This window comes from Equus caballus, chromosome 22, assembly GCF_041296265.1.
Source record: "Equus caballus isolate H_3958 breed thoroughbred chromosome 22, TB-T2T, whole genome shotgun sequence".
Lineage (NCBI taxonomy): Eukaryota > Metazoa > Chordata > Mammalia > Perissodactyla > Equidae > Equus > Equus caballus.
This window is the reverse complement of record NC_091705.1, coordinates 25,954,350-26,026,438: the sequence shown is the minus strand read 5'-3', so window position 1 is coordinate 26,026,438 and position 72,089 is coordinate 25,954,350. Positions and strand designations below refer to the sequence as shown.

The 72,089-nt window shown below is 39.8% G+C and overlaps 1 protein-coding gene and 1 long non-coding RNA gene across 3 annotated transcripts; one reads left to right on the top strand and one right to left on the bottom strand.

Annotated features, from left to right (window-relative positions):
* Positions 1-43,702: 43,702 nt before the first annotated feature.
* LOC111772163 (uncharacterized) lies at positions 43,703-51,472 on the bottom strand. The gene is made up of 3 exons (XR_001379461.3): positions 51,322-51,472; positions 48,780-48,902; positions 43,703-45,240 (listed from the first exon to the last, which is right to left on the bottom strand). It is a non-coding gene; the product is annotated as an uncharacterized lncRNA (long non-coding RNA).
* Positions 51,473-51,570: 98 nt separating this feature from the next.
* EIF2S2 (eukaryotic translation initiation factor 2 subunit beta) lies at positions 51,571-69,288 on the top strand. Of its 2 annotated transcripts, none has more exons than XM_001501070.7 (9): positions 51,571-51,811; positions 57,346-57,523; positions 59,321-59,424; positions 63,007-63,142; positions 63,873-63,973; positions 64,601-64,749; positions 67,025-67,081; positions 68,094-68,179; positions 68,818-69,288. In XM_001501070.7, the coding sequence occupies exons 1-9, from the start codon at positions 51,797-51,799 to the stop codon at positions 68,991-68,993; spliced, it is 1,002 nt and encodes a 333-aa protein (XP_001501120.3). In that variant the 5' UTR covers positions 51,571-51,796; the 3' UTR covers positions 68,994-69,288. The 2 variants fall into 2 exon arrangements, with proteins under 2 accessions (XP_001501120.3, XP_014590602.1); XM_014735116.3 differs by having other exon boundaries at positions 51,589-51,811; positions 57,343-57,523.
* Positions 69,289-72,089: the final 2,801 nt, after the last annotated feature.

The window sequence follows — 72,089 nt, the reverse complement described above, 5'->3', positions numbered from 1 at the left end:
TTCTAGTTGTGGCATGTGGGACACCGCCTCAGCGTGACTTGATGAACAGTGCCATGTCCGCACCCAGGATTCGAACCAACGAAACACTGGGCCGCCTACAGCGGAGCGTGCGAACTCAACCACTCGGCCACAGGGCCAGCCCCATTTATGATAGTTTTAAATTATACCTGAACGGACTTTAATTCTTACAATAAAACCTGTGAATAGATATTATTGTTATCACCCGCCTTTTACATATAACCAAAGTGAAGTTCAGAGAGATAAAACGACTTTCCAAAGCCAGCTCTGATGGCCTATTGGTTAAAATTTGGTGCGCTGCTCTGGGGACCCAGGTTCGGTTCCCAAGCGTGGAACCACAACACCAGTCTGTCAGTAGCCATGCTGTGGCGGCAGCTCACAAAGAAGAACCAGAAGAACTTACAAATATACACAGCTATGTACGGGGGCTTTGGGGGCATAAAAGAAGAAAAAAGGAGGAAGATTGGCCACAGATGTTAACGTAGGGCAAATCTTCCACTGCAAATAAATAGATAAATAAATAAATAAATAATTTTCCCAAGGTTACTCATCTAGTAATTGCCAAAATTCAGGCTCTAACTAGTCCCCAACTCCATAATTTGTAGTCTTCCAACATATAAAAAATAAATCTCCATATCAAGAGTAGGAATAGGAATAGAAACAGTGACAAGTAAAGGAACATGATCTAAACTTAGAGAGCTATTTATAAAATCAAGATGTGGTTTTATAACCACATATAAAACCAGAATCATTCATGTACTGCCTCATTCCACGTACCCTTCTCCTCCAAAGCAAATGTGCGTAAACATCTTACATAGCAGAATTTGTCCTAGTGGGAAGAGTCATCAACTGCTCATAGGCCACTCCAACCAGAGGTGACTTATACTCTAATCAAGCAGCAGTCTGAGAGTAGGCTCTCTATTTCAGGTCCTTACTATCTCTTGCCTGGACAATTCCAAAAGCCTCCTAACAAGCCTTCATGCCTCTGGTCTTGTCTGCCTTCAGTCCACCCTCCACACTATTATCAGGAATGTTTTGGAAGTACAGATCTGTTCATGCCCTTCCCTTCTTATCATCCTTCAATGGCTTCTGTTTGGGGCTGAATCGTGTCCCCCAAAAGTTCATATGTTGAAGTTCTAACTTCTAGTATATCTGAATGTGACTGTATTTGGAGATAGGGTGTTTAAAGATGTAATTAAGTTAAAATGAGGCCATCAGAGTGGGCCCTAATCCAATTTGACTGGTGTCCTTATAAGAAGAGGAAATTTAGACACAGTCACATACAGAGGGAAGACCATGTGAAGACATAGAGAGCACAGCCATTTGCAAGCCAGGGAGAGAGGCCTCAGAAGAAATCAAACCTGTCGATACTTTGATCTTGGACTTCTAGCCTCCAGAACTGTGAAAAAATAAATTTCTGTTGTTTAAGCCTCTCAATCTGTGGTACTGTGTTATGGGAGCCCTTGAAAATTAACACAACTTCCCAATGCCTACAACATAAATGTAAACTTCTTAGTGTGGCATTCAAGGTCCTTCATGATCCGATGACTCCTTCTCCAGCCTTACAATCATATACCGCATAAAGACGTTTTAGTCAACAATGGACCACATACACAATGGTGGTCCCATAAAATTAGTACCACGTAGCCTAGGTGTGTAGTAGGCTATACCATGTAGGTTTGTGTAGATATACCCTACGATGTTCACACAGCAACGAAATTGCTTAACAATGCATTTCTCAGAATGCATCCCCGTTGTTAAGTGACACGTGACTGTATTTCTGGCTACTCCCTGTCTTTGATCATATACTCCAGAACACTAAATCTTTCTTGTCCCTATACCTTTGCCTTCTCTTACTCATTTTATCCTCCAAGACTTAGCTCCTTACTGCCCTCCCCTCCAGGCTGAATGAGTTATCCCTCCTCTACTAATGTGTGATGTCCCGGGAGGGGGACTGTTGTATTCATTGTTTAGCCCCTGACTCTATCACACTGGTCCATGCACAGGCAGATATCAACACATATCTGTTGAAGAGAACTGAGGATGGGCGGAGAGGGAAGAGTAGTAGGGAAACCACTCTCTGTTTTAGTGATCTCCTTGCACACAGTGAGGAGTCAACTTACCCCTCTTTGGCAAGACCTCAGGCCTCTTTATCTAATTTCAAAGTTAAGAAAAGACTTGCACTGTGGAACTCAGAACATTGAGAACATGACTCATGAGTTTCAGCTGTCTCCCCCATGTCCTTCTCCTTTGGCCTCTAGTTTCTTCTTCATAGCTTCTTTGGATCCCCTAGTCTGTCTAAATGTGGATGAACCTGTCAGGCATAAGTAAGTCCTGGAGGAGGGAGGGATTCTCTTTCTCTCTCCCCGCTCCTCTCAATTCCTCTTATGCATTATTTTTGTTCTCTCCTACTACAGAAGGGCTTCCTCGATGCTACCAGGGAAGAAAGATGTGGCAACTTCAAGCTTATGTAGTCTCGTTTTAGCAACTCCAGTGGAAAAAGAGATTTTTTTTTTTCTCTTCTGGGAAAAGATTAACTAACATTCTTGGGTCACATGCCTGCTTCTTCGACCAATTACTGTTGCAGAGGAATGAGGTACTATGATTGTCCAGGCCTGAGACAAATTCTCCATGCTGCCCTCCCTCTACTTCCAGAAACACACACAGATAATCTGGCTAGTGGTGGTGGGCTGTTAGGGTCCTTCCAGACAAATGTATTAGCTGCAAAAAATGTTAAGGTGAGTGCTGACAAAGACGTGTACACAAATTTTTATAGCAGCTTTATAATACCTAGAAACTGGAAACGACTCAAATGTCCACCAATAGATGATCATATAAACAAAGTGTGGTATCTAAATCTAATAAAACCTCAGCAATAAAAAAGAATGAACTACTGCTATACACAAAAACATGAGTGAATCTCAAAAATCTCATGCTGAGCAAAAGAAGCCAGACACAAGAGTATATACTGTATGATCCTATTTTTTTTTAAATTTTTTTAGTTATTTTTTTGAGGAAGATAAGCCCTGAGCTAACTGCTGCCAATCCTCCTCCTTTTGCTGAGGAAGACTGGCCCTAAGCTAACATCCATGCCCATCTTCCTCTACTTTATATGTGGGACGCCTACCACAGCATGGCTTGCCAAGTGGTGCCCTGTCTGCACCTGGGATCCAAACCAGTGAACCCCAGGCCACTGAAGCAGAATGTGTGAACTTAACCGCTGTGCCACCAGGCCGCCCCCTGTATGATCCTATTTAAATAGAACTTTAGAAAAGACATATCTAATTTATAGTGACAGAAATCTATAGTGGTTCCCTAGTTGTGTGTGTATGGGGGCAACTGACAAGAAGAGGGCACAAGGTAACTTTTTGAGGTAATGGTAAAACTCTATAGATTGAGTGGTGATAGTTACATAGGTGTATAAATTTGTCAAGTCACCAAAAAGTAGACTTAAAATGGGTGCATTTTATTGTATATAAAGTATGCTTTGATAAAAGTTATTTTAAATATATATATATAAAGTGAGTGCTGAGCTGTTGTAATAATAATCAAAATACTGATCTTTCAGGATAAAACCCAAGATATCCTTGGAACCCAACTCCTCTTTGGTTGGACCTCTAATTGTCTCTGCAGCCCTGTCTTTCACTGTGCCCCTCTCTTATACAATACTTTGGCATCTCAAATTAATTGCAGTTCCCTAAAAATTCCAAGCTATTTTCCCACCTCTTGAGTCTTTACACATGCTGTCCCTCTGCGCATAATGGTCCAGCAGGCAAACAACTCTTCTTTTAGGACTCAGGTCAAGGATCATTTGTGCTGCCTTTCTAGATTGCTTTAGGTAGCAAGTACTAGCCCCTCTTTTTCTCTGCACTATACACTGCACATTCTATTGCTTTCATTTGTTTGCACATTGACTCCTCTACTAGACTCCTGAGGGCAGGTATGAAAGAAATTTTTTCCACTGACATAAGTTTAGAGGTGTTTGGAACACTTGGACAATAGAGATTAAGCTAAAATTTCTTAAAAGCTCACTATGTGTCAGAAACTGCTATACTTTTTCACTTCCTGATTGGGACTATCTTGTCTATGGCTGTGACATCAGCGTTTTGGAGGAAATCTATAAGCTGAGACAATACAATCCAGCAACATTTTGCATTTCTCTAACGTCTTGAACATTATCCTAAAACATTTCTTTAATTATGAAGAGATTTCCTGCTAATTATTAAATCCACATGTATTTAATTTAATCCCTGTTTGATGCATTCACTCTCAGTCCATCACTGTTTTACTTTTAAGATCTACTTGATGTTTAAGAAGGCATTAGAACCCCATAATGCTCATTTCTGAGAAAAAGAGGGTGTGGGTGAAATTAAGCAAAACCAAATGTTAACAAAGTCCTCAAGGATTAAAAAGAATCTTTTTTTTGTTTTTAAAGATTTTATTTTTCCTTTTTAATCCCCAAAGCACGCCGGTACATAGTTGTGTAATTTTAGTTGTGGGTCCTTCCAACTGTAGCACGTGGGATGCCGCCCCAGTATGGCTCAACAAGTGGTGCCACGTTGGCGCCCAGGATCCAAACCAGGGAAAATCTGGGCTGCTGAAGCAGAGCACGTGAACCCAACCACTCTGCCACGGGGCTGGCCCCTAAAGAGAATCTTAATGAGGAAAATTATGCTATGCTGTTTTGACTTTTCAGGCACCAAGTAAGTCGCTGTTGACTTGAGAGGTCCTCACATCTTTATTACATATTTTCTCCCAAGAGACTGTGAAGAAGTGAGAAAAGGAATAGTTAGATGGGTATAGAAATGTTTGGCATTGTATTTCCAGCAATATTTCAGTCTAGATTTTCTGAAAACTCTCTGCTATGAAACACCTAAAATTGCTGACTAAAATACCACAAGCATTATTTTAAATGCACATTTGAGCTCCTAAGAGAGCAAAAGTCCAGGGACTCTTTTTTGTTTTTTAAGTCCAGGGACTAAAAATAAAGAGAGAACTAAAACTGTAGGATAGACATGAATTGATCCTATAGATGGGGGAGTGGAAGACGTTGCTTGACTCAGTAATCAAGGACCTGGTGTTTTAAAAGAAACATGGATAGAAAATAAAGCAGGATGCCCAGGAAAAACTGGGATCTTCAGTCAAAGAATGAATCAGAATTTTTCCACCATCATAGATAAATAACACGGAAGAATGTCTGTTTTAGCCTTGTTCTGCATGAAAAAAAGTCTCCCTCAAGAATTTGTGACCATAGGCCTATCCTCAGGTGGGTTTGAGGATCATATTTACACTAACTACATGTTTTTATGACCTCTAAGCCAAAACATTAAAGTAAAAAATTGGTCCTACATTGAGGCATTTGACAAGAACAAATACTAAATCCCTCTAGAAGGGCCAACCTCAACCCAGATCACACAACATTCACACAGATAAAGCCCTGCCAAAGATGAGCTCTTAAAAATTAAAAAATGTAATTTAAAAATTTACAAAATGTAAAATTATATATTCTACAATAGGCAAGAGTCAGCCTATGAGCTTATAAACAGACACCATCGAGAAAGTGAAAAGGCAAGGCACAGACTGGGAGAAAACAGTCACAACACATATATCTGTCAAAGGAGTTGTATCCAGAATATATAAAGAACGCCTACTAATTTATAAGAATGACACGACAACTCAATTAAAAACCTGAACAAACAGTTTGCACAAATACATCACAAAAGATATCCAAATGGCCAACAAACATATGAAAACATGCTCAATATCATTACTCATCTAGGGAATGCAAATAAGAACCAAAATAAGATATCACTACACATTCACCAGAATGGCTATAACTAAAAGACTGACAATACCAATTGTTGGTGAATATGTGGAGTAACTGGAATGCTCATATATTGTGGATGAGAGTACAAAATTATACAACCACTTTAGAAAACTGATTGGAGTTTCTAATGAAGTTAAACATTTTTCAAAATTGATGTAGAAACAAAAACCTCAGAATTAGGAAGCATAATGGATACTGAGCATAAAAATAAACCTAAATCCATACCTAGATACACTGCAGTGAAATTATCAAAAACTAAGGGAAGAGCTTAACACAACCAGGGAAGGTCTAGAAACAATGACCTACCCAGTAGTAATAAGAATCTTTAAATGCCCAGGTTGTGATCTTGAAATACCATTTCCCACAAAAAGAAACTAGGATATCTTAGAGACAGAGCTGGTTCTAGATCTAGGACAGGAAAGTACAAGATGAATCTGGAACATTTTGTCATACTCTAGCAAGGAAGCTATCAAAGACCATGGAAATGTCAAAAAGACTCAGGAAACAACTTGAAGAAGCTCTCACTGGGCAAAAATGGGACAACTGGAGTGTCTATATAAATAAGTGTAATGGATTAAAGTTTATTAAATCCTTGAGCTCATAGTGATATTTTTAAAAAGGTCACATTCAGAGTATGATAGGGAACCAATTAATTATCTTGAAAACTGGCAAATAAAGGGAAAGAATCAAGCATTTATCCTGCCTTTATGAATTATGTCATTAAGTAAACAGTAGATAATTGAAAGCACCTCTTTACAGAAGTATTTCAGCAAATAAATAAAAAAGAAAGGATTAGAAAATCACCAGTTTCTAACCCCAATGGATTAATGGATCTAGGCAAAGAGGATCAATGACTGCTAACATCACATAAAAAAGGGACAACCAGGCAACCACACATAATGTGTAGTCATATCACAGGAATCAAACCTGAATCTGATCAAGCCTCTGCATCCAGCTCCTAATTTGTGGGCAATACAAAGGACATAGGACAATGTGGAACTGCACCTTGAATATGCAATTAGTAAAATTCAAACTGTGCATACTCTACAAGTAAAATAGACCAGGTTCATCAACAGATAAATGTTAAGGAAAAGAAAGGGATGAAGAATGAAACTATAAATTAAAAGAGATTTAAGACCTAGAGGAAAGAAAAAAGACATATTAATTTTTTTAAAAAAAAGCAAGACTAAACTGTAGTATCACACGGGTGATAAGACTACAAAGAAATGCAAGGAAATGATTGCTATAAAAGTCAGGATAGTGGTTATTTTTGAGGGAGAAAGGTGCTTGTAATTTGGGATAAGGAGCTAACAAAGTTTTATTTCTTTTTTTTTTAAGATTTTATTTTTCCTTTTTCTCCCCAAAGCCCCCCGGTACATAGCTGTATATTTTTAGTTGTGGGTCCTTCTAGCTGGGGTATGTGGGACACTGCCTCAGCGTGGTTTGATGAGCGGTGACATGTCCACGCCCAGGATCCAAACCAGTGAAACCCTGGGCTGCTGAAGTAGAGTGTGTGAACTTAACCACTCGGTCATGGGGCCAGCCCCCAAAGTTTTATTTCTTGACCTGTGTACTGATTAAAAAGTTTACTTTATAGTAATTCATTAAGCTATACATGTAAGTGTGTGTGATTTTCTGTATCTGTGTTTTATTTCATAATAAAAATTATTTAAAACAACCAGACATGGTTGCACAACTTGGTAAATATACTAAAACTGCTGAAATATATACTTTAAAACAATAAGTTTTTATGTTATATGAATTATATCTCAAAAAAAGTTTTTAAAAAAGGAATAAACCTTAGAGAATTAAAAAAAAAGACACTAGAGCAAAAAAAATCAGTTGATTTACAAAGGAATAACACACTACAACAGATTCCTCAAGATTAACAATGGAATCTAGAAGATCATGGAATAATATCTTCAAAGGATGGACTGAAAATAACTGTCAACTTAAATCTTTATTCAGCTAAATTATTATACAAAAAAATGAGGATAAAATAGACATTTTTAGACAAAATGAAGAGAGTTTACCACTAGCAGATCTTCATTGAAGGAACTATTAAAAGATAGACTTTATGAAAAAGGAAAATGGGCCTAGGAGTAAATAGAAGAAGAACTGGTGAGCAGAAGTAGATGGCATTGCTGAAGTGTCTGGATTTTATATTTAATTTATGCAGAATGTGGAGTAAAGGGAATGAGCACAAGAAACTCTTGGTCCCACTATTTAAACCTGAGCAATGATACAAAGGCTATAAACCATAAAGGAAAAAAAGATTGACAGATTTGAATACAGAAAAAATTCTGTATGGAAAAATATATCTTAGACAGCATTAAAAAATTATAAAACTGGGGGGGGGGCAGGGCCAAGATGGCAGAGTGAGTGGTCTTCTTTGTCTCTCCCCCGTCAAATCTACAACTAATTGGACATTCACCGATTAACAAAGGATATCCAGATAGCATCTCAAGATGCTTAAAAGTCTCGTGCTACTACACATAGGAAGGTGGACGGACTTCCCCCCAGGAGGAGGTGGAAATGGGTGAAAACTCTCTGACCCCCGACCCCCGACTCCCGGACAGCCTAGTTCCTGCAGGAGGCTCTCTTCCAGCAGACTCCCCCATAGCATCGCCACACACCAAGGGCAGGAGTGTGCACTCACCAGCAGAGCGACGGTGGAAACAGGTGACAATGATGCGGGATCGGTGAGCCGAGGAGTCGAAAGAAAGATTTCTTAGACTCTCAAGATCTGGCAGTAGTGCTCTTTTATTTAGAAAATAGTGTGGAATAGCATGGGGACAGGACCCATGGGCAGTCAGAGCTTCTGCTGCTGCCGCTTCTGCTGCCCCCGCTGGCATGGGGACAGAGCCCATGGGCAGGCAGAGCCGCTGCTGCTGCCCCCGCTGGCATGGGGACAGGATCCATGGGCAGGCAGAGCTGGTGCGTGGGGACAGGACCCACGGGCAGTCAGAGCTCCTGCTGCTGCCCCGAACTGAGGGTTAGGGCCAAATTTAAGGCATAGGTATGTGAGTTATCTCTTTACAAGACAAAGAATATGTAAAAAAGTTAAAATGGTAGATAAGAATCAAACCGGATTGAGTAAATGGCAGAAGTCACCGCTTGAATTTTATCCTTGGCTAAAGACAAAGGAGGATCTGTGGGGGGGAGGGTCAGTTACATGAGGTTGCCAGACAGTAACCAACTTAAGTTCTTGCCTCTGGCATTGACCAAGAGCCTCTAGAGATAAGACCATCCCCCCTCTTCCTGGCACAGAGAGGGAGGCATCTTCACAGATAGAGGTTTCCCTTAGAAATGTAAATGTTTCCCAACAAAGGGGCAAACAAATTCCATTCCTTGGAGCCTGAATCTCATCTGTAGTTTTAAAACTAACCAGCCTAAAAATCCTCATCATAAGCCATTTTAAAATTAAGCAGCCTAAAAATCCTCATCAACAACAGCCCTACCCAAGCCCCCCGTGATCACATCTAAGCCCAGGGGGAATCCCCAGGGTCCTGCACCCACCGGCAGGGAAGGCCTCTGCTCGCCATTAGCAGGGAGGCCCTTCCCAGAAGCCAGAACAAAGAGAAGCTCCTGACGGGCCTGGCAAGGCACCAGACCGCAAGCTGCCACTGGGCTCACGGTCTCCAGTGCACGGCTTGGTGCAGGGGGTGCCCGGTCTTCCCGTGGACGTGCTTGGGGACACGGTTGGAGCTCCAGCACCTGGCTCTGAGGCGTGGAGGAAGGCTTCGGGGTTCCGCACCTCCCCGGCAGGGAAAGCCTCTGCTCTCCATTAGCAGGGAGGCCACGCCCAGAATCCAGGACAAAGGGAAGCTCCCAGTGGGCGGGTCCCCTGGCGCAGCACCAGACCACAAGCTGCTGCTGGGCTCACGGTCTCCGGTGCACGGGTGGTGTAGGGGGCGCCCAGACTTCCCATAGACATGCTTGGGGAACGGTTGGAGCTCCATCGCCTGGCTCTGTGGCATGGGGGAAGGCTCTGGGGTCCCGCACCTCCCCAGCAGGGAAAGCCTCTGCTCGCCATTAGCAGGGAGGCCACACCCAGAATCCAGGACAAAGGGAAGCTCCCAGTGGACGGATTCCCCGGCACGGCACCAGACTGTAAGCTGCTGCTGGGCTCATGGTCTCCGGCACACGGGTCGGTGCAGGGGGTGCCCAGACTTCCCGTGGATGTGCTTGGGGACTGGGTGGAGCTCCAACACGTGGCTCTGCGGCCCGGGCCATCACTCCAGGATCCCGCACCCTCCAGCAGGGAGGGCCTCTGCTCGCCACTGGCAGGGAGGCCCCGCCCAGCATTCGGAACACCGGGAAGCTCCCTAGAGCAGAATTCCCCACAAGGCAGCAGCTTACAAGCCACCACCAGGCCCATGGACTCTGGCCATGTCCCAGACAAGGCAAGGGGCTCCCAGAGATCCCGTGACAGTGGAGTGGGGCAGAGCACAGCTCCGGTGAAACGGCTACATAGCCCAGGGGGGAAGTCCAGGTTCCTACAGCAGCCTCAGCGAAAGCCTCTGCACAGCACTAGTGGAGAGGTCCCGACTGGCAATCGCAAGGCGGGAAGGCCCTGGGGCAAAAGCAGCACAGCTAGGTGAGCTAACAACAGACTGCAGAAGATACCCATAGCTCTGCTGGGACCTATAGTGGACAAGTGTGATCTGGTGGGCTCTGTTAGGGACAAATTGGTGATTATAGGTGATCCTGCTCCTGGCTGATGGGAAAGCCCACAACACCGCTGCAGACCACAAGGAGGGAGTGCATCTAAGTGGGCTGCAGCAGTAGGCACCAGCAGCCTGAGGCCCCCTTGTGATTGCCCCCACAACCAATGAGGGACACCACAGGACCACTGTGATGACGAGGAGGGGTCCAGGCCCAGTCAGTAACAGCTGACAGGGTTCCTGGTTGGTGCAGTCTAAACAGCTGCCCCCCCACACACCAGTCGCAACAAGTGGAAGCAGCGACTAAACTCTATCTCTATGAGGAGGCACAAATCCACACCATCAAGCAGTATGAAAAAATATATTAAATCTCCAGAACAGAAGGAAAATGATAAGCATCCAGAAAACAATCCCAAAGATAATGAAATCTATAACATAAATGACAATGATTTCAAAACTGCCATTATGAATAAACTCAACAAGTTAAAAGAGTATTCAGATAGACAACTCAATGAGTTCAGGAGCTATGTCACAAAAGAGCTTAACACTATAAAGAAGAACCAATTAGAAATACTGGAGATGAAGAACACAGTGGAGGAGATTAAGAAAAATCTGGACTCTCTGAACAGTAGGGTCGATAACATGGAGGACAGAATTAGCAATTTGGAGGATAGGAATATAGAAATGCTGCAGGCTGAGGAGGAGAGAGAACTAAGACTAAAAAGAAATGAAGAAACTCTCCGAGACTTATCTGACTCAATTAGGAGATGCAACATAAGGATTATAGGTATACCAGAGGGAGAAGAGAAGGAGAAGGGGGCAGAAGGCCTGTTCAAAGAAATAATAGCTGAGAACTTTCCAAACTTGGGAAGAGAGATGGAACTTCATGTGACAGAGCCAATACATCTCCAAACTTTATTAACGCAAGAAGACCAACCCCAAGGCATATAGTAGTGAAACTAGCAAAAGTCAACGACAAAGAGAAAATACTAAGGGCAGCCAGGCAGAAGAAAATAACTTACAAAGGAAACCCCATAAGGCTATCAGCAGATTTCTCAGGAGAGACCTTACAGGCTAGAAGAGATTGGAATGAAATATTCAAAACTCTGAAGGACAAAAACCTGCAGCCAAGAATACTCTACCCAGCAAAAATATCCTTCAAATACAATGGAGAAATAAAAACTTTCCCAGATAAACAAAAGTTAAGGGAGTTCATCACCACAAAACCTCCTCTTCAAGAAATGCTCAGGAAGAAACTCATTCCTGAAAAATCAGAAAAAGGAAAGGGGTTACAAAATCCAGAACAAAGGAGATAAGCAGAAGGACAATAACACAAAGTAACAGATCTCCATCAGGACAAAATGCAAAAGAACCGGAAAACAAGTGATAAAATGGCAACAGTAGGCCCCCACGTTTCAATAATCACACTAAACGTGAATGGATTGAACTCTCCAATCAAAAGGCACAGAGTGGCAGGATGGATCAAACAACAAGATCCAACAATATGCTGCCTCCAGGAAACACACCTCAGCCCCAAAGACAAACACAGACTCAAAGTGAAGGGATGGAAGACAATACTCCAAGCTAATAATGAACAAAAGAAAGCAGCTGTTGCCATACTTATATCAGACAAAGTAGACTTTAAAGCAAAACAGATAAAGAAAGACAAAGAGGGGCAGTATATAATGATAAAAGGGATGTTCCACCAAGATGACATAACACTTATAAATATAGACGCACCTAACACAGGAGCAGCAAAATTCGTACAGAAACTATTAACAAAACTAAAAGGAGACATCAACAGCAATACAATAATAGTAGGGGACCTCAACACCCCATTAACACCAATGGACAAATCATCCAGACAGAAAATCAACAAGGAAATTATAGAATTAAATGAAAAATTAGATCAGATGGATGTAATAGATATATATAGGACACTTCCTCCAAAAACAGCACATTACACATTCTTCTCAAGCACGCATGGAACATTCTCAAGGATAGACCATATCTTGGGAAACAAAACAAGCATCAATAAGTTCAAGAGGGTTGAAATAATATCAAGCATCTTTTCTGATCACAATGCTATGAAACTAGAAATCAACTACAAGAATAAAGCTGGGAAAGGGCCAAAAATGTGGAGACTAAACAACATGCTACTGAACAATGGATTATTGAAGAAATTAAAGAAGAAATCAAATATTATCTGGAGACAAATGAAAATGAAAACACACCGTACCAAATTATTTGGGATGCAGCAAAGGCAGTCCTAAGAGGGAAATTCATTGCAATACGGGCTCACCTCAATAAGCAAGAAAAATCTTACATAAACAACCTCAAATGACACCTAACGGAATTAGAAAAAAGAAGAACAAACAAAGCCCAAAGTCATAAAAGAAGGGAAATAATAAAAATTAGAGCAGAAATAAATTATATTGAAACAAAAAAGACAGTAGCAAGGATCAATGAAACAAAGAGTTGGTTCTTCAAAAAAATTAACAAAATCGACAAACCCTTAGCCACTAAAAAAAAAAAGAGAGAACACTCACTAAAAAAAAAAGAGAGAAGTCTCAAATAAATAAAATTAGAAATGAGAGAGGAGAAATCACAACAGATACCAAAGAAATACAAAGGATCATAAGAGAATACTATGAAAAACTATATGCCAACAAATTGAACAACCTGGAAGAAATGGATAAATTCCTAGACTCGTACAACCTACCCAAACTGAATCAGGAAGAAATAGAGAATCTGAATAGACCAATCACAAGTAAAGAAATAGAAACAGTAACCAAAAACCTACCCAAAAATAAGAGTCCAGGACCAGACGGCTTCTCTGGAGAATTCTACCAAACATTCAAAGAAGATTTAATACCTATCCTTCTCAAACTATTCCAGAAAATAGAGGAAGATGGAGCACTCCCTAATACATGCTATGAAGCCAACATCACCCTGATGCCCAAACCTGACAAGGACAACACAAAGAAGGAAAACTACAGGCCAATATCACTGATGAACATAGATGCAAAAATCCTCAACAAAATTTTGGCAAACCAAATACAGCAATATATCAAAAAGATTATACACCATGATCAAGTGGGATTTACACCAGGGACACAGGGACAGTTCAACATCCGCAAGTCAATCAACGTGATTCACTACATTAACAAAATGAGAAACAAAAACCACATGATCATCTCAATAGATGCAGAGAAAGCATTCCACAAGATCCAACATCCATTTATGATAAAAACCCTCAATAAAATAGGTATAGAAGGAAAGTACCTTAACATAATAAAGGCCATATATGACAAACCCACAGCCAACGTCATACTCAATGGACAAAAACTGAAATCCATCCCTCTCAGAACAGGAACAAGACAAGGGTGCCCACTTTCACCACTCTCATTCAACATAGTACTGGAGGTTTTGGCCAGAGCTATTCGGCAGGAAAAAGAAATAAAAGGAATACAAATAGGCAATGAAGAAGTAAAACTCTCGCTGTTTGCAGACGACATGATCTTATATATAGAAAACCCCAAAGAATCCATAGAAAAACTATTAGAAACAATCAACAACTACAGCAAAGTTGCAGGGTATAAAATCAACATACATAAATCAGTAGCATTTCTATATGCTAACAACGAACTAACAGAAAAAGATCTCAGGAACTCAATCCCATTCACGATCGCAACAAAAAGAATAAAATGCCCTTGGGATAAATTTAACCAAGGAAGTGAAAGATCTATACAATGAAAACTACAAGATCTTCTTGAAAGAAATCGATGACGACATAAAGAGATGGAAAGACATTCCATGCACATGGATTGGAAGAATAAACATAGTTAAAATGTCCATACTACCTAAAGCAATCTACAGATTCAACGCTATCCCAATCAGAATTCCAATGTCATTCTTTACAGAAATTGAACAGAGAATCCTAAAATTCATATGGGGCAATAAAAGACCCCGAATTGCTAAAGCAATCCTGAGAAAGAAGAACAAAGCTGGAGACATCACAATCCCTGACTTCAAAACATACTGCAAAGCCACAGTAATCAAAACAGCATGGTACTGGTACAAAAACAGGTGCACAGATCAATGGAACAGAATTGAAAGCCCAGAAATAAAACCACACATCTATGGACAGCTAATCTTTAACAAAGGAGCTGAGGGCCTACAATGGAGGAAAGAAAGTCTCTTCAACAAATGGTGCTGGGAAAACTGGACAGCCACATGTAAAAGAATGAAAATCAACCATTCTTTTTCACCATTTACTAAAATAAACTCAAAATGGATCAAAGACCTAAAGATTAGGCCTGAAACAATAAGTCTTCTAGAAGAGAATATCAGCAGCACAGTCTTTGACATCAGCTTCAAACGAATCTTTTCAGACACCATAACCCCTCACATGAGGGAAACAACAGAAAGAATAAACACATGGGACTTCATCAGGCTAAAGAGCTTCTTCAAGGCAAGGGAAAACAGGATTGAAACAAAAAAACAGCCCACTAATTGGGAAAAAATATTCACAAATTATTTATCCGACAAAGGGTTAATCTCCATAATATACAAAGAACTCACACAACTCAACAATAAAAAATCAAATAACCCAATTACAAAATGGGCAGGGGACATGAACAGACATTTCTCCAAAGAAGATATACGGATGGCCAATAGACACATGAAAAGATGCTCATCATCACTAATCATCAGGGAAATGCAAATCAAAACTACACTAAGATATCACCTTACACCTGTTAGAATGGCAAAAATATCTAAAACCAAGAGTGACAAATGTTGGAGAGGCTGTGGAGAAAAGGGAACCCTCAAACACTGTTGGTGGGAATGCAAACTGGTGCAGCCACTATGGAAAACAGTATGGAGATTCCTCAAAAAGTTAAGAATAGAAATACCTTATGACCCAGCCATCCCACTACTGGGTATCTATCCTAAGAACCTGAAATCAGCAATTCCAGAAGTTCCATGCACCCCTATCTTCATTGCAGCATTATTCACAATAGCCAAGTCATGGAACCAACATAAGTGCCCAGCAACTCATGATTGGATAAAGAAGATGTGGTATATATATACAATAGAATACTACTCAGCCATAAAAAAGGACAAAGTCGTCCCATTCACAACAACATGGATAGACCTTGAGGGTATTATGTTGAGTGAAATAAGCCAGACAGAGAAAGACGTACTCTGTATGACTCTACTGATAGGTGGTAGTTAACATATGGACAAAGAGAACTGATCGATGGTTGCCAGGGGAAAGGCGGGTTGGGGGAGGGCACTAGGGGTGAAGTGGTGTACTTACAACATGACTAATAAGGATGTACAACTGTAATTTCACAAGGATGTTAACTTTTATAACCTTAATTAAAAAAATTGTAAAACTGGGGAAAATACATGCAACGTATATGAGTAACTGGTTAATGCAATGATCTTTAAGGAGTTCTCTAAATCAATAAGAAAAACACTGAACCTTCAAATTGAAAGTTGGATAAAGAACATATTCAGAAAATTTATGAAGAAATATAAATGACCAGTAAATGTGCAAAATAAAAAAGATGCTCAACCTAACTGATAATTAAATTATACAATTAAACAATAAAAAGACATAAGCTTTTACCTATCATATTGGTAGAATTTTAAATGATTAGTGATACCACTGTTGGTGAATTTGTGAGGAGTTAGTCTCTTGTACTATCAGTGGCAGTATAAGCTGATTCACATTTTGTGGAACGCAGTTTGGCAATAATTTACCAAATGTTGAATGTCACACATTTTGACCCATCAATTCTACTTCTTTATTTCAATGAAATAATCAAGTAAGTCCACAAAGATATAGGAATATGAATGCCGGTCCAAGACCATAATTTTTTAATTGAAAAAGATTATAGGGGCCGCCCGGTGGTGCAGGGGTTAAGTTCGCATGTTCTGCTTCGGCGGCCCGGGGTTTGCCAGTTCAGATCCTGGGTGCGGACATGGCACTGCTTGTCAAGCCATGTTGTGGCAGGCATCCCACATATAAAGCAGAGGAAGATAGGCACGGATGTTTGATCAGGGCCAGTCTTCCTCAGCAAAAAAGAGGAGGATTGGTGGCAGATGTTAGCTCAGGGCTAATCTTCCTCAAAAAAAAATTATAAACTAGAATGCATCTTATGATGCCAGTTTTGTAAAAACATATGTGTGTGCATTTATATATGCATAATAAAAGTTCTGAAGGACTTTCATTTTTTATTTCTATATTATTTCATTTTTATGAGCTTTTATTTCCTCTATAACCAGAAAAACAGCATAAATTTCCATTTTGAAAAACCTGAATAAGCAAAGCCAAGGCCATGTTTGGAATTGAAAGGGGATTTTTTAATGCCTATAAACTGTCCAGTGCTTTGTTTCAAGCTGTCTCTGTGTGAATTCTCGGGTTGAGGCAGGAGAGGGAAAAGAGGTACTAGTCAAAAATTGATAAAATGAGGATGAAGGACTCCATTCTGAGATAGGGAAAGAAAGGTGAAAGCTTAGAGAAAGAAAGCCACTCTCTTTGTGAATCTGAGTAGTAGAGCTGAAGTGTAAAGAACTTAGATCTACTTGGAGGGGAGGTAAGGTTACCAGGGTACTGGAACTCTCTTTTTTCACATTTCTCTCCGACCTCTAATTGTGCATTACCCCAGCAAAGGGTGAAGAATGTGAAATGAGTAAGAGAAACCTTAACTAAATTGGAGTTGGAAGGGCCTGTAGGGGAGCTCTCAGGTCCTATCATACATCATCAATTTCTCCAAGCAGGAACAGAAATACCCTTCCTTGCATCTCTGACAGGAAGTACAACTACTTTACTACTAAACGAAGATTTCTCTCCCTACCTGGCAACAGCCCAGTCAATGAGAAACACTGCAGCTCAGCCAATGAGAAACTGTTGCCGTCCTGAACTGTTATTCTCCTCCAAAGGACTTTTGCTTAGAACAGCCGCCCCCAACCCTCCTTTTTCTCTACAAAAGCAAGCTCCCCTCCTTTGTTATCTGGATTTGCCTATGGTTTACCATAGCATGCATGTCCAAATTGCAATTCTTTTGGCTATTCTCAAATAAACTCATTTTGAAGATAAAATAACATGCAAATTTTCTTTTTTTTGGTGAGGAAGATTGGCCCTAACCTAACATCTGTTGCCAATCTTCCTCTCTTTTTTTTTCTCCTCAAAGCCCCCAGAACATAGTTGTATATCCTAGTTGTAAGTCATTCTAGTTCTTCTATGTGGGGTGCCACCACAGCATGGCTTGATGAGCAATGTGTAGGTCTGCACATAGGATCTGAACTGGCGAACCCTGGGTCACCGAAGCAGAGCATGCAAACTTAACCACTCTGACACAGGGCCAGCCCTATGAGTTTTCTTTTCAAATTCACAAATATGTGTCAGAAAAGTGTGATCCAAAGGAGGTGACCTCTGAGAGACAGTGACCCCAGAACTGAGCGAGGTACCTACACCAAGACACTTGTGTTCATCACTTCTATGAGTTGCTGCCTGATTTCGGTTTGGTGAATCACCTCTTAGATTCAGCACTCCACTCTCCTTGCATTTTGAGCTCTCTGACTTTATTTGGAATGGGGAATGGTTTTGTCCTCTTGGGGGAGTGAATTTGTCCTCCTCGTTCAAAGCTCTGTCCTTGGGTTCAAGGTGTCATCTTTGGTGAGTACTCAGTTATTTTCTCAAGGAGCACAGTTCCTTTTGGGGCTCGGGATTGCTGGAAATCCAGGAGTTTTTCTTTGGTTTTCACATTTCTTTTAGAATCAGGGCTGGGAATCCAGCAGCGTTCTTTCATTTTTAAATTCCTTTAGGGATCAGGGCTAGGACTCTAGCAACTTTCTTGGATTTTCAAAGAAATTCCAGAAATGAGTTCCCAGTCATCTAAATGTTCTAAGGGAAACCTTCCTTCAGGGCCCCTGGCTGAGTTTATGTTTAAGAACTTTGGGCTCCCAGATGTGCATTTTTTAAAAAATTTTTATTGAGTTAATGATAGGTTACAAACTTGTGAAATTTCAGTTGTACATTATTGTTTGTCAGTCGTGTTGTAAGTGCACCCCTTTGCCCTTTGTGCCCAACCCCCACCCCACCTTTTCCCCAGTAGCTACTAATCTGTTCTCTTTGTCTGCATGTTTAAATTCCTCATATGAGTGGAGTCACACAGAGATTGTCCTTCTCTATCTGGCTTATTTCACTTAACATAATTCCCTCAAGGTCCATCCATGTTGTTGCAAATGGGATGATTTGGTTCTTTTTTACGGCTGAGTAGTATTCCATTGTGTATATATACCACATCTTCTTTATCCAATCATCAGTTGATGGGCACTTAGGTTGCTTCCACATCTTGGCTATTGCAAATAATGATGCAATGAACATTGGGGTGCATGGGACTTTTGGAATTCCTGATTTCAAGTTCTTTGGATAGATACCCAGTAGTGGGATAGCTGGATCATATGGTAGTTCTATTTTTAATTTTTTGAGGAATCTCCATACTGTTTTCCATAGTGGCTGCACCAGTTTACATTCCCACCAACAGTGTATGAGGGTTCCTTTTTCTCCACAACCTCTCCAACATTTGCTACTATTTGTTTGGGTTATTTTTGTCATTCTAATGGGTGTAAGGTGATATCTTACTGTAGTTTTGATTTGCATTTCCCTGATGATCAGTGATGATGAACCACTTTTCACGTGCCTATTGGCCAACTGTATATCTTCTTTGGAGAAATGTCTGTTCATGTCCCCTGCCCAGTTTTTGATCGGGTTGTTTGATTTTTTGTTGTTGAGTTGTGTGAGTTCTTTATTATGGATATTAAGCCTTTGTCGGATGTATGACTTGCAAATATTTTTTCCGGTTAGTGGGTTGTTTTTTTGTTTCAATCCTGTCTTCCTTTGCCTTGAAGAAGTTCTTCAGTCTGATGAAGTCCAATTTGTTTATTCTTTCTATTGTTTCCCTTGTCTGAGAAGACATGGTGTCCAAAAAGGTCCTTTTAATACTGATGTCAAAGAGTGTACTGCCTACATATTCTTCTAGAAGCCTTATGGTTTCAGGTCTTACCTTTAGGTCTTTGATCCATTTTGAGTTTATTTTGGTGAATGGTGAAAAAGAATGGTCAATTTTCATTCTTTTACATGTCGCTTTCCAGTTTTCCCAGCACCGTTTGTTGAAAAGACTTTCTTTTCTCCATTGTATGCCCTCAGCTCCTTTGTCGAAGATTAGCTGTCCATAGATGTATGGTTTTATTTCTGGGCTTTCAATTCTGTTCCATTGATCTGTGCACCTGTTTTTGTACCAGTACCAGGCTGTTTTGATTACAGTAGCTTTGTGCTATGTTTTGAAGTCAGGGATTGTGATGCCTCCAGCTTTGTTCTTTTTTCTCAGGATTGCTTTAGCAATTCGGGGTCTTTTGTCACCCCATATGAATTTTAGGATTCTTTGTTTTACTTCTGTAAAGAATGTCATTGGGATTCTGATTGGGATTGCGTTGAATCTGTAGATTGCTTTAGGTAGAATGGACATTTTAACTCTGTTTATTCTTCCAATCCAAGTACATGGAATGTCATTCCATCTCTTTATGTCGTCATCCATTTCTTTCAGAAAAGCCTTGTAGTTTTCATCGTATACATCTTTCACTTCCTTAGTTAAATTCACCCGGAGGTGTTTTATTCTTTTTGTTGCGATTGTGAATAGTATTGTGTTCTTGAGTTCTTTTTCTGTTAGTTTGTTATTAGAGTATAGAAATGCTACTGATTTATGTAAATTGATAAATTGATAATTGATAAATTGTAAACTTTGCTGTAGTTGTTGATTATTTCTAAAAGTTTTTCTATGGATTCTTTGGGGTTTTCTATATATAGGATCATGTCATCTGCAAACAGCAAGAGTTTCACTTCCTCCCTTCCTATTTGGATTCCTTTTATTCCTTTCTCTTGCCTAATTGCTCTGGCCAAAACCTCCAGTACTATGCTAAATAAGAGTGGTGATAGAGGGCATCCTTGTCTCATTCCTGTTTTCAGGGGGATGGCGCTTAGTTTTTGCCCATTGAGTATGATGTTGGCTGTCAGTTTGTCATATATGGCCTTTATTATGTTAATTCCCTTCTATCCCCATTTTCTTCAGAGTTTTTATCATAAATGGCTGTTGGATCTTGTCAAATGCTTTCTCTGCATCTATTGAGATGATCACGTGGTTTTTATTCCTCAATTTGTTGATGTGGTGTACCACATTGATTGATTTGCGATGTTGAACCATCCCTGTGTCCCTGGTATACAACCCACTTGATCATGATGTATGATCCTTTTGATGAATTCGGGTTGCCAAAATTTTGTTGAGAATTTTTGCATCTATGTTCATCAGCGATATTGGACTATAGTTCTCCTTTTTTGTGCTGTCCTTGTCAGGCTTTGGTATCAGCGTGATGTTGGCCTCATAGAATGTGTTAGGAAGTGTTCCCTCCTCCCTAAGTTTTTGGAATAGCTTGAAAAGGATAGGTATTAAATCCTCTCTGAAAGTTTGGTAGAATTCCCCAGAAAAGCCATCTGGTCCTGAGGTTTTATTCTTTGGGATGCTTTTGATTGCTGTTTCAATCTCTTTCCTTGTGATTGGTCTGTTCAAATTGTCTGCTTCTTCTTGACTAAGCTTTGGGAGATTGTAGGAATCCAAGAATTTATCCATTTCCTCTAGGTTATCCATTTTGTTGGCATATAGTTTTCTGTAGTATTCTCTTATAATCCATTGTATTTCTGTGGAGTCTGTTGTTACTTCTCCTCTTTCATTTCTGATTTTGTTTATTTGAGCTTTCTCTCTTTTTTTCTTTGTAGTCTGGCTAGGGGTTTGTCAATTTTATTTATCTTCTCAAAGAAACAACTCTTTGTTTCATTGATCCTTTCTACTGCCTTTTTTATTTCAATAGCATTTATTTCTGCTCTGATTTTTATTATTTTTCTCTTTCTGCTGACTTTGGGCTTTGTCTGTTCTTCTTTCTCTAATTCAGTTAGGTGTAGTTTAAGATTACTGATTTGGGATTTTTCTTCTTTGTTAAGATGTGCCTCCATTGCAATGAATTTCCCTCTTAATACAGCTTTTGCTGTATCCCATATGAGTTGGTATGGAATGTTATCCTTTTCATTTGTCTCCAGATATTTTTTTATTTCTTCTTTAATTTCTTCAATGATTCATTGCTTGTTCAATAGCATATTGGTTAGTCTCCACATCTTTGTGCCTTTCTCAGCTTTTTTCTTGTAATTAATTTCTAGCTTTATAGCATTATGATCAGAGAAGATGTTTGTTATTATTTCAATTTTTTTAAATTTGTAGAGGCTTGCCTTGTTTCCCAACATATGGTCTATCCTTGAGAATGTCCCATGTGTGCTTGAGAAGAATGTGTATTCTGCTGTTTTGGGGTGAAGTGTTCTATATATGTCTATTAAGTCCAACTGTCTCAGCTTTTTGTTTAGCTCCACTGTTTCCTTGTTGATTTTCTGTCTGGATGATCTGTCCATTGATGTGAGTGTGGTGTTGAGGTCCCCTACTATTATTGTGTTATTTTTGATATCTTCTTTTGGGTTTGTTAATAGTTGCTTTATGAAGTTTGGTGCTCCTGTGTTGGGTGCATAGATATTTATGTGTTATTTCTTCTTGATGAAGTGTCCCTTTGATCATTATGTATTGGCCCTCTATGTCTCTCTTTACCTGCCTTATCTTGAAATCCATTTTGTCTGATATAAGTATTGTGACACCTGCTTTCTCTTGTTTGCTATTAGCTTGGAGTATTGTCTTCCAACCCTTGACTCTGAGCCTGTGTTTGCCCTTGGAGCTGAGGTGTGTTTCCTGGAGGCAACAAATTGTTGGATCTTGTTCTTTAACCCATCTTGCTACTCTGTGTCTTTTTATTGGAGAGTTCAATCCGTTTACATTGAGGGTGATTATTGATGCATGAGGGCTTAATGCTATCATTCTGTCGTTCATTTTCCAGTTTTCCTGTGTTTCCTTTGTTTCTCATCCTGTGTGTTTTAGCCTACCCATTGACTTCTGCAATTTTTTATGCTGGGTTTTTTAGCTTTTTCCTTATTTATGTTTTGTGTCTCTGTTCTGTTTTTTAGTTTAGTGGCTACCCTGCAGTTTGTATCCAGAACCTCATGTATAACATAGTCCATTTTCTGGTGGCCTCTTACTTCCTTAGCCTAAACTGATTCAATCCCTTTCCTCTTCCCCTCCTAAATTATTATTTTCATCTCTTATTCCAACTTGTGTTGTGAGTTTGTGGTTAGAGCAATAAGATTGTCTTTGCTTTGGTGATTTCCTTCCCTTTATCCTAATGCTATGGTTGAATATTTGCTATCCTATTCTGGTTCTATCTATTAGTCTCCCTACTCTGTATTTTGTGACCCCTTTCTCCCTTTTTTTCTTTTTTCAGGTATGAGGGCCTTCCCGAGGATTTCTTGTAGTGGAGGTCTTGTGGCTACAAAATCCCTTAGCTTTTGTTTGTCTGGAAAGGATTTAAGTCCTCCCTCATATCTGAAGGATATTTTTGCTGGATAGAGTATTCTTGGCTGAAGATTTTTATCCTTTAAAGTTTTGAATATGTCATTCCAATCTCTCCTAGCTTGTAAGGTTTCTGTAGAGAAATCTGCTGAAAGTCTGATAGGAGTTCCTTTGTAGGTTATATTCTTCTACCTTGCTGCCCTGACTATTCTTTCTTTGTCATTCATTTTTGCCATTTTTACTACTATATGCCTTGCAGTAGGTCTTTTTACATTGACAAATCTAGGAGATCTGAAACCTTCCTCCACACACACTTCTCACTCAATCCCTAGATTTGGGAAGTTCTCTGCTACTATGTCATTGAGCACACTTTCTGCTCCATTTTCCTTTTCCATGCCCTCAGGAATTCCGATGATTCTTAAGTTGCATTTTCTCATTGAGTCAGCTATTTCTCAGAGATTTTCTTGTTTTGTTAATTCTTAGTTCTCTTTCTTCCTCTGTCTGGAGCCATTCAGCCTGTCTATCTTTGATTATGCTAATTTTCTCCTCTATGGTGTCTACACGGGCATTCAGGGAGTCTGCATTCTGTTTTATTTGATGCATTGTATTTTTCATCTCAAGTATTTCTGATTGATTCTTCTTTATAATTTCAATCTCTTTTGTGAAGTAACTCCAGAACTTGTTGACTTGTTTCTCTATATTTCCCTTTACCTCACTGAGTATTTTGACGATAGCTACTCTGAACTCATTTTCACTTAGTTTACCTATTTCCAAGTCCTCAGGACATAATTCTGTGTTTTTATTATTTTCCTTTTAGACTGGAGCTTTTATAAGTTGCTGGATGGTAGAGGAGCGGTTTTTGCAAATAATGCTATTATTTGGTTGCAGTTACAGCCTGTCTCCACTAGATGGGGGTCGACAGCCACACGTTCTGAGCCCTCTGCCTTCAGTCATGATGGCGGTGCGCAGCGTGGGTTGGGGGAGGAGGGGCACTTTCTCTCTCGTGCAGACCTGGATTCCATTCAGCACTTGCTCTCTGGTTTCCTGGGGCCTTGGCTTGATGGGGTCCCCGCATGTGAAAGCTTTCCCCCATTAGAGGGTTTCTGCTACACAGGCCTGTGGGAGTCCTGGACGATGCTGTGGATGTGAGGCCCCTCCCTCACTCTTTCCCTCACCCCCAGCAGCCATCCCAGTCTCTAGGGGAGGGAGCGAAGATCTCTCTTACCCCATTCCAGCTCCTCTGAGCGGGGCTCCAGACTCTCTGCCCTCCGTCATTTGGCTGCTGTGGGTCTCTGATGATCTCTGTGTTACTAGGATTCTTTTGATTGGAATTCAGTTGCTCCTTTGGGTTGTAATTTGGAGGGGAGAGAGTCCCGGGCGAGCTCCCTCCACCATGTCACTGACTGTCACGCCCCCAGATATGCATTTTTAACTAAGTAGGCCAAATAAACCAAAAGCAGTTCAGAATTACTGTGGCTATTATGGGGCACTTTTGATCTCCCCAAACTCACTTTTATTAAAACCAAGTTGGAAGATTGCAGCTCTAAAATTAAGCAAAATGAACGGTATGACTATTTTTATTGGTAGGTGGAGGCTTCTGGATGTGCACAAAGCTCTATAATAACCTCATTAGAAGATATTGTGTCTAAATTAACCAAAACAACTAAAAAACTGAGGGATAACAAAATGGTATCTGAAGCCTTGTGTTCCCTTCTCCCTTCTTCTTGGTCTCAGGCACCATCTTGTTTGTCTTCCCAGACTCCTTTGTCTCAAACTCCCCCCTGGTAGCCATCTTGTCTCAGACTCCACCCTGGCAGCTATCTTGTACTCAGGATCTGCCCATGATGCCATCTTCTTCTCTTCCCCTCTGCAAAAACCTGCCCCTTTAAAATCAGACTCTCTGAGGATTCAAATGTTAAACCCCTAATTACTATTTCTAAGTTAATTGGAGCAAATAAACAACTAGAGGGAAAAATTTAAATAGTAACTACCCTAGACTTTTGATAATAGGCAAACTGACTACAAAAATAGCTCTAAAAGGATGCTTACAGCATGCAAATAAAAATCTTTAGTAAAAGACTTTGGCCATCTGAATAAGCAACCTTGATTTAGTTCATCTGCCAGAAACACAATTTGGATCCAACTACTGTTTTGAGTTTTATATTACTGGACCTGAGACATAACTAAAGTTTTAAAATGAAAGTTATGAGATTTCTGTTTATGACTGTCTATGTGTCTATGTATGTATGTATGTGAAGCCGTGTACCTGAGGGTTACTGCAAATAATAAGATTATCTTTCAACCTTGTTATGAAAAGAAATTAATCTTGTTAATTTGCTTTTTCTTGTTTAACCTGAGGAGTGACTCAAGGGTCACAAGGATTTATGAGCTTGTTTCACAGAAGAAAAAGAATGCCTTTTCTTTTTCACCAGATGCCTTCCTTTATCACTGGATAACCAGCCCCCAGCTACTGTTGACACCAAATAGTCAGATTGCCCAAGGACTTATCTGGAGTGAAAGAAACACAGATTACCCCTTTGTTTCTCCAAAATTCCTCCTGCCAAACCCCTTAGCTCTATAAAAACTCCCTGCTTTCTTCTTTTGTGAAGGTGGATTTGAGAGAACCTATCCTCCTGCCTTCTTGTTTTTGTCCTATTTGGATAAACTTTTCTCCATCTCCAAGCACCAATGTCTCAGTGATTGTCTTACTGTGCATCAGGCACACAAATTTGAGATTAAGAGGTTCAGTTTCACATGTTACAGACATGTGATATTATTGTACCTCTGGATGGTATTGGTAGAATTGATCTGTCAAAAGGCCTATTTAATTGGCTTGAAATTAAGCACGTATAAATTAAATATTTTTAAACCTCAGAAATATAATGGAAATTAACCCAAATGTTTTCAAGTTTATGTGATCTAAGATTAATCGTTAGTAAATGAAAGCTAGCTTAAGGTTGTTGGTATAAATAAAAAACAGGCATGTCTTTAGTGTTATCAATGCTAAATATAATGCAGACATACAACTTTCATTCCACCTGGGTTTATTAAGCTCATGTTATCTCTGACACAAAATTTGTCAGCAAGGGGCTGGTCCCTTGGCCAAGTAGTTAAGTTTGTGTGCTCCGCTTAGGTGGCCTGGGGTTAGTTGGTTCAGATCCTGGGCACAGACCTACACACCGCTCATCAAGCCATGCTGTGGTAGTATCCCACGTAGAAGAACTAGAATGACCTACAACTAGCATATACAACTATGTACTTGGGCTTTGGGGAGGGAAAAAAAGGAATATTGGCAACAGATGTTAGCTCAGGGCCAATCTTCCTCACTAGAAAAAAAATTTGCCAGCAATAAAGTAACTTAAGATGATGGTTCACTAATGTCTAGTTTAAGCATGATTGTTAAAAGCAAGTAATTTAAATAAATGTAAATAAGATAAAAGTTTATACTAAGTTAAACTAAATAGGGGCTGGCCCCATGGCCGAGTGGTTAAGTTCGCGCGCTCCGCTGCAGGCGGCCCAGTGTTTCGTTAGTTCGAATCCTGGGCGCGGACATGGCACTGCTCATCAGACCACGCTGAGGCAGCGTCCCACATGCCACAACTAGAAGAACCCACAACGAAGAATACACAACTATGTACCGGGGGGCTTTGGGGAGAAAAAGGAAAAAATAAAATCTTTAAAAAAAAAAAAAAAAAGTTAAACTAAATAATGGATGGTCATTATGAATATCTAAATCATTTCCAAATAACATGAACATTAATTACCAAATATGGGTTTATTCACTTTTGGTTTCCTATTGCAGAGAAACTAAGATATTTGAGTCTATTAGTGAACACGTTTTATGCCATGCTGAGAAATTTTCTATGATAAAAGGCACATTTCTAGAAATTTATAAAAGGTATTTATACAAATTAGCCAAGTCACAAAATGCTAATATAGTTCACAATTGCTTACTTCTTAGTTTTCACTAGGAATTGGGAATTCTAAGGGTTAAGAATTCTTACATATGTAATTAAAGCTACTAGAAATCAAAAGGAAACATCTCTGTATGCAAGGATAGTAGGACGTATGCTTCAATAAAAGAAGGTATGAGGAATGGATATGCATTTTGTTGAGGGAAAATAAAGTAATTTTGTCCTAAGGAGAGGCTGGTTATTTCAGAATGGGAAAGAAGAAAACATAGGACAAATTGGAATTTTATTCACAGTCAGGACTAGCTAAGGTTAGAATGAATGCTTTAATATCAAAATTAAGCTGATGCAAAATTAAAATCTGGCTTTCTTTTCTGCTCAAAGGGCAAGGCTTTCTTAGGCTATTGGTCTGCTTTTGATAACAGATAGCAAACGTTTCTTTACCTTTAAGCAATATGCCAAGAAAACAGAGATTTTATGTTTTGTCAAAAAAATTTACACTGTTGTTTCTTTCAGGACTTTAATTACTTAAGAAAACTGACTCTTTTTAGTATTAAAGGAGTTGTTTTTCTTACAACTATGTAACCCTTTACATTTGCCTTTGAAATCCTTTATTGTTACTTTGGCCAAATAGATACTGAAGTATTATTTCATAATGATCTGTGATCCTATTTGATCAGTGTCCAAACCTTTTGGTAGTTTAGACAAGCTTCCCAAAATATTCAAATTCTAAATGAAGTCTTTTCAACTTCAATGTAACATTGGGATTTTCCAAAGGGCACCTGAAACATTTCCAAAGATTTTCTCTCTCTCCTCATAAAAAGAGAGATATTACCCTAATTAGGCTTATTTGGTATGTCAAATTACATGAGAAACATGGCTGAGTAAGTGATAATAAATCTTTTTAGGTTATATTGCATGGATGAATGTTACTAAAAAGTGTTCTAGAAATTGTCTAAAATTCCTAATATAATGTTATTACCTGTAATTCCAGTTACTATCTAAAATGTAAGCCACAAAAATCCCCCAATTTCCTTGCCAATTACATTTACCCATTGCCTTTTTCTAAAGTCTTTTGTGAGTTTCAGACAGTTATTGTTTTACTCTGATGCTTTTACAAATATATTTCATTTTTAAAAAGATTCACGGAAAAAACTCTGACAAGTACTCTAGAATACAGGTTTTGATAACTTTAAGATCATAACACTGAACTGGGTAGGAGGTTCTGGAACTCAAGTGGAGGACTCATTGCTTTAATGTTTTCTTTTCCAGATGTAAAGGAGTTCTTTTTTTCTCCTTCTTTAAGCTATCTATAATTTACAGCAATTTGGTAAAGTGTATCTTTGCAACAAGGGCTGAAACATTTATCTTTTTCTCTCTACTTGATCCTTCTAGAATTTGGAAAGTCTTAAGTCTTCTTTTCATGACAATATATGTATTTGGCATGGGATCAGTGAAGGTCTGTTCTCCTTGTAACAGGACACAACTGGAAATATTGGCTGCATTAGCAAGCCTTTGACTAGAATGTCATATTTAAGAAAGATGCACATAAACTCCTCAGATGAGGGAAACAATAGAAAGAATAAACAAAAGGGACTTCATCAGACTAAAGACCTTCTTCAAGGCAAGGGAAAACAGGATTGAAACAAAAACACAACCCGCTAGTTGGGAAAAAATATTTACAAGTTATTTATCCGACAAAGGGTTAATCTCCATAATATATAAAAGAACTCACACAGCTCAACAACAAAAAATCAAAAAACCCGATCAAAAACTGGGCAGGGGACATGAACAGACATTTCTCCAAAGAAGACATATGGATGGCCAATAGACACATGAAAAGATGTTCATCATCACTAATCATCAGGGAAATGCAAATCAAAACTACACTAAGATATCACCTTACACCTGTTAGAATGGCAAAAATATCCAAAACAAAAAGTGACAAATGTTGGAGAGGTTGTGGAGAAAAAGGAACCCTCATATACTGCTGGTGGGAATGAAAACTGGTGCAACCACTATGGAAAACAGTATGGAGATTTCTCAAAAAATTGAAAATAGAAATACCTTATGACCCAGCCATCCCACTACTCGGTATCTATCCAAAGAACTTGAAATCAGCAATTCCAAAAGTCCCATGCACCCCTATGTTCATTGCAGCATTATTTGCAATAGCCAAGACATGGAAGCAACCTAAGTGCCCAGCAACTGATGATTGGATAAAGAAGATATGGTATATATATACAATGGAATACTACTCAGCCATAAAAAAGGATAAAATCGTCCCATTCACAACAACATGGATGGACCTTGAGGGTATTATGTTAAGTGAAATAAGCCAGATAGAGAAAGACGAACTCTGTATGACTCCACTCATAGGTGGAAGTTAAACATGTAGACAAAGAGAACTGATTGGTGGTTACCAGGGGAAAGGTGGGGTGGGGGGAGGCCACAAAGGATGAAGTGGTGCACCTACAACATGACTAACAATAATGTACCACTGAAATTTCACAAGGCTGTAAACTACCATAATCTTAATAAAAAGTTTTAAAAAAAAAAGGAAAAAAAGAAAGAAAGAAAGAAAGAAAGATGTACATAGACTCAGAAGTGACCAGACAGCTTTTAGGAGCTGCCTTGAAAAATCAGCCTACTACCTCACTTCCAAGGTTTCAGCAAAGCAATCTTAAAAACTAATTTACATGGTTAATCACTATTCTTGCTACATTCATATAAATAATCAGGCCAAGTCTAATACAAACAAATTAGTTTTACTATAATTAACATTAATAAAAATGGGGGTGATTGTAGAGAAAGAATTTATGCATGTGCTTTTGTAGATATTAAATTCTAGTCCTATTAACTGTCTTCATGGTTTTTGTTATATACCTGTAAGCTAGATTGGATCCTAAATTCTTCTAGTTTCTTTAAATGTCGGACTATGGTATTCCAAATTACTGCACTTGAAATCTCCTTGGAAGAGACTATATCAGGTCCTCCTCACTACCCAGATGGCAGCCAAACTTCAAAGAGCCCTGTGTACACATCTCACAGCTACAGAAGGCTCCACCTGACATCTAGTCCCATACAAATGCTAGGGACCTCCAAATCAAATTGACTAGGAAGAGAAGCAGCCAACATCTGAGGCAGACAGCTTTCCCAAGATGACTGGACCAGGCCTGTATACCTTCTGCCTACTGTTGTTTCTTACTTAATTTTCTCCCTCTTTCTCCTGGAAGGACCATGCTCTTGGCCACATTTTCCAATCCCTTGCAAAAGGGGGAAACGTCTCTGATTTGATTTGCCATCAGAAACCTCAGTCTGTCCAAGGCAGTAATCATGCCTTAGTTCACCCTAAAAATAATTCCACTGGGATTCCAGATGCTGTTGTTCATCTAAGTTGCTCTGCTGGCCCATTTTACCAAGTCAGGGTGCTAAGCCCACCTAAACTTGTCTCCTACCTTAATTTAACCTAACCTTGGAAGGGGAAAACAAGATCTTTTGAATATTTGTATGAAAAATTTTGTGGGACCATCAAATAAGTTGAATCGTTCGTATATTTCTTAACACGTTCATGTATTTAGGCAACCTCTAGGTATTTAACAACATAGTATCTGAGCCTTGGTTATATAATGCTAACGCCTCTATGTTGATGAACAAGTCTATAGATGATATCACTTATGCGTGAGACTTACGTACACCCCCTGCTTATATCTTCATCTATGGAGGTTTCAGTAATGGCCTTTATACTTGAGCAATTCATTGCCTTGACAGCTGGATAATACTAGGACAGTGTCCCTTGCTGTATTCACTGTCCTGTTCTCTCTGTATAACCAAAAAGAGACTTCTCATTGGTCTCTCCCAGTGAGTCTCCATAGTTACTTTAAACAAGAACTTCCCGCGGACCAGAGTGACTTCTTCCCATAGACAGGAGTGTCAACAAACAAATGATCAGAAATCTCTCCCTGACACTAGAAGAGTTGGCTGAGTCTATAGCCAAAGAAATTTCGGCTCAGCAATGGTCACTTAACTCACTGGCCAAGGTAGTTTTGGATAACTGTATAGCCCTTGATTATCTACTTGCTGAGCGAGGAAGTGTCTGTGCAATGCCGAACACCTCCTGTTGCATGTGGATAAATGCGTCTGGGGAAGTAGAAACCCAATTACATAAGATTAAAGAGCAAGCACAATGGTTGCAACAAATTTCACCTAACAATCTGCTGTCTTTTAACTTGTTCAGCTGGTTACCTTCTGGTCTGGGCTCCTGGTTTAGAACCATCCTGCAAACTGGGCTTATAGTATTGCTCTTAATCTTACTCTGTATACTTATTGCAAGATTCTGTACCTATTGCCTATTGAATCTCTGTAAAAATGACATGCCCAATAAGGTGATGCTGGCTCAGCACTGTGATATGATCTCCAATAACTATAAACTTGGAAAAATATGGACTTTAGATGAGAAATGTCTGAGAGTTCTCCCTCCTAACCTTCCTTGTTATGCAAATGTGGCCTAAAATAGTTTCCAATCACTATGCACCTTGCCTCCAACATGGGACACAACAACCAGGAAAGGTCCTTCCTGACACTGAGAGACAAGACGACTATGTGCAGAGAACATGACTGTTGATCAGCGATGCTTTTGCAGAAAGATCTTGGTCAAAAGGGTAAATGTGAAATGAATAAGAGAAACCTCAACTAAATTGGAGCTGGGAGGGCCTGTAAGGGAACTCTCATGCCTTATCATACATCATCAATTACTCCAAGCAGGAAGAGACAGTTTGCTTGCATCTTCAACAGGAAGTACAATTACTTTACTACTGAAGGAAGATTTCTCTCCCTGGCAACTGCCCAGCCAATGAGAAATACCACAGCTCAGCCAATGAGAAGCCATTGCCACCCTGAAGTGTTACTTTCCTCCAATTGATTTTTGTTTAGAACAGCTCCTCCCTACTCCCCCCTTTTCCCTATAAAAGCAAATTCCCCTCCTTTATTCTCTGGGTTTGCCTACAGTTCACCATAGTAGGCACATCCTGAATTGCAATTCTTTTGTCTATTCCTGAATAAACTCATTTTGACGGTTAAAAAACAGGTGAATTTTTTTTTAAGCTGACAAGAAGGAGATGCTGCTGGTCTGAATTCTTCATTCTCATTTCACTTTTCAGACCCAGACTCAGGACCAATCAAGTGTTAACTGGTGAGAGGGTTGAGGGAGCAGGGTATTTCTGCAAGGCTTATCCAATGGTCATCTCAGCTATGGCTGTACAGTCTTCAAGGTCTTTATCCTGGAATTCAGGTCTGTAGGAACTTTCTTTTTTTTTTTTTTTTTTTTGAGGAAGGTCCTCCCTGAGCTAACTACTGCCAATCCTCCTCTTTTTGCTGAGGAAGACTGGCCCGCAGCTAACATCCCTGCCCATCTTCCTCTACATTATATGTGGGACGCCTGCCACAGCATGGCTTGCCAAGCGGTGCCATGTCCGCACCTGGGATCTGAACCCGTGAACCCCAGGCCGCCGAGAAGCGGAATATGTGAACTTAACTGCTGCGCCACCGGGCCGGCCCCTGTAGGAACTTTCTCAACCTATCACCCTGAGAATATATGACGTTTACTATCCCTGGCCACTCTGTATAAGGGCCAGGTGTTATTACTGTCATTCTCACCAGATCCCATTTGCAATTTCAGAGCTGGGTTTTTAAAAAATAATTTCCCATCTATTCCAACGTTTTTGGTCCTCCACTTGTCAGCCACAAATGTAGTTAACATGAGGTTCCTTATTTATATAAAGATAAAATTTCTATGACAACACAATTAGTTGTTTCTATGTATCTCTGTATCTCATATAAAGAGACGTAAAAAGATTACTGATATATTTAGTTAATACAGAAGACTGCAATCACACTACAGATCCAAGTATGTGAAAGGGCCTGGTACCTTGTAGGCACACATTAAAGGTTAGCTTCCTTCTATAGAGTGAGTTAAATATATATTGCTAATTCTAAAAGAAAACATAGGAGAGAATCTTTGCAATCTTGACATAGTCAAAGATTTCTTAAGACACAAAAGCACTAACTATAAAAGAAAAAATTGACAAATTGGACTTCATAAAAAAATAAAACCTGTTTTCAAAAGATACTCTTTTTTTTTGTTTTTAGGAAGATTAGCCCTCAGCTAACATCTGCTGTCAATCTTCCTCTTTTTTTTTGCTGAGGAAGACTGGCTCTGAGCTAACATCTGTGCCCATCTTCTTCTACTTTACATGTGGGATGCCTGCATGACTTGACAACTAGTGCCATGTTGGCACCTGGGATCCGAACCAGCAAACCCCAGGCCATCAAAGCGGAATGTGTGCACTTAACCGCTGCGCCACTGGGCCGGCCCCCAAAAGATACTCTTAAGAAAGTGAAAAAGCAAGCCAGAGACTGGGAGAAAATACTTGCAACATATATATCTGACAAAGGATTTCTATCTAGAATACATTAAAAAAAACCTCTTACAACTCAATTATAAGAAGGCAACTCAAAGAATGAACAAAATAACTCAAGAGACATTTCATAACAGAAGATATAGGCATATCTTGTTTCATTTATTTTATTTTTTTTAAAGATTGGCACCTGAGCTAACATCTGTTGCCAATCTTTTTTTTCTTTTTCTTCTTCTCCCCAAAGCTTCCCAAAACATAGTTGCAATTTCCAGTTGCAGGTCCTTCTAGTTGCGCTATGTGGGACGCCACCTCAGCATGGCTTGATGAGCAGTGCCATGTCCACGCCCAGGACCCAAACCAGTGAAACCCTGGGGCACCAAAGCAGAGCACATGAACTTAACCATTCGGCCACGGGGTCAGCCCACTATACCTTGTTTTAATGCACTTCACTTTACTGCACTTTGCAGATACTGCATTTTTTACAAGCAAAAAGATTACAAATTGCTAAAGGCTCAAATGAAGATTAGCATTTTTTAGCAATAAAGTATTTTTTAATTAAGGTATGTACAATTTTTTTTAGACATAATGCTATTGCACACTTAATAAACCACAGTGTAAGGTAAACATAACTTTTATATGTACTGAAAAAACAAAAAATTCATGTGACTCACTTTATTTTGGCGGTCTAGTACCAAACCCACAATTTCTCTGAAGTATACCTGTATATGAATGGCCAAAAGAACACAAGATACTCAACAAGGAAATGTAAATTAAAACCACAAGAAGATATCATTTCACACTCACTAGAACAGCTAAAATTAAAATGATTGGCAATGTCATACAGATGGTCAGGATGACAGTAAATAATTTGGGCAATAACACTGTAAGAAAATCCTTAGTATGAATAATGAAAAAAAGGTAATAGTTTAATGGAAACCTAGAGACTACGTAACTTGAATTACAGGGTCTTTCTTTAGAAATCTCAACTGTTGAACCGGTTGATTTGGGACTATGGAGGGATCAAAAGCAAGGAAAAGAATGGAATCTGACAATCCTATAACTCTAGGAATTAGAAGGGGATAAGGATTAGAAAGGGAGTATCAGATCCCAGACTTAAAATATTGCCTTATTTGTTCATTATGGAACTTGCTGGACAATATGATAGGGAAAAGGGAGTAATTGTGCAGAGGTTATATGATTTATTCCTTGCTTCAGACATTTGTCTAATGAATGCATGGAGGATTACATTTAAATATTTTAGCTAATATAATATTATGTCAGTTATACCTCAATAAAAAATATTTTAGCTACTGTGATAGATATTACTGTTCAGTAAATATTCCAGTTTCTCTCACTACTACACCCTTCTCTGCAGGAGGATTATATATTCTGTCTTGTTGAACTCAGAGGTGGCCACGAATACTAGCTATCTATTGCTATATAACAAATCCGAAACTTAGCAGTAAAAATCAATAAATATTTATTATCTCAGTTTCTGTGGGTCAAGAATTTGGGAGCAGTTTAGCTAGGTGGTCTGGCTCAGGGTCTCTCACAGGTTGCAGTCAAGATGTCTGCTGGGGCTGCAGACATCTGAAAGCTTGACTGGAGCAGGAAGATCTTCTTCTAGGAGGGCTCATTCACATGGCTGCTGGCAGGAGATCTCTGATCCTTACTGGCTATTGGTGAAGGGCCTAAGTTCCTCGTCACATGGGTCTAACCACTGGGCTACTTGAGTGTCCTCATCACATGGCAGCTGGCTTCCTCCAGAGTGAGTAAACCAAGAAAGAGAGCAAGGTAGAAGCTGCAATGCCTTTTATGACCCTGTCCTGGAAGTCACACATCATCACTTGTGCCATAGTGTATTTGTTAGAAGCAATGACTAAGTCCAGCCCACACTCAAAGGGAGAGGAATTAGGCTCCATTTCTGAAGGGAGGAGTGCCAAAGAATTTATGGACATATTTTGAAAACCACTACACCACATGAGATGCTCTAATAAAATTGGTGACACGTGTGACTTCTGGTCAGAAGCTTTAAGAGCCAGTGAGTAGTTTGCTTACCTCTTTTCCCTCTTCCATAAGACAGGCAATGTTTCAGATAGACAGCCTGGATCTTGAAGTAAAGACAAAGAGCAGAGCAGCAGCCAGTCCACAATAGTGGGAGTGAGAAGTAAACCACTGTCACTGTAAGGCATTGAGATTTGGGTGCTGTTTGTCACCAGGGCATAACCCAGCCTACCATGGCTGATATAGCCACCTTTTATTGAACACTGCCAAGTATGTTAGGCATGGTACAAAGTACTTAACAAGTAGTATCCCTTTCAATATTTACAACAATTGTAGGCATTATTATCATCACTTTATAGATGAAGAAGCAAGGGCGCAAAGAGGCTATACACAGAAGGAATAGAGCTATCTGGGTGCTCTTTTCCCTACATTCCACTTCATCTCTACAAAGCTTCAATCTATATATAAAAAAACAAAAATCTATATAAAAAAACAAAACCAAAAAACTTTGCAGAACCAGAGAGTTCCAAGGTTGGAGGAGACCTTAAAGATCATTTAGTAAAAGTATCTTTAAGAATCCTGAGTTCAATGTCCTTGTCAATTGTACAGCCTCTGATTGAAACATCGCTTGTGATAAGAATATACTACTTATTAGGGCAGTCCATTCCATCTTTGTACTATTAAGATTACGGGAAAATTCTTCCTCATATTCAGGTGAATCCTGATTCCTTGTAAATTTTACCCACTGGTCCTCGTCTTGGTGCCGCACCAAGAAAGTCTAAATCTTTTCTACTTGATCAGCTTTCTGATAGTTTAAGACAATTACAGAATCTTCTCCCTACTACTACCATCATTTGACCTTCTCTTGCTCTAAGCCAATCAACTTTTCCTGATATTAGTGAGATGATTCCCTTTGCCTAGTCTATTTTTTCTTTCTAGTGATAGCCCTTTTCACCTTCTAACAAACTATAATATAGTCAGTATTTATTTTGTTTATTGTCTACCCAGCCTTGTAAAAATGTAAGTTCTACAAGGGCAAGGATCTTTGTTTTGTTCACTGATGTATCCCAATGTCAAGAATAGTGCCTGGCACATAATAAGTGCTCAATTAATATTTATTGAAGGCTGATTTCTAGTACCTATCCTCTCCCTTTAAAGTGTTCCAGTTTTTCTACAAATTTTCTAAAGATGATAGTCCAAGCAAGGTCTGATAAGCATAGGTTATTTCTTACTAGTTCTGCTCTCAGAAGTTAACCATATTTCCAAGATCTCACTGAAGTCTCCAGTAAATCCACTGATTATGACCAATATTCTCATGCTACCCTCTGGTTGCCACAGGTTCTAACTTGTGACAAATTACCAAAGATAGGCTTGTCCTACCTATCCTAATAGAAATTTCCACATTATCTTGGGTCTGTCTTTATCACCTTTATCTCTTCAAAATCACAAAATATCTGTCCTGTTTTTACTCCTCTAGAGTTCTAACATTTTTTCACATGTACATTTCCTCTTAGGTAACTCTTGTGCATTTTAACAAATACCTTGATATCAGATAGTCAAACTAAAGGTGAGAATTTTAGAAAATAGGGCAGGTCAATGAGGAAGATATTACTGGGCAGACACAGTGGAAGAGACAAAACTGTCACTGCATGGCATTCACAGTCATTCTTGGGGACCACACAATAAAAATTTTACAAACCTGTTCCTAAGCTTCATATAGTGCATTTTTATAAAATGCAATCTCCATTTATTCAATAAAACAATGTAAATATGTTTTTTTCTTTAACTAGCCAATAAAGAAACATTATAGGCAAAACAATTTTTTTTCTTAGCCTGTAACAGTCAGGCACAGGATTTGCTCTTTCTCTAACACAAATACATTAACTTAAATCTGTCTGTAAAAAGGACAGAAGGGTAGAAAAAGCTGCATTCTGTTCACTGATACCCCTTAACAATTATTATGTTTAGAACAATACTTACAGCCTTATTTGAGGCTATCCCAAGAAACAAAGCAAGGGTAAAACAACACAAAAATGAAGTCAATGTGGTGGTGTTAAAGGAAGAAATGACTAGAAGACTAAAGAGTTAGAATCTAGTTTCTGCTTTGGTTCTACCTAGATGTGTAACACGTGCAAACTGCTTCACTTCTCTGGATCTCAATTTCTTCATCTGTAAAATGCTAGAATTAGAAAAGATGGCTTAGAAAGTCTTTCAGCTTTCAGATTTTTAATTTTAGGTTTAATTTTAACACCTAGAGGTATACACAGTTTTCTAGTGTGGAGGAATGGGACCAGTGGTGTGCTGGTAAGTGTGTGATAATAATATAGATGTTTAATAATAACTAGCTCTCTGGAGGAAAAAAGCTGTTTTGTTGTGTATCAAAACAGTGGTGTAAATACTTCCACTGCAGTCAATTTTCAAATTGCCAATGGTTTAACAGCCTACTAGCAAAATTCCTAAAAATTTAACAACTAGCATTCAGAAACCAATAACAGCAGACTCCAGCACAGTACTGGATAGGACTCCATTTATTCATTTGCCCATTCATTCATTCAATAAACACTCATTGAGCTTTTATTATGTGCAAGGCATTAAACCCAATGGAATACACAAAGAAAATTTGGTTCTTGTCCCCAAGAGGTTTAGATTCTAGTAAACAGGAAATGAATACAGATAACTCTAATGCTAGAGAGAACAAATAATGATGACAAATAATGTAAAGAAGGCAAGCAAAAGTACTATAAAGGTTCAAAGAAGAAAGAGACTATTTCTTACTGAAGTTATTGGGTAGAAGCTTGGGGAAATAAAAGAGAAGATTTCTCAAAAAGAATAAGGCTAGGGGCCAGCCCCGTGGCCAAGGGGTTAGTTCACATGCTCTGCTTCAGCAGCCCAGGGTTTTGCAGGTTCAGATCCTGGGTGCCGACACGGCACTGCTCATCAGGCCATGCTGAGGTAGCATCCCACACAGCACAACCAGAAGGACCTACAACTAGAATATACAACTATGTACTGGGGGGCTTTGGGGAGAAGAAGAAGAAGAAAAAAAAAAGAAGATAGGGAATAGATGCTAGCTCATGTGCCAGTCTTGAAAAAAAAAAGAAGAAGAAGGCTATTTAAAAGTATTTTTTGTTTAGAAGAGTTATCTAATAGAAAGGAAGTAACACTATATGTTGAGAAATGAGGAATCTGAGAAGAAATATTTAGAGGGAGGTAGAAATAAAGAAGCCAAGAAATTATTATTCATGTGGGAGAATAATAAAAGCCACTGAGCCAGATGCCTCCACAAAGAACAATCTTAAACTGAAATGAGTTTAACACCATTAAGAGGGAATTGAAGTACAGTTTAGGAAAGAAGATAGTAAGAGAGCCCTTGGTCATTTCAAAGGAGCCCAATTTTTTATAGTTTAGAATTTCATTCCAAAGTTCTTAAAGATTTTATCAATGAAATTGTGGATTTACTGTCAGTAATCACCAGGAAATCAAGGACAGTAAGGAGTCTAGAGACAAGCAAAAGTGGCCCGAATTTTTACATGTAGGGAAAAAGTGATTTCCAGAAACAATAGCCCAGTTAGTGACTTTAATTCTTTGCAACAGTCTAAAATTAAATAGATGATTTGTGAACACTTGGAGAAAGGTGAAATAGAGAAATGAGCACGAGATAACGAAAACAAGTCATACCAAATGAATTACCTTTCTTTTACGGATATGGCTGGTGAACAGTTAGATGAAGTACATCCTCCCTTAGATATGATGTATCCTGATTTCAGGTTCATATTTAACAGATTATCTCATGGGAACGGTGGGGATACAAAGGAGAAATAGATGCTACTTGAGAAGAACAATTAGTTGAATTTGTAGTTGCTAAATAGTTGTTGACGGAAGGACCATGTGAACTTGGACAAAGGTCTATAGTAATGGGTCACTCGTGGCCTTGCCCCGTCAACATTTTTTTAAACAACAAACTAGAAAAAAGCATATAATCTATGCCTACAAAATTAATGTATAACATTGAGATATGAGATATCACTAAAATGATAAGTAACAGAAACCCAGACTGAAAAAAATATCTTAAAAGGCTGAACCAGCAGTATGATACAGCTACTATAAAAGGAGGTATTATATCTAGGAACTGACCAGATCATATCTGGAATATGATACTTAATTATTTAATCCCTTTGAGCCCATTTTCTTATTTGTAAAATGGGGATAATTGTAGTCCCCACTTTACAGGGTTGTTTGTAATGGGAAAATAAGATAACGTATTAAAGATCTTAGTGTTCAAAAGGGAGTACTCCATAAATATTGGCTATAATAATATAGCTTTAATTGAAAAACTATAGTGTTCCAAAATATATGAAATGGTTAGTTTTATAAATTTAAGATCCATTTTCTAGAGGGAACTTTTATTTCATTTTCTTTTTCCTAAAGTATATTTTAAATTTCCAAAGGTGATCTAAAGTTCTAATATTCTAGGTATTTTTGAACAAATTAAGCCTCACTCTGTTTATACTTTTCAAGATCATAAAAACTCTTTAGATCTCTCTCATCAGGCTTTATCTTTTCAAGCTTATTTTTTTAGATGGGCTACAAATTCTTCTGTTAATATTCATGAGAACATGGATAGAAATAATAGGAATTAAATTTACCAAATCTTTGGGGTACTCTAGTGTTTTGGATAAAGTCTTTCCTTTTTATAAAAATATAAAACATTAAGGAACTCTTTCTTTGGAAGAAAACAGACTGTTTTGTTTTTACTTTATTGTTTAGCTCCAACTTAGGCCTAAATTTAACAATGAAAATAGAATTTTCCTGGAGCATATGGAATTTTCTGTCTTTTCTAAACAGGGAATTGTAGGAACATTTAAAGAGAAAACATTCTCTTCACAATACCAGTCAATAAACCTCTCTGGAAACATTATTTAGCGCCCATTAGAAAAAGAGAACAGTAATAATAGGATATGTGGGAAATTTCAGAGGCAAAGATATAATTGGTACTTTTAAAGTTCTTATAGTTTAATAGAGGAGACTAATCAATCCCTAATAAGTACACTGCAGTATATTTACTTTTAGAGGGATTTAGCATGAAGTATTTCTTTTTGAACATTATTCATTGCAGTAGACAGAAGAAATGGGAGGGCCAGAAACAATAACATAGCTAAGGTCACAGAGGACCTTAACCTTAAATCTCCTAATTCCATATATAAGACAGTCTTGTGATATTAATCTTGAGCATAACATCTTTTTGAGATTCCAGAAGATCTATGATATTCATTTAATCCGCAATTTTAAAAAATCAGCTAATAAGACTGACTAGAACTAAGACAGCAATGCTCTAGCATTTCACCTTACTTCTCCAATTTTTGGGAGGGGAAGTACTGTGACAACCCAAACTAAATTTGATACCTCAAAGAAAATGGCCTAAATGGTCAGGGTTTTATTCTTCTCAAACACCTGGGGTTATTATTTTCTAGTATTCCTTCAGGACTTCTCTATAAAGAAAATTCATAACGTCACTTTCTTTCTTTTTTTTTTGAGCAAGATTAGCCCTGAGCTGACATCTGCCAATCCTCCTCTTTTTGCTGAGGAAGACTAGCCCTGAGCTAACATCTGTGCCCATCTTCCTCTGCTTTCTAGGTGGGATGCCTACCACAGCATGGCTTGCCAAGCGGTGCCATGTCCACACCCGGGATCTGAACCGGCAAACCCCAGGGTGCCAAAGAGGAACATGCACACTTAACCACTGCGCTACCAGGTAGCCCGATAATGTCACTTTCTATCACAGGTCTGGATGGACACTAAAGATTGTGTTTCTCCTTCCCTCCCACCCTCCCTTCCTTCCTTTCTACTCTCTTTCTCTGATATTTTTAGTGTTTATCAAGGTAATACATGTAAATACTTTAAAAAGTCATGTAGTTAAAAAAAAAAAAAAAATCAGGGGCCAGCCCCGTGGCTGAGTAGTTAAGTTCACGTGCTCCACTTTGGCAGCCCAGGGGTTCACCGGTTCAGATCCTGGGCGTGGACATGGCACCACTCATCAGGCCATATTGAGGCGGCATCCCACATGCCACAACTAGAAGGACCCACAACTAAAAAATATACAACTATATACTGGGGGGATTTGGGAAGAAAAAGCAGAAAAAGAAATCAGGTGGAACTAAAAGGTTCATAAGAAAATATATCATGGGGCCGACCTGGTGGTATAATGGTTAAGTTCGTGCACTCCACTATGGAGGCCTGGGGTTTGCAGGTTCGGATCCTGGGTGTGGACCTAGCACTGCTTGTCAAGCCACACTGAGGCAGCATCCCACATAAAGTAGAGGAAGATTGGCATAGATGTTAGTTCAGGGCCAATCTTCCTCACATATATAAAAAACATAGCAGGAGAGTATTTTTACACACACACACACATACACACACACAGAGTCTTGAAAAAAAATCCCCTCACAGACTCTTTTACTTGCTTGTTTTCTTCTCATATTTACCAACATTTTTCCAAATAAAATATTTATACTGCTAGTTCTTGATTTATAAATTTTAAACAGTACCTAATACAAAAGACAAAGATCCAAAACCTTATACTTTCCCTCCCTCCGGCCTCCCAATATTGTTATAGTGCAATATTTTAAATTCAATCAATGTTTCACGTTAACCTTATTATGACTCTATAAGTATGGTTTACTTTTGGATCAATTAGTTGTATTATAATTACATTTCCATTTTTTTTTTACAACTTTTTATTTTCTTGGAATTCATAATTGCCTTAGTTTTTTGTTTGCCAAATTTTCTACATCATTATCACTAATTCTTCCAGACTCCCCAGCAGAAATGTAAAAATGCCTAAACTACTTTCAACACAGTCAAACATGTCAGATACTCTATCAGTTTCACTGGAAACACTCCCCTGGAGCACTCCTTCCTTCAGCATGGACTGTCCCTCCTTAGGTCTGCTGTATAGTTGTCATGCTGGGATTTTCCTTTACCTCTTTCCTAGGTTGATGCCCTGTTTCCTAACACCTATACGTTTGTCTTTCTTGTTTCAGTAGAGTACATCCTCCAGTAGTATCCTAGGAAAAGCTGGGGTGGGGGTAGTAAATTTTTGATCCTTGCATGTCTGAAAATATCTTTAATTGACCCTTGCACTTAACTGATAACATGATTTAGTATAGAATTCTAGGCTGAAAATGATTTTCTCTCAGAAGTGTGAAAGCATTGTTTCATTGCCTTCTAGCCACCAGTGTTAATGTTGAGAAATATGCTACTCTTATTACCTACTCTTTTATAAGTAATCCATTTCCCTTTCCCTACTCCCTCATTACCTCCTATCATCAAGATTTTTCCATCTTCTCTTTATGCCTTGTGTTTAGAAATGTCATGATACATGCCACAGTGTTTTTGGTTTTTTCCCTTCATTATGCTAGGCACTTAGCAGGCTCTGTCAATCTGGAAAATCATGTCCTTCAGTTGTCAGAGATCTTCTCATAGTTTTTTTGATAATATCCTTCCCTCTATTTCTAAAACACCTATTGCCTATTATGTTGGGCCTTAGGGATTCATCTTTTTCTTTTCTCTCTTATTTTCCATTTCTGTCTATTTTCTGAGATATTTCCTCAATTTTATAGATTAATACTTCTGTGAATTATTTTTGTTATTATATTTTTAATTTCCCAGAGCTATTATTGTCTGATTGTTCCTTTTTTGGAGTATCTTGCCTTTGCTTTATGGATGTACTATTTTATATTCTCTCTCAGAAGATGCTTATTGTTTTTTTAAAAATATTCATCTGCTCTCTATATTGTCTCTCTTTCTTCTGAGATTTTTTTTTTCCATTTCTGTTTGATGCTGTCTTTCTTGGTGGAGGTTTATCTCAACTTTGCTGTCCCTTCATATTTAAGAGTGAGTCACTACAAAGGTATTTGGAAGCTCTGTGTTAACAGGAAGAATTTATCAGTTGGTGGGTTTCACTGCAGGATGGGGGACCTATTTGTTTTCCTGGGGGACCCTTAAGTATCAGTATCTATAGATCTTTTTTCTGGGGTTATTCAATTTTAAGTTTCCTCCAAAAATCAACTCTGTTATCCTGCCTGGAGAATACAAGCCTTGCTGTCAGCATTACTGGAGTGGAATAGAGCAAGAGGGCTGGGGAAGTTTCATCATTTAGCATGTGGAAAAACCATGGGTCTGAGAATTGCAGTACCTGTTTTCAAGTCCTGTTATTATCAGTCATTGGTTGGTTGATAGTAGGTAAGTTAAATTTTCCATCTGTTTCATCATCTGTAAAGTGATGATAGTCATCCCTATACAGTTTATCTTACTTGTAATGACCAATAAGATAATTGACATAAATGTACAAATATAAATCAAATATATATGATTTATTATTAGCTCGATTACAAATAGGCTTAGTCAAATATTCTTTGAGAGGCAGTGTAACAGAGTAGAGAGAGTATGGGCTTCAGAGTCACACAGATCTAGACTCAAATTCCATCTCTGTCATTCATTGTGTGATCCTAGGTAAATGACTTAAGCTCTCTGAACTTCATTTTTCCCACTTATTAAATGAGTATAATATTATTAACCTGACAAGGCTGTTGTGAGGATTAAATGAGATAATGCATGTAAAACATCTGCTATAGAGCCTGACATTTAGGTACTCAGCAGATGTTAATTCTTCCTCTTATCCCCCTAATTTGCAACCACCTTTCTCATGCTCAGATGAAAATTCTGAGCTTGTATTTCCTCAATTAGTGCTAAACCACATTAGTAATTAGCACCTTAGGTCATTGATAATCCTCATAAAGGCTGTTTATTTGCTGTTCTCCCAGGACAAAATTATAAGATGAGCAGCCCAAATTGAGAGTTCAGGATACATATCCTTTGAAGTTGTAACACGTTATTGCTGGGGCATCTTTAGGAATATTTTGTTATGAAATAAGATGCAAAACTTGTAATAAATATAAAAAGAGATCAGGGACACTGGAATACTGGGAAAACGACTACTCAAAAAATTATCTTAAGAGTTGTTGGGTTCTGTTTTGTTTTCTATTTGATCCGCACATAAACCCAGAAGCTGAGCAGGCTTTTAAAGATGAGGAAATCAAGGCACATGTGAAAAAGTGACTTCCACAGGATTCACTGGTCTTTGGGGAACAACCAAAAACTTCAACTTTCACTGTTTTTAAGTGTACAGTTCAGTTAAGTATACTCACAGTGTTGTGCAACCAATCTTCAGAACTCTTTTCATCTTGCAAAACTGAAACTCTGTACCCATTAAACAATAACTCCCCATTTTCCCTCTTCCCTCAGCCCCTAGCAACCACCATTCTGCTTTCTGTTTCTATGAATCTGACTACTCTAGGCACCTCATATACATGGGATCGTACAGTATTTGTCGTTTTGGTTTATTTCACTTAGCACAAAGTCCTCATGATTCATCCAGGTTGTAGTGTTAGAATTTCCTTCCTGTTTAGGAAGGCTGAATAATATTCCATTGTATGTACATAACACATTTTGTTTATCCATTCATCTATTTTCGGACACTTGAGTTGCTTCCATCTCTTGGCCATTGTGAATAATGTTGCTATGAACATGAGTGTACAAACATCTCTTCAAGACTCTGCTTTCAAACCTTTTGGGTATATACCTAGAAGTGGAATTGCTGGATCATATAATAATTCTATTTTTAATTTTTTGAGGAACCACCACACTGTTTTGAGGAACAGCCATACATAGTGGTTTTACAACTTTTACATTCCCACCAACAGTGCACAAAGGTTCCAATTTCTCCACATCCTTGCGAACACCTGTCCTTCTCTGTTTTGTTTTGTTTTTTCTCCTAATAGCCATTCTAATGGGTGTGAGGTGGTATCTCGTTATGGTTTTCTTCAGAGTATTCTGTAAAGATGAGAAAACAGTAAGTGACTCTAGGTAACATTACCAACAATTTACAGCATTAAGATCTTACTAGATTTAAGACATTGTAGGAAGCAACAGTACACAAAATCCCTGTTCTCAAAGATTTTATAATCTAGCTGGAAAGAAAGGACATATGCATTTAAAAATAAATAACAATGCAAACTGGCATAGTCTAAACGATAAGTATTACATGAAGACAGAGAAAGGTAAAATTTTAGTAGGCTGGGCTGATTAGAAAAGGCTTTAAAGAGCAAGTGGTATCTCAAACATTTCAAAAGGGAGGATTTAAATTATCCAAGAGAAAAGAGGAGGTAATTTATTTTCTATTTCATTTACTAATTCATGAATCCTCTCAGCAAACATTTATTGTGCTCCTAATAAGTGCTAGACACTGCGCTGGGCGTTGAGGTTACAAAGTCTCTCAAGAGCAAGGGAGAAGGATGGGCAACGATTAGTGACAATCTAAGGTGCTGAGTGTGTACATGGTGCACTGAATTACTCCTTTCTAAGAGCCTGCTGATCTGTCAAGTAGACTGATGATACTTAAAGGGAGTACCTAAAGCAGATTTCTTTCCAGGGTTTGTTCACACTCAATTATTTCACGCAAAGTATAGCTGGGAAGTTTTCCTTTCTCCCTTGGTTCAAGAAGCCAAGTTAGTTATTAGCACTCCTACTTATCATCCCATATAGGTTTTCGTAGTCATGAACATGTGCTATCCAGTGCGGAAGCAAAGAAAGATAAGTAAGATACAGATCCTGCCCTCCAGGATCTCAAAGATAGCTACAATATGATATGATAAGGACTATAATAAAGACAGAAGACAAATAGAAAGAAAGAAATAGCTTTTTTCCCCCGAAGGAAATCATAGTCTTCTTTTAAAAAGTAACATCTAAGCTGGATCTTAAAGGATGGCAGGAGTTCATCAGCTGGGCAGAGGAGGAACGGACATTCCAGCCAGGCGAACAGCATGTTCAGGAAATATTAAGTAATTTAGTGTGGCTGGAACTTACAATACATGATGGAGAGTAGTAAGAAAGGTAGAGAGTAGAGTAGTGAAGAGAGCTGCAGAAGTAGACTGTGGATAACGATTATTCTGAAGGTAACAGAATTAACTGATTTTTAGTCAGGGAAGCAGCATTGGATTTCTTTTTTTAAAGGAAACTCTGCAGGCTAGATGGAGGATGAACTGGAGTTACAGAGAACCAAGAAGGAGACATCAGAGAAGGAAGTCAACTGGTTAACCAAATAGGATCTCACAGACCCTTGTGGTGGAACACCAGAGTTCAGGATCTCGTATATGGCCTGCAAGATCAGAAATCTAATTTTCCTAATGCCTCTAGCATGGAACAGATACTTGAGTATTGACTCACAATAATCAAATTCATAAGAGAATGTGGTACAAAGTATAATTCTAATTTACTAATACATATTCATTCATTCATCAATTATAAAGAACCTACTTTTGCTAAATAAGCATTGTTCTAGGTTCTAGGGACACGGCTGTGATTAGTAATTTCCTGCTCTCACAGAGTTACATTTTAATGTGAAATATATTTTTTCAGTGACTAAAGTATTTGTGTTTGCTGTCCAGAGCATTTTCTTGCCAGTGTAAAGGTACCAGGGAATCTAAGTTGATAATCAAAATATTGTTCAGTGAATGATCAAAAAAAAAGAGAACTGAATGGTTTTAAGATCCATTTCATTCAGGCCACAGGTAAAGCCTAAGAAATTATCTATGATCTAGAACAAGCGTACCTTCTAATGACTAGTTTGACAATGTTCTTTGGAATTATGATTTCTTTATCCTGAACATTGCTGGATGAAAAAAACATAGCCAAATCCTGGCAGATTCCTTTCTCTCTGGGTTCCAGGGGAACCATTTCAATTCTAACACATTCTTTCAGACATATTTGTAATACAATTGATTTTAATTATGTTAGCTTCAGTCATTTTTACCATATATAATTATAAAAGCTCCAACTTCAACTATATCACTGTAAGGAATTGTGTTAAAATTTTGGAAAATATTGGATTTTCATCCATTAATTCAACAAATATTTACCAAGTGCCTATGACAACCAGGCATTCTGCTAGGTGCTGGGAATATCCGAGTGAACAAGACAGATTTTCTACCTATCCTCAAGGAATTTATATACATTCTAATAGTGAAGTGAGATTATGAAAATCACAAGTGATCAACTGACCAATAAATTAAACAAATTGTTTTAAATGTTATGAAGGAAAGGGCAAAAGGAGAATGTTACAGTATCCAAGAAAGTGATGACAATCATTTGGACTAGGCTAGTGGCAGTGAAGAAAGAAGTGGCTGGATTTGAAATTTATTTTGGACATAGAATCAACAAGACTTGATAATGAATTGGATGAAGGTGAGGAGAAGGGAGGAATCAAGTTAATTCCTGGGTTTCTGACTTAAGCAACTGGGTAGAGAGCAGTGGCCTTAATTGAAATAAGACCTCCAGTAGGAAATACCCAGAGTTCTGTTTTAAACACAGTAACTTTTAGGTCTCTGTCAGAAAAGCAAATGTAGAGAAGTAGGCATTTGGATATGTGAGGCTGGAACTCAGAAGAGAGGTTTGGGTTGGAAATAGGGATTCGGAATCACTGACCTAATGATGGGATTTGGAGACAGGATTTTCATTACTATAGCCTGGTGAACTTGCTTAGAATTGGTGATTCCTAAATCTCCTCAGTGACACATTATCTCATAAGTCATTTCTATATATGACCAAATAATTAAGAATTCATTCCTACTAGTTTAGTTCTCAAAGATTAACTATATTCAAGACTCCTTTGGGGGAGCCTCACTATACCTTCTATCCACTACATCAACCCAAAGATAAATTTAAGTTCAGAGTTACTAGACGCTTTTCATTAATATCTCAGTGACTTTCCTCTTTTTCTCACCAAAGCTAACTCTTTTTTTTTTTTGAGGAAGATTAGCCCTGAGCTAACATTTGCTGGCAATCCTCCTCTTTTTGCTGAGGAAGACTGGCCCTGAGCTAACATCCGTGCCCATCTTCCTCTACTTTATATGTGGGACAGCTGCCAGAGCATGGCTTGCCAAGTGGTGCCATGTCCGCACCCGGAATCCGAACCAGCAAACCTCGGGCCACCAAAGCGGAACATGTGCACTTAACCGCTGTGCCCAAAGCTAACTCTTAAAGACCTCACGTAATGAGGTGTCCATAGATGAAAATGGTTGAATAGGTCTGGATTTCTATATGGATTAGAAACTCTGGCTTAATTATGTTTTCTGTAAGTTAAATATCACCTACATGGGTGTATGGGCTTATTTACCAAGTAGAAAGAGTACTGGACTAAGAATCATGAGATCTGAGTTCTAATTCAAGTATTGTCACTATTTAAGTTGGTTTAAGTCATAGCTTCTAAAGGTCTGCTAATATTATGGGTTAAGTGAAGAGACTATGGAATATTTTAAAGCCTATGAAAACATAAAATTTAGTATACAATTGAAGGATTATCATCATTAGCTTACTATTGAGCACCTGGAGATCTGGGGTGGTACTGAGCATCAAGAATGGCCCAGAGTAAAGATTCCAGTAGTCCGTTTCTGCATTTCTCATTATTTTTTGCAGACTCCATAACTTGGCTTCTGGATCTATAAAACAGGAAAATCACAATGCTTTTCCTCACTATGAGAAGAAAATTAATAAATGTCTGGATGTTTTGCAGAGATTTCTAGATGAAAGAGGTTAGAAAAATACAAGGGATTAATTGTGTTGATGCTCTTATTAGCTTAGTTTAAGCAGGACCTATCTCTTGGAAAACCTGGAAAAGCTTAGCTACCATTGCTTTTTGACTTTTGCCAGCTCTCCTGGAATCCTGGAATTTCCGTGGAAAACAAACTGCTACCTTGGAGGATGCCTGAAATCTCTGAGGAAAGTCTCTTGCAGGTAGCCAGTTCAGGGAGGTCACAGCTGATACCAAGCTGTGTATTTTGTAAAAAACAAATCTTTTTACAAAAGTGGTCAAGACTGTTTGCTACGCATATCAGCACTTCTCAGACAGGGAGTGGAGGTAAAATGAGGCCTCATTAAGACTTTGTGTGTCAGTGTACAAAGACAGATAGCAACTAGACTTTTGGTTGTGAACATGATGCAGTCTATACAGAAGTAGAAATATAATGATGTGCATCTGAAATTTATATGTTATAAACCAATGTGATCTCAATAAGAAAAATATGTTCTAGAAAGTGTTTCTGGTAAAAAAAAAAAAAAAAGGCTTTGTATGCCTTTGTTAGTGTGAACTAACTTTGTTAGTGTGAACTGAGTAACTTAAGGGTGATTTCCTACGAGCTCTTCTCCACCTCTATTACTTTTTTTTTTCCCCTTTGTTTTTCCACACTTCACTTGTCTTTTGTTTGTCTCAGTCTTCGTTTTCCTAGTTTAACATGCTTTTCAAAAACTTAGGCCACAACTGTTTCCCTCTCTCCTTTTCAAGGCTTCCCCACTCAAAGTGATTTGGGGACTGTCATGCCCCAAATACTTGTTACCTCTCAGAGAGAGACCCAGGAGGAGATAAATGGTATACACTAGTGGCTCTCAAACAGGGGTGATTTGGTAACGTCTGGAGACATTACTAGTTGTCACAGGGGGAGGGTGCCGCCAGCATCTAATGGATAGAGGCCAGAGATGCCACTAAACACCCTACAATGCACAGAATAACTCCCAACAACAAAAAATTACCTGACCAAAAATGTCAATAGCGCTGCTGGTGAGAAACTTAGCTAAGCACAGGTATCAGCAGCTGAGTACTACTGAGGAAGCAGTGCAGCCTCCTTAGGGATGCAGATTTTGAAGGTGGTAAAGTGGCAGCCACCGGGATCAGATTCTCTGAACTTGGATCCCCAGGTTCTCTGTTTTTGCTGGCTGTATCATTTTGGACTAATCAATGCCATGAAAACACAATTTCCTCATCTGGAAAGAAAGGTTAAGGAAGTATCATTCTCACTAAGCTGTAAGCTCCTTGGAGGCAGGGACCTAATTTCACCTGCCATGCTTAGTTTAGGGACTAGTAACCAAGGGAGAGTACTAAATATTTGTGGATTGTCTCACACAGTTGTTTTGAGGCCTAAAGCAGAGAACATATATTAAGTGACATGAAGCACAGTGAGGAGAAAAGCAGTCCGATAGTGGGAGCTGGGCTGGCACTATCAGCTAGGATGTGCTGCCGTGTTGAATGTAAACAATTTCACAGAACACCAGGAGGGACCAAGACAAAAACAAAACCACTCCATAATCATGTCTGAATACAAACAAAAAAGAACACTGGCCCAATCACAAAAAAGACCAAATATCCCCCCCATCCTGGCTAACATGAGGGACTGTTGCTTCTTAACCAATCATAGCTTTAGCCTCTCTTGGTTCTTCTCCTTTTTAGATAAGAATTATTAAAATACCCCATCATAGAATTACCTCCAACTAACAGCATCCAATGCAGAGAGTAGGACTGATTCCTTGAACCCTCCCCCAAATCACCTAACACCAGCCCAAATCCTGTAAATTCTTTCCAGCACCCTCTTCCTGAGATGGCCCGCGCTTCCTCAAGGTGTGCCTTCCTCCCTTGCAAGGAGACTGACGCCCAACTTTGTTCAGCTACAGGGGTGTTCTTGGTGGTCTCTGGCTGGAGGACACTGACAATGTGGGGGCCCCTTAAAGGGAAGCAGCTGTTATTATGCCTCAAGGGAAACTGCACGATGCCCCCATCGCGTTCAAGCAGAGACTTCGTAAACGAGTATTTTGAGGCTTCCCGACAGATTGCCTCTTGCCAGGCCGTTTCTCTTCAGGGAACGTCTCTCCTCAGTCTACAGGGAAGAGGCTTTTGGTTTCTGACTTCCCAAGTTGAAATTCAGCATATTAGGTTAAATTTCTCATGAAGTACAACCCCTTAGTGAGGTGCGCGCCTCTAGCTCCAACGGTGAGTTCCTCAAACGCCAGAACACCCCAAAGGGGTAGGTAACGTGGAGATAGCGGCAGGGAAACAAAAGCCCCACGTCTTCATATTACTCTGTTACCTACCGCCCCAACCCAGGAGAAATGGCCCCGAATTCACTCCACACGCAGCGCAACACAGCGCAGACCCCCTACTCTGCGAAAAACTGAGGCAAGAGCGGCGACCAGCAAAACTGAACTTCCCCCGCCGGCTTCCTCAGACGTCGCGCACGCGCGCGGGTCGCTGGGCCGCCCCCGAGGGTTTGCCCGCCTCTTCTAGGCGGACTACAAGTCCCGGCTTGCAGGGCGCGGCGGCGTCGCCTGGTAACTCGCGCCAGACGGAGCACGCTCGGTCGGCTCCTCCGCGCGCCTGCGCCCTGACGGGAGCTGCGCAGGCGCATTTCCAACGCTCGAGAGGAGAGGGCGGGGTGTCGTTCCCTTTCGCTGATGCAAGAACCTAGTGCGGTGGTGGGAGAGCTGTTGGCAGGAGCCGCGCTGCCGCTGGGGCCTGGGGCTTACCCGTCCGACTTTCCGTCCTGCCGATCCCGCTCGAGCCGCAGCCATGTCCGGGGACGAGGTGAGGGCACGACCCTGGCGCTAGGGCTAAGAACTGAGGCGGGGAGCCGAACCCACCCCAGTTGGGAGACCGGGCCTGCGGCCTAGCGGCCGGCCGCCGCCATGTGGGGCAGCCGGGCCTAGGCAGCCCGGAGCGGGGGAGCCGGCGAGGACTCCGGAGCCGCGGGCTTGGCCGCACCCCACTCTCCTCAGGGCGGCGGCGCTGAGGCCGGCGTCCTCCCGTGGCCGGCGTTTCCGGAATGGAGAGCACGTTGAGCCGCCCTTCCAGAAGGGGGCCCGAATGACTGGTTAATGCTCCAACCCGACGAGACTGGGGCTGGCGACCCCTGCATTCCTTTAGATGTGACACCGCAGCTCCACCTCTCCTCGGCGGGCGCCGGGCTGCCCAGAGGAGCCTCCCTCGGCTCCGGTAGGGCGCCTTCGATAGAAACTTTGCAGGCTGGGGTGCCCTGGCTGATATCCCTCGTCGTTCTCATCTCGAGCGTTATTTCTTAAAAAGACCAAGGGGTGAGGGAAATAGGCGAGAGCAAAAGACCCTTCAGCCTCGAAAAGTGACTAACCTCGGAAAGTTTTCGGGCGGGAGTCCCTGAGGCTGCCTTAGCGCAGAGCTCGCGGCGACGCTGGCTGGATCTTTTTCCACCGTCGTACTCGAACCTCAGCAAATTTCCTCAAATCCCTTCTGACCAGATTTACCCCGCTTCATGTAAAACCAAACAGCTTAAAATGAAATTTGATTTTTAAGTGCTATCAGTAGGTATTGATTAACACGGACGGGGGGAGCTACCGCTTACCGGCCGGCTCTGCCCACCGGGAAAAAACTCTTGAATTCATAAGTCACATCTGTAAAAACTTCGAGTGCTTGGCCTGTAGGGCCTTGGAGAGATGGAAGAGGGAGAAATCGAGGCTTTGTCGAGCGTTGGCTTTTGAGGTAGGCCCTGAACGATGTTTAGAGTTTCCTCAAGTAGTGGAAAGGCCTGATCACAGGGCAAGGAAGTGTGCTCACAGAAAGTAGAATATTCTCCAATTTGATTAGAGTTAATCCCTTAAAACGTAGGTAGTGGCTAGTTCATGGAGGGATTGGAAGACCAAATTAAGGAATTTGGATTTTATTCTGGAGGAGACGCCAGCGTCTCAGTTGATGCTCACAACCACCTTGTAAGATAGGTATTAACATTATGCCCATTTTAAAGATGAGAAAAGTGAGGCTTAGAGAGTTGTATAATGCCCATGATCAAATAGGAAGTGGCTGAGCCAGTGGTAGAATTCCAGGTCCGTGGAATACTGCCTTCATCTGGGTGACTAAGAGGCTTGCTCTCTTAGGAGAGAAACTGAATCTGAAGGAGGTAGGTGGCTCTTGCTTGGAGGTCATGGAAGACATTGCTCTGGGCTACTGTAAAAAAGTTGTGAGAGTGGCTGTGTTGCATGCTTGTTTTGTTTCTACCCATTTTCTAAGCTTTTCATAACCTTTAACAAAGTACCTATGTAGTGCACGGTACTGTGGGGTGCTACTCTGCGTGGTTTCTATGGTAAAATGTTCACAAGTGTCGTGAGGGAGTAAGAAATCTACCACTAGTTGCTACAGGAGGTAGAGATAGAGCCATCTACATAGTGATTTGGGGAGCTGGAGGATTTGGTTTTAGCAGTTGGATCAGTTTTTGAAGGAAGTGGAATATGAAAGCATTACTGAAGGGTGAACAGGATTGTGTCAAGCAGGGATGGCAGAACCAACATGCCAGCAGAGGGCTTGGGAAGCCAATAAAGTATTAAGCAGCTTGGCATTTCTCAGGTCTACCAGTCTGACTTCATTTTATAGACAGGAAACTAGGGCCCAGGGAGGTTAACTTGCCCAAGATCACATAGCAAGTTAGTGGTACCAGAACTCCAGCCTTAGGCTTCCACCCTAGAGGTATGTACAGGTTCCAGTTCCTCTGGTGCTGTGGACTAGATAAGTATTCTTAGGCCACTCCTTAACTCCTGACTACTTTACACACTTGTAAGGATCAACATGGAAATGATTTTTTTTTTTCCAGGAAGATTAGCCCTGAGCTAACTACTGCCAATCCTTTTTGCTGAGGAAGACTGGCCCTGAGCTAACATCTGTGCCCATCTTCCTCTGCTTTATAACTGGAACACCTGCCACAGCATAGCTTTTGCCAAGCGGTGCCATGTCCACACCCAGGATCCGAACTGGCAAACCCCGGGCCGCCAAGAAGTGGAACATGCGAACTTAACCGCTGCGCCACAGGCCCAGCCCAATGGAAATTATTTAGAAACTGCCAGGGACTCCACAGAGTGGAAGTAGACATGTCTAGTGGACAGGATAGAGTTAAATAACCTACTGTTAAAAAATCTTTTTTTTTCATATTTCTTTGTTTTTTTTCTTTAAACAGCTTATTAATGTATAATTGACAAAAAGTAAACTGCACACATTTATTTTTAAATCTGGTAATTAAGCCAGAAACTCACCAAAACATAACCTCTTTTCACTTAGTGGAACCATGACCTTTAAAAACCAGTATTCTAAGGGCTGGCCTGGTGGCGTAAGTGGTTAAGTTTGCGTGTTCTGCTTCAACCGCCCAGGGTTTACAGGTTTGGATCCCAGGTGGGGACCCAGCACTGCTCCTCAAGTCACACTGTGGCAGCATCCCACATAAAATAGAGGAAGATTGGCACAGATGTTAGCTCAGTGACAATCTTCCTCACACACACACAGTATCCTAGAAATATGAGTGCCCCCTAGTAAGGAAAAACGCCCTAATCTGCAGGCATTTATTATTTTTTCAGACCACTTTTTAAAGTGCTGTCAGTAGCTAAGATTATTGCTTATTACTAGGCCCTATTTACAAGGTGTCTGAACATTGGGTTTTCATACAACGTGGTAAGGTGTTTTACAAAAGAATGTTTAAACTAAAAAAGTTTCTGATTAAAGATGGAATATGTGTTGTATGAAGTTTACAAAACACAGAAGAATACAAAGAGAAATAAAAATCTCCCAGACTCCTATCACCCAGAGATGACAACACTTAGCATTTGTCATGCTCACCTTGCTTCTCTGGGTTCCTTTTTAACTCACACCTGCCTTCTGGGTGTGGTGTGGCCATAAAGTTAGCGTCTTGGGTAAGGTTTGGTGGATGGAAGTAGGCCTCCAATTTGATGAAGCACTTAGGCTATAGGCAGGATGATTTTTGCTGGTATCCCTTTTCCTGACCTCCAACCCAACCCAACATGGGAACTTGAAAATGGAAAACTGCTTTTGAAGGCTTTGTTTTGGACTTAAAGAAAAAAAAAATAGCTCAAGAGATTCTGTGGTTTTTCCACAAGTGCACTGTCAGCAACTATTTGCTTCTCAAGTCCAAACTAGTCTCATAAACAGAACATTTGGAATGTGGTAATTTGTCAGATATGAAAGTCTTTAAAAAACACTTGTTTTTAGTCGAGACTGATATGGCCTTGTGGTTTGCAGGAGGTCTGCTTTGGGCATTGCTTTGGGATCCCTGGCTTCCTTATTTTTAAATGCTACTTTGCCGCGTGGTATGAATAAAATGAGGCAATGAGTATATGTCTTAAAGATCCAGAGACAGTAATTGAGAGAGTTGTTAATTATTTCAGTGTATAATTCCTGCATATTTATTATCCTTTACAAGGTTACAACCAAACTGTTTCCCTGGAGACCTAAATATGAATGTTTTTCAAAGGATAAGAAGCAATTGTGAGGTTGTCCTCTGATTTCAGGATCTCTCCCATCTTTGGTTTGTCTTGCTAAATGTTAGTTAAAAGATCATTAATATTCCAGGGAACTTGATATTGAAAAAAATACAATAAATGAATTGTAAGCCCTACGAGAAAACCAAACATAGTAACTGGAGTGCTGTCTGTCCTTTTGTCAAATCTCCATATTTCAGGAAGGAGGATGAACTGTAGATACCTCCCTGGAACAGATTGCAACACTCCATGTAGGATGACCCAAGGATCAGTAGGTCAGGAGTGGGGAACTCCTTTCTCCTGGCTCTTCTGTCCTCTTCAGTTTGCCAAATTATGTTCTTCAGACTGACTGCATTTCAGAATTATTCATTTATACAATTAAATTCTTGTTAAGGTAGGAGAGGATAACTTTGAAATGAGGCTATATCAATTTCCAGAATGTCTTGCAGATCCCTCTCTATTGGGTGAGACGATAACTACCGTACTTTGTTACGGACCGTGGTTTGGTTTCAGTGTAGCTCAGTTTCCATAATGTAGTTGGGACATAAAGAAATTTAAGTGAATTAGAATCAATTTAGGGAATTTTTTTGAGAGTTTCATGATATGTCTTAGAAATTGTCACTTCGAGTTGATGAAATTCTGTGATAGGAATCAAGAGATACCATGCTTTTGTGAACTGTGAAGTATTATATAAATTATGATAATTGCTAATGTTTATTGAGTATTTTTGTGCCAGGCACTGTGCCAAGTGTTTTATATTTATTTCCCCATTTAATTCTCCCAGTAACTTTGTGAGGTTTGGTTTTGGTTCTGCTACTGATCTCCATTTATGGAGAGGGGAAGAACTTATCTAGGGTAACACAAGTAAGACCCAGAGCTAGGATTTGAATTCAATCAGTTGAGCTCCAGACCTGTGCTTTTAAACACTTCACCACACTGTCATAGCAGATCATTGGGCAAAATGCTAAATTTAAGCGTGGTAGAATTTGGACAAAGAGTGCTAAAGGTCTTAGAGAAAAAAAATACTTGGGATTTGAATCCAGGTCTGTTCGAGTTCTTGCTGTTTCTACTCTACTAGCATCTGCCCTATACGTTGTTTAAACTGTTATATCTAAAATAACTTTACCTGTATTTTTCTCCAAGTGATCAGTACAAACAGATAGTCTACAAGTTATAAATTAGTTTTTCACTTATTCTCTAGTGGACACTAGATAAAAATAACCCAGAAAAACTTTTAATGTTCCAGAAACGAAAAGCAGAGTAAAAGGTTGTATAGAAGTTTCTCTTACTCAGATAGAGATTTGCTGTATGCAGGGTTGCAGATGGATTTCCTTAAAGGTTTATCTGAACTTCAGGGTAAGATTTAAAAAAAAAAATTTTTATCAGGTCAAGTCTCCTGGTGTGGCAACCCCAAGTTGCCAACCTTAAATAAAACATATGTAACATACCTAGGCATTGATTTTTCTCATCCATAAAGTGAGGGGTGTAGCATGGATTGTTGCTAAGGTCCCTCCCCTAAACTCTGTGATTCATTCATAAAGTCTCCAAATTTGTTCATGAAACTAAAAGTGAAGTTGCTGTCTTGTGATAGTTTACAAATTGAAAGGCATGTGCACATGTTTCAGGATCACTCCCCTGCTATGTTTAATACTAAGGTTAAGTATAAGGAAGGTTAGATGGACTTTTGTGTGTGTGTAAAATCCTTTTTGGTACTTTAATTCATCAAATACTCTTTTAAGAGTATGCCTTTTGAGGGTACAGCATATTTGGAATGTGAATATCATTAAAAACAATAACTTGGTCCACTTTTCTTTTTTATTTTCTTTTAAGCAGATGATTTTTGATCCTACTATGAGCAAGAAGAAAAAGAAGAAGAAGAAGCCTTTTATGTTAGATGAGGAAGGGGATGCCCAGACAGAAGAAACCCAGCCCTCAGAAACAAAAGAAGTGGAGCCAGAGCCAACTGAGGACAAAGATGTAGAAGCTGACGAAGAGGACAGTAGGAAAAAAGGTGAGTGGTAGACGTGAGAGAGTCACTGTTGTCCTGGGAGACCTGGTTCTCTTCCCTTGATGTTTTGGATTTTATTAGTACAGTGGCCTCTCAGCCTGATAAGGCTGTTCTAGTGAAGGTGAGGTAGTGAATAATCTGTGTGCGCTAGACCTTACCAGATTTCCAGGGAATTTCCCACTGAATCCACAAGTGGCAGAGATGACAAAACCTCATCGTTCCAGGTCTGGTTTTCCTGTCTAACCTGTAAAGTCTCTTCTCCAGTTTTAATGGCGATTGTATTTGAGTGTAGACAGAAAGAAATAGAGCCAAGATAAGCAGTTTTGTGTCTTAGCAAGTCTGAAAGTATATAGAAGAGATTAAATTTATAGCCTAAAATGTTTGGGATTGGACATCATTGATAGTTATTTACCCTTGTGCTTAGACATCATTTGACTAGTAGAAATAAATGATTCAGTAAACATAGTTTATGTCTGTTGAATGTAAGATGCTATGCTGAGGATAGAGAGAGCTGACATTCATTGAGCATCTGCCGTGTCCTAAGCATCTTGTACATGTTTAAAACAAGCTTGGAAAGCTAAATATTCTTGTAATAAGACAAAATGAATTCGTAAATAGCTCCTCGAAAAACTTTGTAGCAGAGGGATCCTAAAATATTCCTAGTGTATAACAAATAGAAAACTTATTGAACAGAACCCATTATCACTCACTAATGGTGGATAAAATTTCATTTTATGCATATCGTAGCGTTATGTTAATGAAGTGAGGGGGCCAGCCCCATGGCCAAGTGGTTAGGTTTGCGTGCTATGCTTTGGCAGCCTAGGGTTCACTGGTTTGGATCCAGGGCACAGACCTACACACTGGTCATCAAGCCATGCTGTCATGACATACTACATGGAAGAACTAGAATGACTTATAGCCAGGATATACAACTATGTACTGGGGCTTTAGGGAGGGGGGAAAAAAAAAGGAAGGTTGGCAACAGATGTTAGCTCAGGGCCAATCTTCCTCACCAAAAAAAAAAAAGAAAGAAAGAAAGAAAGAAGTGGTGAAGTACTTTATAAGGCCTTTTGTTGATTGATTCAGTACTATAGTGAATTAGGCACTAGGATTAGGTGAAAAAGGCATAGCGCCTTAGTATCTAGTAGGGAGACAGATAAGCAAGCCGAGAAGTACCTCTGGTGGAGTGACAGAAGGTATTATGGAAGCTTCTAGTGGACACCTAACCCAATTGGGGGAAGGGAAGGATAAGCTTAGAGAAGGCTTCTTGGTAGAAGTAACTGCTAACCAAGATCCTCTGAGATGAAGTAAGAGCTATATGGGAGAGCCATGGATATGCTTGCTTGGAGGTAGAGACCACACACACTGCACTAAGAAGTGGAAGTACATAGTTCACTTGGGCTGGAACCAGGGATTAAGGTATGAGAGATGGGAGGGTAGGCAGAAGTGAAGAGGTAAAGCTAGAGAGTCTTGGAAATTGTGTTAGAACCCTGACTTTGTCTTCTGAACACTAAAGCCTGATATGGTCAGATTACTAAATGACTATTCCCAACATGGCCCCCTAACCAGATTTTTCCTACAAAGTTTTGAGTTGACTTGCCTTTACGTTTTTCAGAGCCATAACCTTTATGGTTGTGGAAGGACTGCTGTACTAATTAATATCAAGTCTCTTTATTCTGGTGGCTTGATTACTTAAGCGGTAATTAAACCAGCTGAAACATTGGTTTAACTCAAAATTTGATGCTTTGCCTTCTGCTATTTGTTGTTAATAATAGATAATCTCAATTATGTCTTTTTTAGATGCTTCTGATGATCTAGATGACTTGAACTTCTTTAATCAGAAGAAAAAGAAGAAAAAAACAAAAAAGATATTTGATATTGATGAAGCTGAAGAAGGTGTAAAGGTAGTATTGCTTTCTTATTGAAGGTAAAATTTAACCTCTTGAAAGGTTGCTAACGGCTGATGTTTCTTCCTCTGTGTCTCATCTCTTCCTAGCCTTGCTTTTGTTGTTAAGTACTTAATCACCACTGTGAAGGTCATTTTCTTGGGATTGTGTCTGATGAGGTATCTTAAAGGGATTATGGTTCAAAGGAATGTAAATTTAAGTTTTACACATTGTATTGTGTGCCATTAAAATGATTATAAAATGCCCCTTGTCATTAACCACACTGAGATTGACTCAGGAGAGAAATTTCTGTAAATGAGAAATCCTGTGGAGTAAATATGCCTGTGGTTTCTTCTGTAAAACTTGTAGTAGTGTGTTGAAGATACACAAACTTGTGTTTACCTCTGAACAGCAAAGAATGAACCCCAGCCCCTGGTGGCTGGTGGCTGATGATCTTCCGATCTGTGGGAGAACCAGAGCACTCCGGCTGGTTTTGTGGAGTTCTCTGATCTTATAGGGACTTGAGGCCCTGTGATTGTCTTATTACAGGCTCAATTTCCAATACAAATATCTCAAAATTCGTCTGAACCAAGGAGTAGATAGATGGGTGAGTAGGTAGGTAAATAGGAGGATAGATGGAAGGAGCTGAAAGTCTCTTCTTCCCTCACTTAGAGCTACCATTTTAAAGACCCTATCCAGGCATCTTAAGCAGAGCTTACATATCTATCTGTAAAACCTAGGATAATAGCAATTTTATGTATACACAGAAAGACAAAGAATAAGAGTGAGAACACACATACACATGCACTAAGTGTCTCATTTTGTGCCCTCTGCTCAAATTTTTCTTTGGTAATTAGTTTGCTCAAACTCAAGTAAATAAGGTACATCCTGCATGTAGCAGGAAATGTATACAGTAATTCATTGAGTTTTGGAAACTGTCACAATTTGATGACTTGGTTAACTCAGCTGATATGTATTGGTGATTACAGTGAATCAGGCATTGTGTGCTAATTGCTAGGGTAGTGAAATAAATAATATATTTTCCCTGTTTTCAGGGGTTATTTTAATTCAGGGATAATTTTCAGTCCTTTAGAACGAGATGATTTTATCTGGATTTGTCTTATTCTCTGTTTGGGGATTTTCTTCTCTCCCTTCTATTACAGGAAAATTGAGAAAGAGAAATGCTCAGATTATACTGAACAAATGAGGTCTAAATATCCTGAATAACAAGGTGACACGTAAAGATGTGCCACAGAGAGTCTTGTTTGGCAAAGTTTTGTTGGTTAGCTCCTTTAGTAGCTTTGTCCTGAAGAGTCACTTAGAAGCTCTACTTTTTTAAGGGCTTGGATACTTTCTTTTCTGCTATTGAAGTTATAACATAAGAAGTGGTTACAAGTATCCTCATCAGCCAAAGCATGGACATTAAGTTGAAGCTGAAGCTTTCTTAAGATCTTGGGTTACTCCCACCTGAATTTTGAGACCATCACAGCTTTTGAAAAATCTTGAAAAACACTTCATGCTATTCTCTGCCTTTTACCAGGTCTTAGCCTCAGTTTAGAAGTAGAGCTTACTCGGGTAAAATAAATAAAAGTGTAAGACTAGAAGCTGGCTGGTGTGTGCTAGTTTATATTCAGCATAGCTGAATTTCTCATTTATTGACTGTTGTCTTACAAACCAGGTTAGTATTTGATTTCTTGTTTTGTGTTATCTAGCTAATACACGTGGGCTGATTGGTCTCTGATGGCCATGTGTGGCACTAAGACTACAAAGCTGGATGTGAGATTTCAAGGCTGAGCTTCATTTACTCCCGGCTATTAAACTTTTCTGTTGATAGATTTCTGACATTACTGTAGCCATTGTCAGAGTAGTTCAGGATGTAGGCACACAAAAATAGACATTGAGAGATAATGTTGACAGCACAGTTCAGGGCAGGGAGCTGGATAAGCTGGTGAAAGGAGGGAAAGGTTAGAAGGCCGGAGACTGAGACTGGCCCTTTCTGCTCTTCTGGGGTGTTTATGACTCATTTCTAGGCTGTGATATGCCCTAGTTACATCAATGACTATAGCAACTAATCTTGGAATCAAGCTTTACCTCCTCTCCGTCCATTCATCATGTGACCCTAATTCTTCATGGGTTCTGCCTTTTCCCTCTTTCATGATGTCATCTATTGAAGTGATGCCCAAAGACTTCTTCACAGTCTGGTGCCAGGCTGACCATGGTATGATGAAAAGTAAACATTTGGTCTTTGTTCCCAGTTCCTGGCACACAGCTCCTAAGACCCTTGTAATCTCTGGAGTGATAAAAATATCTTTTTTTTTTTTTTAGATTTTATTTTTTTCCTTTTTCTCCCCAAAGCCCCCCCGGTACATAGTTGTGTATTCTTCGTTGTGGGTCCTTCTAGTTGTGGTATGTGAGACGCTGCCTCAGCGTGGTTTGATGAGCAGTGCCATGTCCGCGCCCAGGATTCGAACCAACGAAACACTGGGCCGCCTGCAGCAGAGCGCGCGACCTTAACCACTCAGCCATGGGGCCAGCCCCTGATAAAAATATCTTTTGAGATGACTGGTGGCTGGGAGCTCCTGGATAGCTGCAGGATAGGAGCTGGTCATCAGAAAGATCAAGCCATGATTAAAGGATTGAAACTCTTCTCCCCACTCGCGTTAAATCAGTTAAATCAATGATGATTTAATCAATCACAGCTACACAATGAAACCTCCATTAAAACCCCTAAATGAGGGAGTTTGGAGAATTTCAGGGTTGGTGAACACTTGAGGGTGTTGGGAGAGTGGTACACTAACCCTCCTCCCCCTCCTTTTGTTGCTCTGTGTATTTCTTCTATTTGACTGTTCCTGAGTTGTATCCTTTATATAAACCAGTAAAAGTTTAAAGAGCTTTCCTGAGTTCTGTGAGTCATTCTAGCAAATTATCAAACCTGGGAGTAGGTTGGGGGGAACCTCTGAATTTGTAGCCAAGTTGGATATAAGTGAGGGTAAATTGGGAACCCTACACTTATGACTGGTTTCTGAAGTGAGGACAGTCTTGTGGGACTGAGCTTTTAAACCTGTGGAGTCTGTCACTGACTCCGAGTAGTGTCAGGATTAAATTCAGTTGTAGGTCACCTAGTTAGTGTTGGACAGTTAGAGAATTGGTGTGGAAAAACACAACGTATTTGGTGTCAGGAGGAAAAAACTCTCCCATTGACTGCATCAGAGTACTCAGAAACTTCTTTAAAATGCTCCTGAACCACCTTCTTGCTAAAGATTGTCAGTCAGAAGATTTAAGAATCTTTTAAAGTTTCCCAGATGATTCTGACAGTGGCCTGGTTTGGAAACATGGACAGTGATTATAATAAGATCCCAAAGTTGATGGATAAAAGAAAGGAGAAAATCCCACAGAAGTGTGTAGAAGAATTTCCAGTTTAAATGACAGAGACTCTCTGAGCCAGGCTGGCTCACCTGTGAGAGACATTTCATATCTGTAACTTCAGTTTTGAATATTTGATTTTTTTTCCCTCGAAAATGATGTCCCCATCCATGTCATTTAAATAAAAATATATAGTCCTAGTATCAAAACGTTGAGACTCTCATCTTAATTTCTTAGGATCTTAAGATTGAAAGTGATGTTCAAGAACCAGCTGAACCAGAGGATGACCTTGACATTATGCTTGGCAATAAAAAGAAGAAAAAGAAGAATGTCAAGTTCCCAGATGAGGATGAAATACTAGAGAAAGACGAAGGTAATGGGGCTGCGCAGTCTTGTTTCTAGGTTGCTCCTGTCTTTGGCCTAGTCTCTTTGATGGGTGGGTTCCTTTTTTATTTTTTTTTACCTCTCTTTCCAATACTTGATTATGAAAGCTAAAAGGAAATAGTATCTAACTTGATAATGACAGTTAAACATTTCACGGGGTAAGAATTTGACAATTGTGATTATGTTAAAAACATGCTGATTCAGGCTATTGGGAAAATTACTATAACTGAATTTTAAATGTTAAAAAAAATTTTTTTAATGTTCTATTAAAACTGTTGTTTTTATTAGTTTCTAAGTGCTGTAGGATCTTTCGAGAACTTTAGTGTAGTCAGCAGATGGGTTTTTATGGATGTGGATGTTTCCGAAGTGCTTCAAAACAGTTGGACCTTTTTTTCCCTAATTATCCCAATGCATTATTTCATCTTGTGTTTGTTAAATCAAGAAACAGTTCAGTATGTCTGTATTATCACAAATTCCTAATTAGAGAAGTCTCTATTAAGGGTTGTTTATGAAAGTCATAACATCCCTGTCTTTAAGGAATAAGGAATTGTTTGTGGGCCTTGATGCCTTTATGCTTGAGGCTGTTGCAATTGCAGTTGTGGGAGAGAAGTCAAATGTCTTTGAAGCTTTCATTTCTCTTGATCTGCCTCTCCCCCCTCCCGCTTTTTGTTACTGTATCAGGGCCTACCCCTCATTCTTACAGTCTTTGTTATCTGTAGCTTTAGAAGATGAAGACAGCAAAAAAGATGATGGTATCTCATTTAGTAACCAGACAGGACCTGCTTGGGCAGGCTCAGAAAGAGACTACACATATGAGGAGGTAAGATAGATTCTATTATGAAAAGGGGCTAAGTTGTTCAGTAGAACTCAAAGAAAATCAGGATAAATATTCCCTGAATTGGAGGGACCATTGAAGTACAGATTGATGGTGACACAGACCCAGAGAGGTCACACAGCCAGTGCACAGCATTGCCTGATGCCCACCTATGGGGCAGACTGCCCAGAGTGGGGTAATCATTATAGTGCACATTGTTCCATCTGAATCTGTGAACTTCTGAGGACATGAAACCCACTGGAATCAGGGGGAGGGGGGCCGTGGAGAGAGGGAGTGGCTAATATGGGGCCAGGATATCCTATTTGCTCGTTTGGGCTTTCCTGAATCTTACTTTTCCATGTATCATATAGTTTCCCATAGAAACAGCAGAATTAGTAGGGGCTCATTCATTCATTTAACTTTGAAGAAGGAATTGCTGAGCATCCATAATGGACCAGAGCCTTGTTGAGGATTGAGCCCTGCTCTCAAGGAACTCCCAGAACGTGTAGTGATATGTGTGTATATTTAGTAAAAAGTGAAGTTGACTTAAAGCTAAAGCAAAGTGACTCAAGGGGGAACTTTATACTCCTGCAGTTAGTAAGAATGTACATGAATACTACTTTATCTCTGTAGCTACTGAATCGAGTGTTCAACATCATGAGGGAAAAGAATCCAGATATGGTTGCTGGAGAGAAAAGGAAATTTGTCATGAAACCTCCACAGGTCGTCCGAGTAGGAACCAAGAAAACTTCTTTTGTCAACTTTACAGATATCTGTAAACTGTAAGTTTGTTCATGGAGAGTCTCCATCCCAAATACTAGATTCTCAGTAGAGTAAATGTTAAATGTCCTTATTGTGAACTTTATTGCAGGTAGAAAGAGAGAATGCACAGGTCTCAGGGTTGGATTGAGGGAGGTCAGAGTTTAAGTCTGTCACTTCTTTGCGTTCATACCTCTCAGGGCTTGTTTTATCAGGCATCCAGAGGTGAGAGAAGCCAACTCATGCTGACCCATGAGAGTGGATCCTAACTAGATCGAGAGAAGAGTGAGGAGGCTGGTGTAGTCCTCACACAGAGCCTGGGGAGCCCAGAGACGGGGGATAGCTCATCAGGCAGGGGTGGGCATGCCAAGCAAGTGCAACCAGTGAGCCCTGGGAAAACAGCTAATTTGGCATGCCTCTTCCTTGGATGGTCATTGCCAGGACACAATCAATGAGATTTTAGCTTTCTTTTCAAGATTGCACCTGAGCTAACAACTGTTGCCAATCTTCTTTTTTTTTTCTCCCCAAATCCCCCAGTACATAGTTGTTTATTTTAGTTGTGGGTCCTTCTAGTTGTGGCACGTGGGTCGCCGCCTCAGCATGGCCTGATGAGCAGCGCCATGTCCACACCCAGGATCTGAACTGGCAAAACCCTGGGCTGCCAAAGTGGAGCATGTGAACTTAACCACTCCGCCATGGGGTTGGCCCCTTAGCTTTCTTAATTACTATCACATTCCATGTGTGTCTCAACCCAGGTCACTGTCTGGGCCTGGCTCTTGGAGCTCCTCAGCTACAGCTTTTCTAGCAGGTTCCTTAGGGCAACTGACCTTATTTACTGTTGGTTCTTCAGTTTTATAAGTGATACACGGATGTTGCACATAAAAGGGAAATCAATCAAAAAAGGAGAACCAGTAAAAATTCCACCACCTGGAAATAACCATTGTTTTCATTGCTTATAGGCAATTAAAAATGTTTACATTTTATTTTGCTGAAGATAACAGTAGTATATGCTTGTTATAGAAAAATTAGAAAATACAGACATGCTAAGAAAATGAGAAATCATCTGTAAGTCCACCATTAAGAGATAGGTAATCATCATTTAATATTTTTATGTTTAGCTAGTTTTATACATATAAATATTTTAAAATAAATTGGTATCATACTAGTTTTTAACTCTTTTTCTCTTAGTATATCATGAAACTTTTACCCATCTCATTAAATAGTCTTCATAAATGTTTTTAGTAACTGCACAACATATTCTAACAGTTCCTTACTTGGACATGGTTGCTCCCAGGTTTTCATTATCACAGGCAAAGCTTCAAGGAATATCTTGGTACATGTATCTTGGCAATAACTCAGAATAGAGCCTTAGGGCAGAAATTCCCAAAATGAAATTGCTGAGTCAAAAGGAATAGATATTTTTGTGGCAAACATTGGTAAATTGCTTTCCAACAAGCTTGTACCAATTTATACTCCCACTAGCAATGTAGGAGCTTACCTGTTTTATTATATTTTCCCCAATCCTCACTCATTACATTTTGGGAAAAAATAATGGTTTTTAAAATTGTAATAGCGGTATCTCATTATTGGAACAAGTTCAGACAGTGCCACGTGAGTAGAATTAAAAAGTGAAAATATTGAATGGCATTGCTCTATATTTGTTTTTTTCACTTTATATGTGTACTTCTTTTTTGTGTGTGTAGAGACTTGTTTTGTTCTAAAAGCAGGATAGAATGGAAATTTATTTAACACTCCCCAGTTAGTGGATATTTAAGCTGTTTTCAATCTTTCTGCTGTTGTGCTACCATGAATTACTTCTAGGTTTTTTTTTTTTCTAATGAAAAATTTCAAACAGGAAACAGGGATTAGCACAACAAACACCCAAGGAGCCAATTGCCTGGGTTTGGTGTATTTTGACCTTTTAACAGATTTGCTTCAGATCTTTTTACTTCTTTAAAAAGAGGGTTTTACAGTTACAACCAAGGCCATCTGTGTGTCTCTTTCTGATCTCTTCACCTTCCTTCCCAGAAAATGTTATCCTCTTGTTTACCTTTCCTGTCCTTGTTTCTAGACGTTTACTCAGATTTATGTATTTATAAATAACATGCAGGATTATTTTATGAGCTTTAAAATGTAAATAAATGGTATCATATATGTCTTTATTTCAGAGTTTGATGACCTATGCACTAAAATTCACCTAAAAGCTCAGTAATCAGATTAAAACTGAATAGGATGGTTTTTTGAGTTTGGTTAGATTTCCATGAAAGATAAGGTTTATATATTCCACTTTCTTTTTAGATTACATCGTCAGCCCAAACATCTCCTTGCATTTTTATTGGCTGAATTGGGTACAAGGTAAGAAACTATATTCACATTTATATACAGTATTATTGGACATTTTATAAGAACTTCTCTTAACTTGAAAAGGATTTGTAATATGCTTAGAAGAAAACATTCACCTGATTATCAGGAACTTTTAGGCCAGTGAAGGAGAGAAATCAGTTCATTTCTATGGGAGAGCTTGGGAACAGGGAACAGAGTTAGCAGTGGCTCATCTGACAGGCCTGCTTGTGTACCAAAATGAGTACCACGGCACTTCCATGTTTAGAGTTTCCTGTCATTAATTGGAGTTCTTGGGTCTTTTTATGGAGCAAATATTAGATTTCAGAGAAAACCATTTTTTTTTTAGGTCAGAATTTGTTTTTTAAATGGTTAATAGGCTGTTGATGGAATACAGCTTTAAGTTGGTGAGTGGCACAGGAGAAACATTGAAACAGGGATCCCTAATTAAATAGTTACTTTCCTATCTTCATGAAGGCACACTGAGTCAGTCCATACCCATTCAGGGAGTCCAGGATCCCATGAAACCCATCCCAATGAGTTTGACCATAAGTGCTAGGAAGCCGAATGTCCCTTTAAAAATAAGTAATGTAGACTTAGGGCCTAATGGTGATGACTAACACATATTGTGTACCAGACACTGTGCCAACCACTTTTGGGTACCATCTCAATCTTTACAACAGTTCTGAGCTCTTAGTAGAAACTAACATTACTGGGTCAGCCCGGTGGCGCAGCGGTCAAGTGCGAACTTTCTGCTTCGGCAGCCTGGGCTCCGCCAGTTTGGATCCTGGGTGCGGACATGGCACCACTCATCAAGCCATGCTGTGGCAGGCGTCCCACATATAAAAAGTAGAAATGGGCACGGATGTTAGCTGAGGGCCACTCTTCCTCAGCAAAGAGAGGAGGATTGGCAGCAGTTAGCTCAGGGCTGATCTTCCTCAAAAAAAAAAAAAAAAAAAAGTAAAGATCCTGGAATTTGGTTCTTTACCGGAAAAAATAATAATGGAAATTTTTTTTTCTTTCACAGTGGTTCTATAGATGGTAATAACCAACTTGTAATCAAAGGAAGATTCCAACAGAAACAGATAGAAAATGTTTTGAGAAGATATATCAGTAAGTGTATAATTTAATTTTAACACATGACTGAAATGTTCTCATCAGGCTGCGGTATTTTGAGGAGAGCCATTGGTTTGTAATGAAGCTGGAAAAGATGAAGAGGCCTTAAAAGATGAAGATGAGGGAAAATGATAGTGAAGCAGGAAGGTGGCTCTTGGTGGCTGATTAGGGGTGCAGGGAGAGGGGTTTGGATTTCATAAGAAGGCCCAGCTGATCGAGGCTGTTGGTTGGTTCCAGGCCGAAGGCTAAGTCAGCGAAATCTATCTCTATTCAGGCCCGGCCCACCTTTGTTATCTTCCTAATCACTTAAAATTTGCAAGTCTGTTCCACTTAGAAAAGCTAGTAGGTTCTCTGAGTGGCTTTCCTGTAGACAGAACCAGGAGTAGGCATCTGGCAAGTGTCCCTGCCTCCTTGGACATTTGGAGTCTTTCTTCAACCCATGATTTAGTACCTGAAGCATCACAGCAGACAGTTTCTGTTTTCCTACACCTGGAATTGCTAAGTTTAGCTAAGCTTCCCTGGTTTGGGTGCCAGCCTGGGCCTGTGGAGTTCAGGGCAGAAGAAGAGTTTCAGAGGGAAGAAACCTCTGGCTCACTGTGGCCACCAGGTAATTCTGTATGTTGCTTTTCCTGCAGAGGAATATGTCACCTGTCACACTTGCCGATCACCAGACACAATCCTGCAAAAGGACACCCGACTCTATTTCTTACAGTGTGAAACTTGTCATTCTCGATGCTCAGTTGCCAGCATCAAAACCGGCTTCCAGGCTGTCACGGGCAAGCGAGCACAGCTCCGTGCCAAAGCTAACTAATTTGCTAATCACCACTGATTTTTCAAAGTGTGTTGTGGAGATTTCGCTGGACAGGTTTACCATCAGAGTGGATATACCATTGTATTAAAATCAAGATAGCAAAGCTGCCAAGTTCTTTGGTGTGTGGCTGGTTGGTCTGAAATCCTTGCAAGATGCCGATGCTCAAGCTGTTGACATACTCATTGCCTACTTTAACAACTGTCAGAGAAACATGATGGGGTAAGGCAGTGCTTTTTTAAAATCGTTCATAGACTTCTGTAAAATGCAAGATAAATTAAAGTTATTATAACAGTGATTCTTTCAATTTGTTTTGTCCTTCAGTTTTCTTTTCTATAAAAATTGTGCTTAATGAATTCAGCAAAACAGTTCGTGCCTGAGCTCTAGTGAGGTCTCTGTATCCTTATCCTGAGAAACTGGACATTGGCAGGCGCTTCACCTAGGCAGTCATTTTCCTTCTCAGCTTCTCTTGAGATACATAAAGTAGACACAGGTTCACATGACGGGTGGTTGGAGCAAGAGATCTGGGAGGACAGCCTGTTTTCAGTGTCTGGGGAACGACTGCATAGATTTGAATTCTTTTCATTATGTGAGGATTGTTGCTACTACCTCACTGCCAAGTCCGCCAGCTATTACATGAGGGAAGACAAGGTGCTAGGTACCCTCACTCCTTCGAATTTTCTTCCTTATTGGCCACTAAGAGAATCTTAGAAACATAGCCTCTAGGAGTGTCGTGTAACTGGCACTAAGAAAAACCCTAATTGGGCATCTGTTGGCAAGGAAGCAATGTGGCATGTGCAGTACAGAGAAGTCTTCTGAGTCCACATTGTGATGCTAGAGGAAGCATCATTCTTTTTCCTCCCCAACTTATGTTTTAGGTTTGAAAAAGGCCCACCACAAATGCTTTTCTATTTTCTCTATTAAAGTAGCTTTTGAATGTGACCATGAAACCAAGAGGTGATGCTGCCTGTGTGGTGCTTCTGGGTGCCTCCAGTTCTGCCTTCTGAAGAAGGGTATTTCTCCATTGAGCACAGGGGGAAAGATCTTATGTGTCTACTGTGATCTGCCTTGCACGCACTTCTTGAGAATAAGGGCATAGTGCTGCTCCTCACTTCCTTGTTGCCAGACTAAGTGGCCCAGGAGCAGTCACTCAGCCCTGAATGTCTTAACTATGTTGTTTTTAATCACTGTGACCCTTAATTTTGAGGTACAGGCCAAGTGTTGTAAAGCACCTTGGCCATGAAGCAGTGGAGAGAGCAGAGCATTCCCTTTAACTCAGTAGGTCCTGAGGAGACCACACACTGGCTAAGCTGCCACCACTGCCCTGATGAACTCAACTGCTGTTTATGATGCCATCTTCCGTCTTTTGTATCCACACCCACACAATTCCCAATGTTGGATGTTACTGCGTGAATAAAGCAAGGATCAGTGCCTCTTGTGTAATTAACTTTCCATTGCTTTTGCGTGTATGTATGTGTATTTCATTCATTTCTTTACTTCAGTGGGACCCCTTAGGAGAAGACACAGGACTTTACAGTTTGGTGACAGGTTGGCATACAGTTATGTTGGCAATTTCAACCCCAGTTTTTAACTTCATTCTCAAAACAGATTCTCTGGACTGATCCTGACCCTTTAAGATAGTTCCAGTTGAGGTATTTGGTTAGAATTGGATTGACTCTATATCAAACCCATTCAAAATGATGAGTTGCCCTAGGTTACCCATTCCCAGTAGCATCACTCTTCTGTCTCTACTACCTCACACTAACCACAGCTCGGCTGGAAGGAACCTTCTATAGAGTGACAAAGCAAAGGCAATTGAGGGTTTCTGATCAAGAGCCACCTTCTGGTTGTGAGAAGGGAACCAGACCGACCACCATTTCCAAAGTGTCTTTGGAAACTGTTGAGGAGTCTTCCTAATTATGCAAAGAAAGGGGGGCGGGAGGGCGGAGAAGGGTTCCATGGTAAAGTTTTAGACTAAACAGGTTCCATGACTGCCTAAGGAAAGTCTTTAGTATGCTGATGTGCATTTTCATGAGCACGTAAACATACAGTTATATGTCTAATTCTTTAGACAACCCTCTTGACTTCATTACTGCCCACAACTCCACCTACAGAAAAGCTTAAGCTTTTCCTAAGATATCCTGCTGGCTCACTCCCACACTTCAGAGGCCCCTGCCCACTGCATGTAAAATACTGTTTCCCCCAGCCCACAATAACGTAGGCGCTAAGAGATTTGTTCACTCATGCCTCCCTAGTGCTGAGAGCAAGCAGTGCCTAGCAAGTTGTAGGTGTCCCAGTATTTAAATGAGTTTCTTTAAAAGGAGCATAACATATGCAGACTTGTAGCCCCTTCTCCCTGCAACCATCTTGGAGGATAAGTGTTCTGCAGAAAAGATGGTGGGCTGGACAGCCTGGAAGAAGTGCTGCTGTGATGTCCTGGCATCCCCTATCCAGATCCTTTGCCCTGGCAGCACTAAGCTTTCATATTGTAACAGAACATTAGATTTTGCACTGTGTTCTTAGAAGTTGGGCTTTGTAGCATGTAGTATTCTTTTTTTAATTGAGAAGATGAATTTATAATTTACAATTTTTAATTCCCAGAATCCTACCACCATTGAACCTTTTAGTATTAAGAGCATTTTTCCAAGTTAGTACAGTTTTCAGAATTTTTGAAAACCATTAAGAGTCCATCCGTGTCATACCATAGTTTATTAAATCAGTACCCTAATGGTGGGTGTTTGCTAATTCTTGATAATGCTGTGAGAATGGGTTTTGAACAGTCTGGAGTGGCAGTCCTCTGCCATTGATTATATCCTGTATTCTCATCTATAAAATGGGAAAATGCCTACCTCAAAGATGGTGAGACGGTGTATGTAAAGTGCTTCACCCAGGCCTGCCTAGCACATGGAACTATTTCTTCTGTTAAATAGTTCCCTTAGGCTGAATTCCCAGGGTCAGAGGGCAGGAGACTTTATGGCTGGTAGTACTTGTAAGCATATCCCCTTTTCCCAAAAGGTAGCCCTGCCGAGTGTACAAATCCTGAAGACTGTAGCTGTCATTCCATTTTTATGGTAACACTGGGTTTACTGACTTCCTGTA

What these genes read in the sequence shown, in the direction of transcription:
- EIF2S2 (XM_014735116.3), top strand. An exon ending in GAGACTACACATATGAGGAG is followed by an intron (nt 63,974 to 64,600) that starts GTAAGATAGATT and finishes TTATCTCTGTAG; the next exon opens with CTACTGAATCGAGTGTTCAA. An exon ending in TGTTTTGAGAAGATATATCA is followed by an intron (nt 68,180 to 68,817) that starts GTAAGTGTATAA and finishes CTTTTCCTGCAG; the next exon opens with AGGAATATGTCACCTGTCAC.